This window comes from Sceloporus undulatus, chromosome 4, assembly GCF_019175285.1.
Source record: "Sceloporus undulatus isolate JIND9_A2432 ecotype Alabama chromosome 4, SceUnd_v1.1, whole genome shotgun sequence".
Classification (NCBI taxonomy): Eukaryota; Metazoa; Chordata; class Lepidosauria; order Squamata; family Phrynosomatidae; genus Sceloporus; species Sceloporus undulatus.
Window position 1 is genome coordinate 101,001,283 of NC_056525.1, and position 70,069 is coordinate 101,071,351.

General features: G+C 44.7%; 3 protein-coding genes across 4 annotated transcripts in view; 2 read left to right on the forward strand and 1 right to left on the reverse strand.

Annotated features, from left to right (window-relative positions):
- RPF1 (ribosome production factor 1 homolog) overlaps positions 1 to 6,817 on the forward strand; it is a 38,730-nt gene extending 31,913 nt beyond the window's left edge. The window contains exons 4-10 of the mRNA XM_042464325.1: positions 738 to 818; positions 1,390 to 1,485; positions 3,069 to 3,222; positions 3,440 to 3,522; positions 3,609 to 3,790; positions 3,875 to 4,001; positions 5,130 to 6,817. Of these exons, the coding sequence (XP_042320259.1) occupies positions 738 to 818; positions 1,390 to 1,485; positions 3,069 to 3,222; positions 3,440 to 3,522; positions 3,609 to 3,790; positions 3,875 to 4,001; positions 5,130 to 5,171 (765 nt within the window). The 3' untranslated portion in view covers positions 5,172 to 6,817. The remainder of the gene's footprint in view (positions 1 to 737; positions 819 to 1,389; positions 1,486 to 3,068; positions 3,223 to 3,439; positions 3,523 to 3,608; positions 3,791 to 3,874; positions 4,002 to 5,129) is intronic.
- On the reverse strand, positions 6,582 to 10,658 carry GNG5 (G protein subunit gamma 5). Its single transcript, XM_042465031.1, has 3 exons — positions 10,370 to 10,658; positions 8,900 to 9,054; positions 6,582 to 6,816 (listed from the first exon to the last, which is right to left on the reverse strand). The coding sequence occupies exons 1-2, from the start codon at positions 10,442 to 10,444 to the stop codon at positions 8,929 to 8,931; spliced, it is 201 nt and encodes a 66-aa protein (XP_042320965.1). The 5' UTR covers positions 10,445 to 10,658; the 3' UTR covers positions 6,582 to 6,816; positions 8,900 to 8,928.
- Positions 10,659 to 12,524: 1,866 nt separating this feature from the next.
- Positions 12,525 to 49,119, forward strand: SPATA1 (spermatogenesis associated 1). 2 transcript variants are annotated; one of them, XM_042461276.1, is made up of 13 exons: positions 12,525 to 13,661; positions 20,096 to 20,202; positions 28,906 to 29,023; positions 29,440 to 29,493; positions 29,600 to 29,942; positions 31,550 to 31,822; positions 34,791 to 34,929; positions 35,330 to 35,390; positions 35,982 to 36,105; positions 37,491 to 37,616; positions 39,603 to 39,781; positions 45,347 to 45,445; positions 48,136 to 49,119. In XM_042461276.1, the coding sequence occupies exons 1-13, from the start codon at positions 13,626 to 13,628 to the stop codon at positions 48,250 to 48,252; spliced, it is 1,776 nt and encodes a 591-aa protein (XP_042317210.1). In that variant the 5' UTR covers positions 12,525 to 13,625; the 3' UTR covers positions 48,253 to 49,119. The 2 variants fall into 2 exon arrangements, with proteins under 2 accessions (XP_042317210.1, XP_042317211.1); XM_042461277.1 differs by lacking the exon at positions 20,096 to 20,202.
- Positions 49,120 to 70,069: the final 20,950 nt, after the last annotated feature.

Sequence of the window (70,069 nt, forward strand, 5' to 3'; positions counted from 1 at the left end):
GCTTAAGTTGCTGTTGGGACATTTTTTTTTAAGTATCCACAGCTTTTTGTTTACAGAATTTGTAGGAAGAATTACTACAGTTTAATAATTAAAAATTCTGATAACTTCACATAGTGCCATGAGGTCTACTTAGATGAATTCCTCAAAATTCAGTAGGTATGTAAAATTATTACTTTAATTATGACCGCATGGACTGGAACCAAACTTATGCTTAGAGTGTACTCACTGGAAACAGTAGGCCCTATTTTAACTGTACCTTTGCAGTCTCATTTATTTCAGAATGGGTGCACTTTAACCATATGTATCCACAGTTCAGAAACAAAGCAGTTTGATGCCACTTCAATTGCCATGACTCTATCCTACAGAACCCTGGGATTTGTAGTTTGGTCAGGCACCAGAGCACTGACAGACCAGGTGAAATACCTCACCAAACTATAAATCCCAGAGCACCCTAAGATGGAGCTATGACAGTTAAATTGACGTCAAACTGCTTTATTTCTGCCATGTGGATAGATTGTAAGTCTGAATGGATCCCAATATTTTGTGTTTCCAGTACTACACATTGTACTGTAGTAGAACTCTGCTTATCTGAAGCACTTGAAATAAGATGTGCTTAGTAGGAGTTCAATAGTTTATTTGATTTTACTGCTAATGAAATCACTTATCAGACATAGTAATTTGTAGCAAATGTTGATTATATGTTTACTTTAATGCATTAACCTTTTTATTTTCCACAGGCACCACCAAAGCCAATACCAAAGACAATTGAAAACCAGCGTGTGTATGATGAAACCACAGTTGATCCAAACGATGAAGAGGTAGTTCTTTTCGAAGAACATTTTAAGGGAAATTCATGCCAAAAACTTTCCATTTTGATAGTTTTATGTCCATCTAGTTATGTGCACAATTCTGTTTTATAAATAACTCTAGGGCAGTAATTTGGATAAAACATCTATTCTCTTCTTGTTTTCGTATCACAGAAACAAGTACTACTTCAGTTCTTAAGGTGGTGGGTTTTACAGTCTTGTTTCCAAGTACCTGGTGCATGCTGTCTAATAGCTACAGTTTGTGTCCAGGCAACCTTTTGTTGAGTCATATACAAACATTGTATGTAAGAATTTCTGGAAGGAAGCCTTCTTTGTCTGATTTAGCAAAACCAGTGAAGTGTTCTGAGTTTATTTAAGAGGACTGCAATCCGTAAAAGCTTATGTTAACTCAAACATTCTCGTCTTTAAGCTGTCATTAGCCTCTTTGTGTATAAATAAATCGTGAAAGAGCTAGCATAGAACTGGTGGGACTTTGCTTCCCCTAAGCTCAGATCTTGATTTTGTAAGAACATATGATACTTAAGTATGGCTTCTTATAATGCTCCTCACTGTATCCTTCCAGGTTACTTTGGATGAAGCTACAGATGAATTTGCACCCTACTTCAACCGGCAGACAGTCCCAAAGATTCTTATTACAACATCTGACAGACCTCGTGGAGTAAGAACATATTTTAAAATAGAACAGTGACATGCTTATTTCATCATGATTGTGCATAATGTGGAGAGCATAACCCTGGAGTGTTTATTGGCTCTTGACTTCACAACTTTTCAAAATAAATTTGGATGAGATCCCTTTTAAAATAATGGTATACTTTTAAACATAATAGACCAACAACAAGCAGTGATTGTTGCTTTAAATTTATGTTTAAATTTCTGCACTATTAGTGCATTATGCTCAAACATGTTCAGACATGCACAGAAATAGATCAGTAACGAAAAACATAGTAGCTTGTACTTTCTTTTATAAACCCAGCAAAGCAATAACTTTTCTTTACTAAACCCAGTAAATAAAACTTTAATCATTTTTTCCTTTTGTACAAATTCTTTATTTGACATGTCTGAAACATGGAAATTGGAATAAGATATCTATAAGCTCTGTGGCAGTAATGAGAATCAGTAGTAAATCCAGCATCAACAAAATGATACTTGCTTTTATTCCTGTTATTTTTGCATCTGTCTGAACTTAGCAAGTCAAGTCACTGGTGCAGAGATGAAATTTTGGTTTATCTGGCTTTAATTGCCAGGGTTGAACCTGTGTGTTTCAGCTGTAAAAAATTTCATGTGCTGTTGAAATCAGAGTAATTCCTCCCCCCCCCCCCCCAACAAAAGGCCTCTTTTCAGGAGATCCTGTACTTTCAAACATAATGACTTTTCAGGAGGTCCTGACCTGGCCTTCCAACTTTTGTGTTGACAAGAAAGGATTCTTGCTCCTCTCTCCTATAGTGCACTAGAATATTTTAAAAGTCTTCATTGGTGTCCATGGAGGACTTTTGACATCTCATTGCAGCATGGGCAACTGTTAGTGCTGATACTGAGGGGAAGGGCTTTGATTCTTCTCTGAAAAATTCCCTTTTGTATTTAGACTTAAAAAATCTCATAAGACACTCTTGGGAGCAAAACAGACCAGCAAAAAACGCCAACTTTGGGGGGATGTGGCATACACATAGTGCATACCCCAATGCCGCCCCCAAGCTGCTGTCACAGCACCCCGCTAACCACACACTAGGCAGCGTCATGGCATTTCTGCAGTGCGGTGTTTACATGAGCTGTGCCACAGAAAAGCTGCCGCCGCAGCATAAGACAGCACCTTTCCTCCGCCCCAAGGAGCAGCATTTTGCCACCAGATCAGGGCCACAGAGTGCCATTGTTGTGGCCCTGACCTAGCGCTCAGAGGGGCAGCATAGAGATGTCCCTTTATGGCCTTCTGTTTCGGTCTTTAGACTTTTAAAAAGGCTGAATACTGTGTGTATGTGTGTTAGGAAATCACGCTGGACACCACTTGCCAGAAGTGGGATGGATTCACCTACTTGGGTGTGGGGTCCTGTCACTGCTAGTATAATCAGTCTGCTTGATTAGAATCAGTTTGGCTCCCAAAAGTTTCTTCAATTATGTTTAAAATATGTGATATATAGAAATGTCCATATGGCCTGAGAACTGATGATACACTAATGTGTTTATTGAACTCATGTTGGTTTATGTTTGAATAATTACACCTTTTTTTGCATTAACTCTTTTTTTCAGAGGACTGTGAGGTTCTGTGAACAATTGTCAACATGTATTCCAAATTCACATGTTTATTATCGAAGAGGGCTGGCTCTAAAAAGAATTATTCCACAGTGTATCTCAAGAGACTTCACAGATGTGATTGTGATCAATGAAGATCGCAAAATACCAAGTATCCTTGGCAAATTAGATACTTCATATATTGTAAAAATCAGATGGTAGTATTTGGAGAATTAAAGTTATTCCAGGACATAAATATTAATATTTCTAGTTGTGCTTTAGATGCATAGTGAAATGGTCTATGAAAATTCATCCTAAGTTTCTACAAGTTTTATTTTTCATTGTTTCTCTGGTAAACATCTTGTTGTCAGTCTTAACTGCTGAAATAGATGGACTTGTGTTAAGTCACTTGCCTGAAGGGCCAACTGCTCATTTTAGGATGAGTAGTGTTCGACTACGTAAGCAAATTAAGGTGAGTTTATTTTAGTGAGGTCAATCCTGATTTATAACTATGCTTGTTATAACAGTCATTGCAATGTTTTGTGTCATTTATTCCAGCGAAAAGGGAAAGCTCCCACAGAACATCAGCCTGAAATAATTCTGAACAACTTTACAACACGGTTAGGCCATTCCATTGGTCGCATGTTTGCATCTCTTTTCCCTCATGATCCTCAGTTCATTGGTAGACAAGTGGCTACATTTCACAATCAGCGTGACTACATCTTTTTCAGATTTCATAGGTGAGTGTTCAAAAACTGCAGCCACAAGTGTGAGAAATGATTTTGTATGACCACTTTGCTAATATTGCCCACTACCTTTTAAAGGTATATCTTCAAAAATGAGAAAAGAGTGGCAATTCAAGAACTGGGACCACGTTTTACCCTGAAATTAAGGTCTCTTCAGAAAGGAACTTTTGATTCCAAGTTTGGAGAATATGAATGGATTCACAAGGTATTGTATTTTAGCAGTCTCTCAGCACTGCCTAATTCTATGTAAGGGATATTAAGTCTAGATGGTGTTTACTTGCTGTATAATTGGTAGACTACTTACAAGCAGACATTTATTCAATATGTATTAATAGAATTCCTTACAAACTGTTCTGCAGCATCCACTTTTACCTACCATTTAATTTAGCTGTGGAACCTGTTGCCCTCCAGATGTTGTTTGACTGCAACTCCAGTTATCCCAGTTCATTGTCAGTGTTGGCAGGGCGGAAGTGAATTTGAGTCTCAACATACAGAGGACCACTGGTTCCCCATACCTATTGTAATATTTGTCATTATACTATTTTCGTATTCGTTTTGAGTACAAAAATAATCTTGAAATATGTTAAAACAAGATAAAGCTATACTAGAGAATACTAGAATCTTCTGAAACACTAAAGCTAATGTAAAATGAAGTACAATACCAGACAAGTTTCGCCGCCATCCATCCATCCTGTGTAGATATAGGCTGGGACATCTTGGCTTCTGATGAATCTTTGATGGGGATTGGGACAATTATTTTTCCCTCTTCCTCCGCTTGCATGTCCTTGTCCTTTATGCAAATAATTTATACTATAGTACGATTGCCCACCTTAACAAAGCGTGGCTACTTTATAAAATAAAACAACTCCTTGTTGAGGTGGGGATGGTCTATGCTGTCACTGGAAGGCATGATTAATTGCCATAATGGTGGTGAATGGATTTGCTGCTTATAGTAGTACTTGAAGTTCTTTCTAGATTATTTTTAAGCAACAGGAACAAAGGACCAAATTATACGATAACCTAAAGGCCAGTTTAAAATTACTGTGGTATGACTAAACTTTTGGAAACAGAGCTAGGAAGTCATTTTATAATCAGTCCAGGTTAGGCTGACTACTGATTATCTAGAAAAGATCATAAGTCGATTCCTGCTTCTCAGTTCTTCAGGAGACTGCATGGATATTTATTTTGGACAATCCCATTAGGGCCTAATGCAAATAAATGTTTTAATACTGTACAGGTATTTCTAAGTTACTCTCCTGATCCAGATACTTTCACTTTACTAATGTGTTCATTTCATAAGCAAATTCTATTAAATGCTCCCTTTATCTTTCAGCGTCGTGAAATGGACACAAGTAGAAGAAAATTCCACCTATAAGAGCAAACTAAGAAAGCAGAGTTTTTTTTCTTTTCCTGCTGAGTTAACAAGAGCACAGGAGTTGGGATATCATTGCATTATGGCTACTCCTTGTCCAAAGGGGAGAATTCCACAATGAAACGTTTTTTCTAACAGACTTACAGATGAACAGTTAGACTGATGTATGTCATCTAAAGTGCCTTGAATAACTTCCCAATTGTACTTCTATTTATTTACAAAGAGTAGAACATTTCATGTTACTGTGGCAAGAAATTCTATCTGTTGTTCACTTGTGAAGATGTTACCTTTTTAAAAAGTGCTGTTTCATAATCATGTAACAGTTGCTGGAGTGATTTCTCATTGGAAGTAGACTATTTTACAACTACAACCCTGCTATACATCTAAAGTGGCCACAAGCTGTGAGTTGCTTCTCAAAATTGGTTGTAAAAAGTAAACATTTATGCAATTTTTAAATCTTGTAATTCTCAGTTTCACTGGTAGCAATTAGGACCGTAATGCAGAAAAGCTCAATAGTGTTTCACAGCGACCATTTCACATGCATTGTTAAAGCATTGTTAACCGTTACATGCATAAACATTGTGCTTATGCATTTGCTTCCTTTTTCATCTGTGCACTTTGACATTGTCAAAACTGAAGGAAATGGTTAGTTTGTCTAAATAAGCCAGCTTGAAACAATAGTTAACATTAAGTTTTCCGTTTGTATATAACGAGCTGCAATTAGGTGAAAATGAGAACAAATGCTTCTGGTCTCCTTGCATGGATGCACAGGACATCCATGAGCCCAAGGCTTACATCTATAACACAAAGTGAATCAATGCCCTGTATTAGATAGGGTTTTCTTGGCAAGATTTGTTCAAAGGACTTTGGCTATTGCCTTCCTTTGAGGCTAAGAGCATGTGACATGCCCAGTGGGTTTCATGGCTGAGTGGGGAATTGAACCCTGGTCTCCTCAGTTGTAGTCCAACACTCAAACCACAACGGCATGCTGGCTTAGCTTTCTCAAATTGTCTGGAACATCCACTAAATAAACTTCATGGGATTCTAGGTGTATAAGTACTGTAGTGGTTGGTAGGGTATATTTAAGAATGGGATTTGGCGCCAGTTTACTAATGAAAGAGAACAAGAAATTAATGCCTTAGCATGTTTTGAGAGGAAATACTGCCCGTTTCAAGACAGTATGCAATTATCTGAAATTGCAAAAAGTTTTATAGTGGTTATAATATATTTGGTGTCTGGCTGTAAATACTATTTTGTATTCAGAATCTTAAAGCTGTTGGTGCAACCAGCTGAGTAAGCTATGTTACAGCATTTTACTTCCTTGAACAAGTAAAAAAGGCATGAAGAAAATGTGCATTGTGAAAACACAAGCATTCTTTATCTACCTTGTAAAACTTCACATTAACATCGAAAGTAATTAAGGCAACTCTTTATTGCTTGAATATAAAATTGATTCCCTCATGATACAGAAATTATTGCAGTTAGCATACAGTTTGTTTAGAGAGGTAGATTGTAAGAAATCTGACAACAGTAGCAGTATTATACTAGGTCTAAGTTGGCACAATAATGCAAAGTTTCTGTACAGGTTCCAAGCCGCTTTGCTTTCACATCCGTCGTATGTATCAACAGTTAGGGAAAGTTAGAAAATCTGAAAAACAAAAGAAAGCAACCTTGCTGAAGTTAAGTATGACATTCGCAAGGTAAGCATGTCATTTGCTGAGAATGGTTGGTGGGACTCACACCTGACATGATGAATCTTACAACAGTTGGTGATATAGAGGACCAAATACCACAAAAATATTGAATACACTGAAGAAAGGGATCTCTCCCTCTTCATTAACTGTGAAAGTTTCTTAATGTCCAAATTAAATTTGCCAGTTGAGCTCTCTTTGGGTTCATATAGAATGGATCAACTACCCTTCATCTCTACTTGGCTAGCTAAGGGGGGAAGCAGATGGACATGAAGGAATGGCCAGAGGCCGCTTCGGCCCCAATTGGGCAGGGACCACAGTAACCAGCCAGCCAGCCTGCTCCTGAGGTGGGCCACTACTGCAGTCGCATGTCACGCCATCCAGGGTCGATCTAGATCCTATTTAGGCCTGTTTGGCGCGGCCTTGGCTTCTAGCTGTTTTGAGGTTGTGCATCATCTGAACACTACACCCACAAAGCGGCCAGAAGCCACTCTATTTGTCCCATCTTTGCTTTGGGCCTAAGACAACATACTGGATGGGTTTATCCAAAGATTGTAAGGTACATGTAGTATGTATGATAAGTATAAATGCGGGATCTTGGAAGATGTCTTTATCCACACACTACCACTATATAGCTAGTCAGTAAAAAAATGAGTGCAGGTCAGTATCTGCCACAAATGAACTTATAATTGTTTAGAGTTACAAGAGATTAAATAGTTTAATATTGGCTACTTTTCTGAATAAAGCAGCTTCTCATAGACCTGGGGTGAGCCACGTGCAAACTGCACCTGCCCTCCTTGGTGCTTCCATTTTTTTCTGCAAAAATGCCCTCACTGGTGACATTTTACATCTAGGAGAGGCCTTTCCAAACAAAACAGACTTCCTGATCACTTCGTTATAATGTAAGGTGTCTCCTGGTCCTAATATCATAAAGACACCAGACCCTATCTAACTTGGAAGCTAAACAGAATCAAGCCCTGGTTATTATTTGGATAGGAGACTGCCAACAAACACCAGATACTGTGGCCTATATCAGTATTCCTTGCCTAAGAAAACCCTGAGATACATGGGGTTGTCATAGGGTCCTTGAAGGTGTGCACACACACCTGGACCTAAAAGGATAATGAAATGCCCCACATGCCTCCTAGAGGGCATTTGGGGGCAAAGTCTCCTGTGTGGCTAATGTGCCCGCTAGCATTCAACAGCTACCCATCCTGTCTTTGACCAGCAATAGCTGAAATTTTGTTGTGTGCCTTCAAGTCATTTTCCCAACTTGCAGTCACCGTATCATGGTGTTTTCTGGCAAGACTTGTTTTAGATGGGGTTTAATTTTGCCTTCCTCTAAGGCTGATAATGTGTAACGTGCAAGGCTACTTAGTGGGCCTGGCAGGGATTCAAATCCTGGTCTTGAGAGTCCTAGTCCAATACTCAAGCAACTACACCATACTCACTCTATAGGCAAAACTTGGTTTTATATAAAATGCCCACCTATTTGGGTAGGGTCTACTGAGCATTGTGAGATGCTTTCCAGAAGGTAGTCTAAGGCACTGTACATAACTCCCGATAGGGCGCCCCTGACACGTGCTAGGGGTTGGCCGAGGGCGCACCGTCCACATTGACCTCACCCCTAGCATGTGACGGGGGCGTCAAAATGGCGGCGCCCTGTACACACAAACGCCACCATTTTGACGCGATGTCCCAGAGCCTTTCTGACGCCACAAGTGTGCCATTGTTCTTTTTGTTCCGCGACACAGCCGCACGGTTTGTCCGCTGCAGCTCCCTCACGGAGCAAACCAGGGCGGTGGGAGACTGCCCTTTTTGGGTGGTCTGTATCCCACCTAAGATCTGATTTAATGGAATTTTCATTGAACTATTAATTGGTTTAAAATACCTTTAGCCTTTAAATTTTATTGTACATTGCCTTCTGAACCTTGGCTATATGATGGGATATAAATATTTTTAATACATAACACTGTGGAGGATAAGAAGTCTTCCTGCTATACTTAGAGAAGCTAAAGTAGTAAGATTATGAAGACTTACCAAGAAAAGATCCCATGTATTTCACCAAGTCAGAGAAACGAACAGACTTTCTGTGGTCTAAATGGATTTGTACTTGACGATACTCCTGTTAATAAAGGATCGTGATGCGCATTCTGTAGACAAAACTGCTTTAAATCAGCTGCAGCTTGTGAAACCTGCAAACAAAGAAATCATCTTTCTATAATGGTCATATACTACTTATCTGGGTGGTAAAACAATTAAGCCAGTTAGAAAACAAGGTAGATTCAACACCCCCAGCGTTGTATGCAATCAGATTTGGGGGTATAGTAAAATACTATTCTGTGCCCTTCACCCAATAATTCCCACATCTTTGAGCTAACCCAATATTAATGTCGCTTCAAACATATCTCCACAACTGTTATTATGAATCTCCTTCCCAACTGAAATGTGAAACAGAAAGCTCTTTTGGTAACACGGCAATGCAAATGTCCTCTGGATGTAAAAATACATTTTGTTTTCTGGAACTGTATGCCTTTTCCTCTGAACATTGTAAACTCCTTTTAAAGGACAAACCACTGCCCTGAGGAGCAGAGCTTCCATAACAGTCTTTGATAAAGTACAAAAGGATTGTTAAAATAGATTGACTTTAACTAACATATCAATAAATTAAACAGTCTTGAAAAGGAGTTACCAAATTGCACATCAACAAGCAGCTGCCCTCAAAGTTAGCATGCGCCCTGAACAGGGTTGCATAGATCTGAATGGGCAGAAGGTAGACCTGGGTCTTTGTTGCTGTTAACCATCTTCCAGTTGACTTCACTGGAGAAAAGAATGGTCCACAACGCACTGGAGAAATAACCCACTTTGAGACCGCTTTAATACCTGCCCTGGCTCAGTGCCAGGGAGCTCTGGGAAGTAGTTTTTTGAGACATTTAGATTTCTCTCTCTGTCAGATGGATGGCTCTGGTGCCACAACAAACTAGTCCCCAGGCTTCGCTAGCACTGAGCCAGGGCAGTTGTTAAACCGTTCTCAAAGTGGGTTATTATTTCTGCCGTGTGCTTTTGTTTGGACCTATGAGTCTGTGAGACCCAAAGGCCTACTAGCCCTGTTATTGTCTGGAATAGATGAGTATGCGAAGGGACCTTGTAGCCCTGGATGAGAGAGGAGCTTCTTGCAGAGTCCACTTCCTCAGGTGCACTTTGACATCAACATGCCACTGACTTCTCTCTTTCAGTGAGTCTCAAAGGTGCTACAAGAAGATCCTTTTGCATAGCCTCTGAAGAGGCAGCGAAGCAACAACAATAAAAGGAAGGCGCTCTGCACATGCTCAGAGGCCCCACTCTCAGGCAGCCTCCTCCTCCTCCTCCTCCTCTTCAGGCTCAGAGTCAGAAGTAACGGTTTCCCCAAATGATTACAGAGAGGAGGAGGAGGAGGAGGAGGAGGAGGAGGAGGGCGCGGCAATGGCGTCTTTCGAGGGAGGCCTTCCCTTCCTTCCTCCCCTTCTTCACCTTCACGCGGCTGACGCTGGCCTCGAGGCGCAGCTGCTGCACCACTTTCTTCATGGCTGCCACGTTGGAGGACATGGCTCCTTGCTGCCTCGCGCGATATATGGAGCCTGGGTCGCCTTTGGCTGGGGGCCCTCGGCAAGACAGACAACGGCTCCTCTCCTCCGCCTCCTCTTCGTCAAGTTTCTGCCCAAGTTGTTTCCGGCCCTTCGCAAACTCTTCCCGCCCACAGAGACTGGGAAGAAGGAAGGAAGGAAGAGAGCCCCAAGACTCGCCCACAGCTCACTGGCTGGAGGAGGGCGCCTCTGGGCCTCTCTCTCTCTCTCTCTCCTTCCCTAAAAGGAAGGGGAAGCAAAGCCAAGTCAGGGGGGCCCATCAAAAAAGTCACGTTACGCTGTTCTTGTTGTTGTTGTTGATTATATATACGTATAAGCAACTCCAAAAGCCAGGGTTTCCCATAATCACATTACACTATTGTTTATATATATATACACACACACACATAATATGATATAGCATCACTATAATATATGCAATATTAATAGATGTTTTATAACAATAATCTTTTATAATTAACACAACAATGTAATTATATTTATTATATATATTATTATTTATAATAACAACAAAACCTGAGGTCAAGGAACCATCTAATTAAAAACAATAATAGTAAGCTGCTCTGATAGCCTTAGGGCTGAAGGGCAGGGTATAAGCACCTAAAAAATAAATAAATAAACAGCGTAATGTGATATTTATGAGAATTATTATTATTATTATTTACATTGGGCCCTCATTATCTGCTGGGGTTCGCTTCCAGGATCCCCTGTGGATAACAAAATCCCTGGATGCTCAAGTCCCATTAAATACAACAGCATAGTAAAATGCTGTCCCTTACAGAAAATGGGAAAGTCAAGAAGGTTTCTGTGGAATTTATATCTTTTGGGTATAAATTTCAAGCCATGGATCCTTGGTTCCACAGACTTGCTGCCCCTCACTCCTGGAGCCTCCTTCCCCCACAAGAAGCAAGGCCACCATTCTTTAACCAGTTTCAAACTGACTTGAAGACTATATTTTCCAGGCACTGTGTGATTGTTTTATCCATTGTTATCTGACATCTGATTTAATATTTGATGTTTTTTAATTTGTTGCCTGCTTATTTATCTAATTCCATATTGCATTATTATCTACTGTTGTACTGTATTTTGTAGAACGTACGCCATTGGCAGGTTTTATTTTTATCGATTTTACTGATTGTATGTACAGCGCTGTGCAAATCAACAGTGCTATATAAATAAAGTTTAATAATAATAATAATATCTGCAGATAAGGAGGGGCGACTGTATTTTCTTACATCCCGCCTTTCTCCCAATATGGGGACTCGAGGCAGCGAACAAGTATAAAACAGTACAGTTTAAAAACGATGCAAAATATTAAAATACATAAATATAAAATTTAAATTTAAGGTTGCCCTCTGGAAAGCTCTTAGGGCTCACTAAACTACAAGCCCCAGAATTCCACATGAGGCGGCCGTAACACAAGCTACAAATCCCAGGATTCCATAGGATGGAGCCATGGCAGTTTAAAGCAGTGTCAGACTACCTAAAACTTTTGTTTTTGCCATTCTTTAAAACCATCTTTGCCTAGAGAGGCATATTCCACTAGGCCTTTGTAGCTCCTCCAGTGCAGCTCTATGGTCAATGTCTGTTGGATGCTGACCATAGAGTTGCGCTGGAGGACCTAGAGATTCCTAGAGAGGTCTCCTCTCAGGTAAAAAAAAACATGGTGTTTTTGTTATTTGTGGGTTTTCCATATTGACGGGGGTCTTGTGCCCCTAGCCCTAGTGAATACGGAGGGACAAGGGTAATGTGGAAGGGAGCACGGAAGTCTAGGTCTCTTTCTTCTCCCCAGAAAGCTAGGAGGAGGCTTAGGGCCTAAGGCTAAGCCTTAGACCTTCCTTGGGAGGAGGTTGCCATGGCAACTCATATAAAGCATTAATTCAGGAGCAACTCTAAACAGTTTATCACACTAGCGAGATTCCGTGGGAAAACGAGAGTTAACAAAAACAAAAACCCCGGAAATGCCCAAAGTTTATCACACGACGGCGCAATTAACATGAAATAATGCGAAGTTAATTCGCATGCAAAGCAGAGAAAACCGGCAGCTTTTTATTTTCGGAACAACCTGAAAGTTAAAAAAAAAAATTGCCATTTTTCTCTGCTTTGCGTTCAGATTAACTTTGCGTTATTTCACTTGGACAGTCCCCTAGTATGGTAAACTAATCGAATTTGCAAGTTTGGTTTAAATTTGAATGTACTTTAAATCGCGTTTAACTCCCGTTTTCCCGAAGGATCTCCTCTAGTGTGATAAATATGTAACACGTTTCCCTCTCACTTCACTCCCAGGCTGCTAATTTCCCAAATTGCCTCCTTTGTTTGTTATCCACCGGCCTCCTTTTTGGCAGGTTTTACGAAAACTTGGGGGATTTAATTTTCAGGCTGCACTGGATTTGGTGAAGGAAGGCCAAAGCGCATATAAAATGCCCAGATTCTCTTCATCCCAATTTCGTTTAAATTAATATATGCTGTTGTTGTGTGCCTTCCAGTCGTTTCTGACTCATGGCAACCCTACTGTGAACTTATCACAGGGGTTTCTGACGTTGAGAGAGTGTGACTTGCCACAGGTCACCCAGTGGGTTTCCATGGCTGAATGGGGATTCAGGTCTCCAGAGTCGTAGTCCACTGCTGGAACCACATATGAATTAATATGAGTGTATATTATGTGCCTTCAGTTACATGCCCTAAAGTTTTACCCTTGACTTTTCCACAAGTCATATCAAAATCTATAACTTTGGCCCCAAGTATCTCCATGTCAGCAAAACAAGTAAAGCAGATTTTAGATTAGTAAAATAAATCTGTTACCTGGCTCTGATTATGCAACTAACTGTTGCTATAGTGATATTTATTTATACTGAAGGAGTGTTCACATCAAAGGTTGGATAAACTCTGTTAGTCAACATTTGGACCTTTTTTGTTTGTTTTCAGGTTTGCTAGAAGCAAAGTACTGTATGTTGCTTCCCTGAAGTTTTCTCTGTTCTAAATCCAACACTTGAAAGAAATATATATGAAACACAGACTTTTGCCTCTAAGAAATTTCCAGGATTTTTCTTACTATGTCAGATAATTCTTATAAAAGATGTGACTGAGAGAGTGGGGAAATCCTGTCCAGAATTCTGCATGAGCAAGAAAAGCAACAAAAAAACATGCCATCTGATCAGATCAGACCTTCCACATCAGAGGTGAGAAATAATTGTTCTGATATATTCTGTGATATATATATATATATATATATATATATATATGATCTTAAATTTAATTTACAGTTATCTTGCATGTTTTTCTGGTATAGATTAATGAGCTAAGAAATATATATGAGGGGAGTTGCATAGTCTTGTTTTACACAGTGGCATCACTGGGGGTGCAGTACACATGATTTGCCCAGGGCAAATATTGATATACAATATTCTTTATCCTCTGCCTGCACAGCTTGTTCTCCAGTAAGTCTAGGGTTGCAGATTAATCTTGAGAGGGGACACATTGTCCCGTTCCGCACGGGCCTTTGCGGCGCCCCCGTCACGGGCTAGCGTTGGCCGAGGACCTAGCGTCCATACTGGCCTCACCCCTAGCACGTGACGGGGGCGTAAAAATGGCCACGCCCTATGCACACGTAGCGTCGTGAAAATGACGCGTCGAGTGCACCATTGGCGCCTCATTGCGTCATTTCCACGACTCGAGAAGAAGCGGCATTTTGGTGCTTCTTTTTAGCTGCACTGGAAAGCCTTGCGGTTTGGCCGCTGGGGCTTCTTGGCGCAGCTAATGATGGCGCAGGCAGAGCGCCGCTTTTCGGCGCTCTGTAACGTGCCATAATTTACAAAATTTGACCATCCCGAAATACCAAGCTGTGGCCCCATACAGACAGGCCAAAATAAAGCTGCTTTGGGTCACTTTGGAAGTATGCTGTTTAAATGATAGATGCAGCCTAAGAGTCCAGAACCCGTGCCAAAGCCATGCTCCAGTACTAAGGACTGGAATGTGGTTTTGGTGCGGCTTCTGTAATCTTAGGATGCATGCATCATTTAAATAGCATACCTCCAAAATGACCCGAAGCAGTTGTATTTTGGCCTGTCTGTATGGGGCCTATGTTTACTAAAGCACGATTTAATGTTATCCCCTCTGCCTTGTTAGAGGGCTGCTTTAAGGGAACCCCTTATAACGAGCATGTCTGCCCTTGCGGTGAAGGTTCTGTTGAATATCTAAATTATGTTCTATTTTCCTGTATTTTTTATAAGAATGAGAGACTAAGGCGCGTTCTGCACGCGCCAAAAGTACGTGCTCGGCACGTACTAGGGTTAGGAAGGGGCGTCCTTTCTGGGCGCCCCTAACCCTAGTACACGCCGAGCACGTACAAAATGGTGGCGCCCATTCTACATGGACGCCGCCATCTTGACGTAGTGGACGCTTAGCATCCACACGTCTCAGCACCATTATGATGCCGCAAGTGCACCAATGGTGCTTTGCGGCATCATAATGGCGCCGCAAAAAGAAGCTGCTTTTTGCAGCTTCTTTTTGCTGCTCGGAGGAGTCGTGCGGTTTGTCCGTTGCGGCTCTTTCACGCAGAAAACACTGGCGCCAGCAGACCGCCCTTTTGGGCGGTCTGTAAAGCGCCTAAGATTAATTTCACCCCTCCTGCTCAAGTTTCCAGGTAGACCATTCAATTGGTACCTGGTGTACTTGTTAAATGACTCTGAGAAAAGTAAAACAGAAGCAGTGGCAAAGATCTTCCTCTGCACTGCTAAAACATATAAGATTATGACTCATGCATAACAAACAGCCTTGTCTATTGTTCTCTAAGTACCCATACAAATATACACTTTGTCCCTGTGTCATGTGGTCATGTAACATCTAAGGTATCTGTAAATGATTTTTATATACAGTTGGCCCTCCGTTTTCACAGGAGATCCGTTCCAGACCCCCGTTGAAAATGGAGTCTCACACATATTCAAGCCTCATAGGCTTGAATGGATCACACCCCTGTATATATTGTTGCCTAATGGCCTGTTAGCTGAAATAAAGGTATGGTTGTTGTTGTTAACCAGTAGGGGGTGTGGACCGCACCGGGTGACACCCCAGAGGGGGCAGTTCACCCCCACTCACACCGGGTGACACCAAATCTAGTGATGCCATTAGTTTTAGACAACAAAAAAGTAAAGGTTTCCCCTTGACATGAATGTCTAGTCATAACTGACTGTAAGAGGTGGTGGTCATCTCCACTGCTAAGCCGAAGAGCCAGCATTGTAAAAGACGACTGTGTGTTCATGTGGCCAGCATGACTGCATAGAACACTGTTAGCTTCCCACCGAAGCGGTACCTATCTATCTACTTACACTTTTTCATGCTTGCAAACTGCTATGTTGGCAGAAGCTGGGATTAGTGATGGGAGGTCACTCCATCACATGGTGCTTAGGCCTCAAACTCTCGACCTTGTGAGTGTCAGAGTCAGCGTCTTAAGTGCTGAACCACCGCAGTTAAGATAATAATTTGATAATTTAGGTAATAATTTGGTTATTAGACAATAACCAAATAAATTTCTTTACTGTTTAGGCAGCATTGACATTGGGAATGTTTTAATAAAGATTTTCCTCCATTGCTAACAGCTCATCTCATCAAGGGACAGGAATAGTGAGAAATGAATCCTCACTGGTTCTTGTGCCTGTCCCCATTTTAACTTTAGAGACAGAATCACAGTACAGTATTATATTGAGGAGCAGTGCAGTTGGCATGGGTGAACAGCTGCTAGCATCAGGCATGAGCACTTCCAGTGTTCGATGACAAGTAGAACTGAAATGCCATGAGCAACAGCAGAATGCCACAGGCAAAGGAGTGCTGGGCTATCTATGGGCAGCTGCCTTACTGCTGTTCTTTATATTAGGAAGCACTGGGAGTATAATAACTGTACAAACATAATGGAGAGAGGAGCAGCTTAATCAGGATGACCGAGCCCTACTTTTTTTTTAATTACTCTGTTTTCCTAATTATGGCCACCTCCCCCAAGTCCTATATAACTCAAGGGAGTCATGAAGGTACCAGACAGTTTTGCTGGATTGCGAGCAGGTTCTGCTGCAATCTATTTCCCCTTTACGGGAATTTTTTTAGATCTTTCCGTGAATGTAGGTAAGAGGTTTTCCCCTCACCTCCTTCCCCTTAGTCATCTTTCATTAAACTTTTGCAGGAATATTTCAGCGATAGCATTGTGTTAAATAAGGATGTACTCAACAAAAACCCATCATAAGATGGGTCAAACAGGCCAGTTGTGGAAGAAAGTGCTCATGTTCAGGCAGTGGGCAAAATGGATGTGGACTAATTTGGCAGTCCAGCATGGTGTAGTGGTATGAATGCTGGACTCCAACTCTGGAGACCAGGATTTGATTCCCCCACTGTTCTCCCAGTCACACTGTCTCAGTTTCAGAGGAAGGAAAAGGCAAAACCTCCTCTGAACAAATCTTGCCAGGAAAACCCTGTGGTATGGTCACTATAAGTCAGAAATGACTTGAAGACATGAAAGCAAGGCACTGTTTCATGGTGGAACACACATACATTGTAAACCTCTAATTTCTCTTACTTTGCTTGTTAGATTATTTATATGTTATTTGGTTGTTTGATAGTATACAGCATCCCAGTGTATACTATCCAACTGTCCTGGTCTGGCAGGGACAGTCCTGATTAATCATCTGCCATCCCACTTTTTCAGCTTCTGAAATGTCCCAGTTTTTCTCTCATCTTCTCACTATCCCCCTTCCTCTTCAGCTCCAATTGCTGACAATTGACTTTAACTTCCAAAAGTAATTTGCACCCAACTCAGCGGGGGGGGGGGGGGATAAAGATGGCAGAATTTTGCCTTTCCCAGTAGGCTCAGGGAAAATCAAATTGCCATAGGTTTTCTGAGCTTGGAAATTCTTCCTCATGAATAACTCTTGTCATTTTGATCATATTTTAATGTTACCTAGCCACACATATCCTAGTTTTCATCTGTGAAACGTGGGAGGGTATATTAAATGTATTTATAAATTTTGTTCTATATTTCTTTTCTAGCAAAAGGATAACCAATTTGTTTCCAGTGACTTTTCTTTTGGCTCTTTAAGATCCATAGAGTAGGGAAAGGTTAAAACCAGGAGATTGTGCTTAAATGGTGTTGTAGCTTGATAAAAGTTCCTGAGGGCAGGGAACCGTCCAGTTAAAAAGATTGTATGTACAGTGCTGTGTAAATTTACAGTGCTTTATAAATAAAGGTTAAAAATAATAATAATAATAATAAAGTATTGGCTGAGTGAGCAAAAACAGAGCACACTGGACAGTGCTTCATTAACCAAAATGTCTGAGGCTGGGACTGGCTATCAGACACCTGATATTTTTTTCTTAGCTATTAGTAGATCTTTCTTCTAGCTCTTTGCTTGAAGTGCTTCCTATCATCAGAAATCTGGCATGTTGCAGACATTGGTTTATTTCTGCTGCTGCATTTTTAGAATAATTGGGCAAACTGTGTATTGGTTTATTACACTGGCAGTGTTCTTGTGATTTTTATCATATTGTACTTGAGAATAACTTGAGTCGGGTGTCTAATCTTCTCTTCCAAGTCTCTGTATGTATGTAGTGGCACCCTGGCTACCTCTTCTTGTTTTTCCTCCTTCAGTTCTGCCCTGTAAATTTCACTTTATGTTGTTGTTATTATTATATGCCTTCAAGTTGACTCTGACTTCTGGCAACCTCTCCTAGGCTTTTCTCAGCAAGATTTATTAGAGAAGGTTTGCAATTGACTATCTCTATGGCTGAGAGTGTGACTTGAAGTGGATCATGAATTGGGTTTCCATGGCTGAGATTCAAACCCCAGTTTCCCAGCACTCAAACCACTACAGTGGCTATCATGCTCATTTCACTGTTCTTTCTCATATCATATTGAGATGAAAGAAGCACACTATGCATGTGTGCTTTGAAACTGCGTCTTAACAGAACTCCACACAGCAGGAAGAAAATTAGAAGTTTACTTGCATACAGATGCTACATCCCATGGCACTCTCTACTATTTCCTCTTCAGTGGCATTCAGTAGCTCTGCCACTCTGCCATTTTAATTGTATATGTCATTTCAACACAGCATGCAGTCTTTAAATAGAATGCAATTCCTGTTTTATTTTTTATTTAACTGCTGCATAGATTTCCCGATAAAATTGTGCCATCATCAGCTCACAATACACCTATGTAATTAAGAGCAATGTTTTTAACATTTGTGTCAGTTAAAGTTATTCATTATAATCAGTTCAGGAACACCTACATAGTCTTCCCTAATATAAAGCCCTGCTGAAATTTAGCAATAGTAATTTTGGCAAAATACCATGTCTGTATATCATTGAGCAATACATTATTATGTTTCGGAAACCATCAGCAAGAAGCATAGTTTTCCTGTTCTATTTCATACAGCTTCCCCATTGCATCTTTAAATTTTGGTGGGTGTTTCTTCACTAAATTCCATGGATTAAAATGATAGTTGGACTGGCACAGAAATGAGTGTCATGGCTCTTTTACTTACCTCATTAAGCAATCACAAATATTTTCTATTCTGAGATGACATTAAGCTACAAAATTTTGAATCTGCTACTCAGCATTCAGTTCAATGTGCTGCACAATTGGGAGAAATAGTACCATCTCACTGTAAGAGCACAATGACCCGAGTCTCATCTGAAACAACCTTCTTTCCAGTGGGTTTATGCTTGCCTTGCTTTTCCCAGTGTTGTGCAACTTCCAGGAGCAATGCTTAATTGGATTTGATTTCCTTTGGAAGGTCATTGGAGAGTTGTGGTATTTTACAGTATTTAACTTTCTTTTTAACATTTGTGCAGGTTGCACACAGATACATGCACATAGCTTAAACACTCCAATAGCAACCCTTCTCCTATCAGTTCTCCATGGAAAGGCGGCCACTTACAGAAGGCACCCCCTTTTCAGGGCCATTAGCTCAGCTCTCTCTTCCTTTCTGTGACTAATAACTGCAGTTTCTTTCCTTTTTCTCCCCCACAGAGAGCTACAGTATGTTATAAACATTACATTATGTTATATTTTTATATTTCACTGTGGGAAGAAGCGAGTTTCCTGTGCTTTATTCTAATGCAGTGGTAGGAATCATGCCATCCTCAATGGTTGTTGAAAAACCTGGCCCAGCACTCCTAACCGCATAGGCAATGCTGAGGATTGCTGGGAATTGCAGTCCAACAGAATCTGGATGAGTATATGAGGCCCACACCCATGGTAACACATGGCATTCACTGAAACACATCACCAGAAATACTCTGGGTTGTTCATTTTGCTCCTTTGTCAAGTCTCTTATTTTCTTGTCCAAAGACATCACTTTGACACAACCCCATGATGCTAGTCCTATTCACATTTTGTTTTGATTAAATAAAAATATATTTTTAAAGTTGATTCTAAAAGCCCATAAAATAATACAGCCTTCTGTGCAGGTTACCATGTTTGTCATTTCAGAAAAGAAAACATAAAATCTGAGAATGCTATTAATAATTTCTATTGTTATTACTCCGTCTTTAAATTATTTTAAACTCATGTAATATATTGGCAATGCTGATTACATTTAGGATTTTAAATTATATATTTTTAAAATTTATTTAGCTCCTAGAACTCCACGTTTTTTATGTTCCGGAGGAAGTGTGGGATTTCAGGTTGAATACAGTTCCTGTAAATGTGATCAACAAGTTCTTTTCAGCTGGTTTTATAAGGTGAGTTGTACAGGAATAAGGAACGTCAGGCTTGCCTTAAAAATCAATAATTCTAGTAATTGTCAAATAATTAAGTGCTTGCTTTAATTTCAAAACTTTCTAAAGGCTAAAATGTATGTGACAAAATTTAGGTGATCCGCAAACTGTCCCATGTTGCCAGGGACAGCCCTGATTAATCCTCTGCCATCTGGTTTTCTCATCTGCTTTTAAAATGCCCCAGTTTCTCTTTATCCTCCGCCCCCCCCTTTCTTCCACTCCATTTTTATTCTAAAAACAATCCAGTGAAGTAGGGTAGACTGACTCAGGGTGACCACATGAATCTCATGGTAGACGTGAGCTGGGATTTTATCTCATCTAAAATGTACACTGGGCAAAGGGAATAGGTATAAACATGGAGTTCATACAGTGGATCTGGGTGAAAGCGGTAATTTTGAGTAAGTGTAATAATCGCATTTTGATTCAGAATAATATATCATGTTGTGTGCATTCATGAATATATATCAATTAATTGTATTTATTGATTTTGGATTTTTTTTGTTTTGTTTTTCAGGCTTTTCTAAATTCAGTATGTAAATTCTAGAGTTTTTCCACTGAACGCACTGTTTTGTGTGCTGTTCCATATTAATACCTTTTGTTCTCTTGTTGCCTGGCCATAGCATTTTGGCCATGCTCTGATGGACGCGAACTATGACGGGGTGCTGAAAAGTTCTCATCCTGACCCACTTCTCAAAATCTGAGTGCAATTTGCCACTGTAACGTGAACACTGTAGCGTGTTCTTTTGTACTGTATATTGCCAATTTGCAGGATCCTAGCTCTAATTTCTGAATTTTTTCAGGTCATTGATAAAACCATGTCATTGAAAAGTGTAAGGTTTTTAAGTGCTCAATCTGAGCCATCATGAAGTTCCTGTTCCTGCAGAAGAAAACTCGAAAGGAAATCCATGAGTGTATGATGCAAACCTTGAATGACAAGTGCCTATCATACTCACCTGTGAAGAAAAGGTATGCCAACTTTAAGCGTGCAGATTTTGAGACTGAAGATGGAGCAAGGCCTGAGAGACCTTCAACAGTATCAACTCCTGGAATTGTTCAGCGTATTCATGACCAGATTTTGACAGATCAGCAAATTTCAGCTAAAACAATTGCTGAGATACTAAATATATCCCAGGAATGCACTGAGTTTATGACTTGTGAACTGTTGGCTATGCAGAAGCTGTCAGCCAAGTGGGCACTGAAATCATAGAATCGTAGAATCATAGAGTTGGAAGAGACCACTAGGGCCATCCAGTTCAACCCCCTGCCATGCAGGAAATCCAATTCAAAGCATCCCTGACAGATGGCCATCCAGCCTCTGTTTAAAGACCTCCAAGGAAGGAGACTCTATCACCCTCCGAGGGAGTGCATTCCACTGTCGAACAGCCCTTACTGTCAGGAAGTTCCTCCTAATGTTCAGGTGGAATCTCTTTTCCTGTAGCTTGCATCCATTGTTCCGGGTCCTGTTCTCTGGAGCAGCAGAAAACAAGCTTGCTCCCTCTTCAATATGACATCCTTTCAAATATTTAAACAGGGCTATCATATCACCTCTTAACCTTCTTTTCTCCAGGCTAAACATCCCCAGCTCCCTAAGTCGTTCCTCATAGGGCATGGTTTCCAGACCCTTCACCATTTTTGTCACCCTCCTTTGGACACAGTTTCTCAATGTCCTTTCTGAATTGTGGTGCCCAGAACTGGACACAATATTCTAGGTGGGGCCTGACCAGAGCAGAATACAGTGGCACTATTACTTCTTTTGATCTAGACACTATACTTCTATTGATGCAGCCTAAAATAGCATTGGCCTTTTTAGCTGCCGCATCACACTGTTCACTCATGTTCAATTTGTGGTCTACTTGGACTCCTAGATCCCTTTCACAAGTAGTTTCATTCAGCCAGGTGTCACCCATCCTATATCTGTGCATTTTATTTTTCCGCCCTAAGTGCAATACCTTACATTTCTCCGTGTTGAATTTCATTTTGTTAGCTTTGGCCCAGCTTTCTAGTCTATTCAGGTCATTTTGAATCTTGATCCTGTCCTCTGGGGTATTAGCTATTCCGCCTAATTTGGTGTCATCTGCAAATTTGATAAGTATGCTCCCAATTCCGTCATCCAGGTCATTGATAAAGATGTTGAATAGCACTGGGCCCAGGACAGAGTCCTGTGGGACCCCACTGGTCACTTCTCTCCAGGATGAAAAGGAGCCATTGTTGAGCACCCTTTGGGTTCGGCCGGTCAACCAATTACAGATCCATGTAACAGTTCCTTTGTCTAGCCCACATTTTACAAGCTTGTTTGCAAGAATGTCATGGGAAACCTTGTCAAAGGCCTTAGTGAAATCAAGATATACTATATCCACAGCATTCCCTTCATCTACCAAGCTGGTAATTTTATCAAAGAAAGAGATTAGGTTTGTCTGGCATGACTTGTTTCTCTGAAACCCATGTTGACTTTTTGTGATTATGGCATTGCCTTCTAGATGTTCACAGACTCTCTGTTTAATGATCTGCTCCAGAATCTTTCCTAGTACTGATGTCAGACTAACTGGACGATAATTGTTGGGATCCTCTTTTTTCCCCTTTTTGAAGATGGGGACAACGTTTGCCCTCCGCCAGTCTGCTGGGATCTCTCCTGTTTTCCAGGAGTTTTCAAAGATTATTGCCAATGGCTCCGATATTACATTTGCCAGTTCTTTTAATACCCTTGGATGGAGTTCATCTGGTCCCGGAGACTTAAATTCATTTAGATTAACAAGGTGTTCCTCTACTATCTCTTTACTTATTCTGTGCTGAAATTCCCCTATTCTGTCCTCTGCTCCATTATCCTCAGGTTGAGCACCCTTTGCCTTTTCTGAGAAGACTGAGGCAAAGAAGGTGTTGAGTAATTCTGCCTTTTCTCTGTCTTCTGTTAGCATTTTGCCATCTTCTCCACGCAGTGGCCCTACCGTTTCCTTCTTCTTCCTTTTGCTGCGGACATATCCAAAAAAGCCCTTTTTATTGTTCTTAACCTCTCTAGCAAGCCTGAGTTCATTCTGCGCTTTAGCTTTTCTGACTTTACCCCTACACATGCCTGCTATTTCTTTGAATTCCTTTTTTGTGATTTCCCCCTTTTTCCATTTCTTATACATGTTCCGTTTCAAACTTAGCTCAGTTGAAAGTTCTTTAGTCATCCATCCTGGTTTCTTGAGACACTTCCCGTTTTTCTTTCTCACTGGAACTGTTTGAAATTGTGCCTTCAGTATCTCTCTTTTGAGAAACTCCCATCCGTCCTGAACTCCTTTATCTTTTAGTATTTCTGACCATGGAATTGCCCTCAATACTTCTCTAAGTTTACTGAAATTCGCTCTCCTAAAGTCTAGGATGCGTGTCTGACTATGCCTGGCTTCTCCTTTCCACTGTTTGAATGCTGATCAGAAATTAAATTGAGTGGATGTCTCCAAGTTGATTTTGCAGCATTTTGAACGATCTAGTGATAATTTTTTGGAACAGTTAATCACTGTTGATGAAACATGGTTACATTGCTATGATCCAGAGATGAAACAACAGTCCTTGCAGTGGCAGCACTCAGGTTGTCCACAGCCAAAGAAATTCAAGGTTCAAAAGTTAGCAGGAAAGTTCATGGCCTCACTTTTTTGGAATAAAGAATGTATTTTGATGAGTGACTTATCTTCAGAAGAGCCAAGCAGTTAATGCAGAACACTACTCTTCCTGTGCTGATTAGAGGTACTGAAGGAAAAATGGTGAGAGAAGCTGTGGAAGGGTGTTTTCTTTTTGCAGGACAACAAACTAGCTCACCGGATTGTCAAGACAATGGATGTTTTAAAGAATTTGGACTTTGAGTGCTCATCAGATCTTGCTCCATATTACTATTTCCTGTTTCCAAACTTTAAACAAAAGTTTTAAAGGAAGGAAATTAAGGTGATAGCAGCAGCAGAGCAGTATTTCAGTGACCAGACATCAGAATCTTTTTTAGAAGGGTTAAAGAAACTTGAGAAATCATGTACTGATGCATCAAGCTTCAGGGTGTGGAATATAATATAAGTTTCATGGCTCTGGATCATTTATTTTTTGGTCAGGCTGAGAACTTTTCAACATCCCATCGTACATGTGGGTTTCATATTTGAAATATTGGAGGGTGTGCCATGATGGGGCAGTACTGGGATTTGGATGGGTTAGCGGATAGGGTTCTTTAAATCTCTTGCTTCTTGCTATTACTTTGCTCAAGATCTGCTTCAAGCTGGTTTTTGCCCCATAGGCTCCTTTTCCCCTATGATAGCTAAACAGTTTTTGGTGATACAGGTCTGAGTAGGCAAGTGCCCCCTCCTCACACTGGTCTTTGGCTCTTAATTGATAAATTAATTGATAAATCAGGTGAATGCAACAGTCAGGAGTGCCTGTTATCAGCTCCGGGTGATATGCCAGCTGCGCCCTTTCCTGGAAGCAAGGGACCTAGAAACTGTAACCTCATGACTCGATTTCTATAATGTACTCTACATAGGGCTACCCTTGTACCTAGTCCGGAAACTATAGTTAGTACAAAACATGGCAGCGAGGCAGATCACTGGTAAAACTAGAAGTGATCATATTACACCTATTCTGAAATCTCTTCACTGGCTGCCTATTGGTTTCCGGGCACAGTACAAGGTGTTGGTTATCACCTTTAAAGCCCTACATGGCTTGGGTCCAACCTATCTAAGGGATCGCCTACTTCCGTACAATCCGCCCTACACCCTCAGGTCCTCCGGGAGGAAATTATTACAACCCATAAAAACCAGACTAATGGCAACCTCCCAGATGATGTTCTCTGCTGCCGCTCCCAGACTATGGAACACCTTGCTGGAGGAGATGCATCAAATAACCAGCCTAAAAGCTGTCAAGAAGGATCTCTTCTGTCAAACCTTCCCAGAATAGTTCAATCTAATTTCTGTACCCTACTTTATGTAACTTAACCACTACCTCTGCTAGAAAATTGCTCTCATTTTAACAGGTTGAATTTTTAAACTGTATTGTATTTAATCCTGTTTTAAAGCGGGGGGGGGGGGGGGTCAATTTATTTATTGAGAGTATGTATTATTCCAATATATTCTAGTCATCTAAGCTGCCTTGATTGCTGCAGCAGAAAGGCGGAGTATAAGAATAACATTTGTTTGTTTATTTTATTTTATTGAGCCTCCTATATCCTGGCTCAAAAATCATAAAACTCCTTACCATTTGTGGTTTCTCCTGTATTCTTTTCGTGCATAATGGTATAGTACTTAAACCAGTCTCTGAATTTGTTTATCCCTTTTCATCATCTTTTTGTCAACAGGTTAGCATATTTCCTTAAGACAGGGGTTGGCAAAGTGGGGTCCGTGGGCTTCATGCGGCTCCCCAGGAACACTTTTGTGGGCCCCAGGGGTCAGAAATTTTTTTGAACTGACTACAAAAGGGTACCAAAAGGATAATTAATTCCCATTCACATCCTGTTGGTACACTTGGTAGAAGAAAGCGTTACTGAGCACTTCTAATAACTAGAGTTCAAGCTGAAAATGACAAAGGGACAACATGTGTCATTTGTATATCTTCTCCTCCCTAGTCAATTTACTCAGCTGAGAGAGTTAATCTGGGGGGGGGGGGGGGACGGACTCCTATTTAGGGATGAAGCCAATGGGTCAAAAGGAGCAGCCAGAGCCTGGTGCAGCTGCGATTGCTCCAGAACGATGGTGATCGGATGACCCACTCCCAAAGTGGGACACTGCTGTGGTTCCAAATGGGCCGCCGGCAGAAGTGGATTAAATTCTGCTTGTTTCCTTGCATTTTATGCATCTGCACCCATTAAATGCAATAGGTACAGCTGTTTCCAGCATGAAGAGAATAATCTGCTTTTGCACACTGCAGTTTGACAGCACATTAACTGCCATGGCTCCAGCCTGTGAAATCCTAGGATCTGTAGTTTGGTGAGGTATTCAGCTTGGCCTGTCATAATGAGAGCTCTGGTGCCTCACCAAACTACAGCCTCATTCCCACTTAGCTCTTGGTTTGATTCCTGCACCGATTCCTGAAACCAGTTCCTGCCACATAGCTTTAAAAATGAGAAACCTGTCAGAAAGAAAGATGTAGCACTCTTAATTCAGTATTAGAAATATAGTTGAATATGTAGGGATTCAAAACTGGAAACAAGTAACTTCTGCTTGCATGGGCAATTCTATCATTTTCACTTTCCTGTGCGCTGATTTTTATTTTAATCTCAATTACTTTTTCTGTCAAATTTATGAACAAAACTCTTACTTCTGAAAGGTTCTTATAAAAATGAATTAAAATTCTCACTCTTCCCTGTTGTTCTTAGATGTAGAGTGCCTTCCAATTATGCCAGACATGTTGGTGAAAAATTATTCTTGTCTGGTACAGAATATTACAAGACATCAAGATACCTGGCTCATGGTTTCCATTGTTCTTTTGGCAGGTTTCCATTAGGCAATCTTTTTTTAACCTCAATTAAGTTTATAGTCTTATTAAGCTCAGAAGCTTGTATCCACTTGTTATAAGAATCATAGACAAATGTAGTGGTTGCTTATTTGCAGATCACAGAATCTATTAAGATCCTATTAGTGTAATTCATGCTTGATATAATTAATTATAATACAGTTTAAGTTTATAATGAGGAAAATCCCTGTCTTAATGATCTGAGAAACTGCTTAGAGCACAAGTCTTGCTAGCAATAGTGCTGTTTAAACATGAAATTAGCAGTTTCAGCTAAAATGACAGTACATCCTAAACTGGGTAAGTCATATGAATAAACAGGTTTTCAGTCTATACATATCTTATCTTCTATTTTTTTTTATTATAAAATAAATGCTTAATGGTGTCTTTGCTAGAAAATCTACCATTCTGTTGGTGAGCTCTGAACATTAATGTTCAAGAATTAAATGGCATATAATTTATTACATATAAAGATGTTAGGGCTACTGTTGTGTGCCCACTTTACTGGGATTAAGTCCCATTGAGCTCATGTCTAGGATTGTGTTCTAAGCATATATGTGTGTATAAATATATGATATATGCTTACAACACAATACTTTTATGTATATTTGTGTGTACACACACACACATCGTTGTTATTGTTAGCTGCCCTCAAGTTGGTTCTGACTCATTGTGACCCTGTGGATGAGACATCTCCAACAATTGCTATCGTCCACTGCCTTGTCCAGATCCTGCAAGCCCTTGCCCATAACCCCCAATTGAATCTATCCATCTGGTTTGTGGTCCTCTCTTTCTTCTACCTTTCCTAGCATTATTGTTTTTTCTAGTGATCATGCCTTATCATTGTGTGGACAAAGTACAATAGTCTCAACTTGATCATTTTAGCTTTCAAGGAGATCTGTGGTCTGATCTGTTCAAGAACCCATTTGTTTGTCTTCTTGGCTGTCCGTGATATCCTAAGTACTCTTCTCCAGCACCACATCAAATGAGTTTATTTTCTTTCTGTCTGCTTCCTTCACTGTCCAACTCTCACATCCGTACATGGTAATTTGGAATACAATGGCCTGAACAATTCTAACTTTAGTGCTCAGTTGTATGTCTTTCCTCTTCAGTATCTTTTCCAGTTCTTTAATAGCTGCCCTCCCCATTCCTATTCTTATTATTATTTCTTAAGTGCAGTCTCCATTCTGGTCAGTGTTTGATCCTAGATATGGGATATCTTTGACTATTTCAATTTCCTTGTTGTCTAGATTGAATTTGTGTATTTCTTTTGTGGTCATTATTTTCATTTTCTTTATGTTCAGCATCAGACCTGCCTTTGCACTTTCATCTTTGACTTTCCTTATTAACTGCTCCAGTTCCTGAATGTTTTCTGCTAATATTATGCTGTCATCCACATATCTTAGGTTGTTAATTTAGCTTCCTCCTATCTTAACTCCTCCTTTTTCTGATTCCAATTGTACTTTTCTTATGAATACACACACACACACACACACACACAAATTATTTGCCCTGCTAATCTAGTTTACAAATATTTTGGTCAAAATAAAAAATGGAGATGAAATATTGATTGAGGCTATGGTAAAACTGTGTCATCAGTTTTGAAGTAAATTTTGTAATATGGTTGCATCCTCACCGCAAAAATAATCCAATTTGACACCACTTTAACTGCCATGGTTCAATTCTATAGAATTCTGGGATCTGTAGTTTGTTGTGGCACCAAAGGTCTCTGACAGAGAAGGCTAAATGTCTCATAAAACTACAATTTCCAGAATCCCATATCACTGAGCCATGGCAATTAAAGTAGTATCAAACTGGATTATTTCTGCAGGGTGAATGCAGCTCAAGTCTACCGATAAAATCTGTATTGTGAAATATCCTTCTAACATCATGGAAGACAGCATTTGCAAAGGAGTGCGGAGAAGAAGTCTGACAGAGAACGATTCCTCATTATGCACTATTTTAGATTTTTGTTCTTTGTAGCTTTCCACATCACTAAAAGCAAATAGTATATAGCGATACAATATTGTGACTCTGAAAACTACTAAATGTTGAGCATAACAAATTTTGATTCGGTCTAAGCTACAGGAGCTTAGCAACATCTCATTCAACTATTTCATATCTATAAGTATCTTTCCTTTTACATAACCACCTCCAAAAGCAAAAATATCCACAATCATGTAAATGCAGTAATGTAATCTGGTGTTGCAGGGTGTCACCTCATATGACACTGAGAAGACTCAGAGAGCACTTTGGAGAGTACCTAGGTGAAGATGCCGTTGTGGATAAATTTATCTTTCTAAAACGTATTGGAAAGAAACTTGCAGTGGTAAGTTGTCTTTGTGTTTTCTTCCAGTGTTTGTAAGGGCCTTATGATTAATTTCAAGTTCAGACGGAAGCAACAAGAAAAAAAGTGTTAATTATATCTGGTTGCTACTATGCTAAAATGCACATCTGTGTATCTGATTATATGTCTGTCTATTGGTCTGCATGTGTGTATTACTCTCAAAAACATCAAATCCTTTTTTTAAAAAAATGAAAAAAGAAATAAATAGCATTTCTAAATAAAAATATCATAAACATCTAGTAGAAGTATTCCACAAGGTTGTAGTTTTTGTTTTTCCCATTTCTTTCCAAAGGCCGGATTACATTATTGAAAAAAGTAATGTTTAATATATTCTTTATGTGAAGAAAGAAAGATTGGATGATATTCTAATAATGTCATTTCTGTTATTATACTCAAAGGTGAGAACAAAACAAGAGACAGAACTGAAACTTAAATCATTTGCTCCTCCATATGTATGTATATTTTAACAACAATTTTTAACTTAATAACTTAATGCAAAACATTATTCATTGTTTTTGCAATCTCCCTCTCTTCAAATTAATATGCTTTATGTTTCAGGCTTTTAATCCAGAACTGTACTTGTTACCAGGAGTTGAAAGTATTTATTTGTCTTCATCATCAACACCAGAGAAACACCATGATAACGCAGAATATACACAGTTATATACATCATATCATGGACAAGAGAGTTTAGGTGCTCCAACTCCTGAAGCTGGACAGAATCCACACATTTTGGGCAGTTCTTTGAAAAACCATCTCAGTCAGGATCAGGCACATGACAATTGTTTAAGATTGAATGATATTGAAAAAACAGGTGTTCCAGGACTCCATATACGACAGAGCTCTGAGCAAAGGAAAAATGAAAAAAATCAAGAAAAATATTGTTCACAAAGAAGAAAAGGTAAGTTATCTAAGCAGTGTTAAGGAGGAAAGCTATTGAGTGTTCTAATAGTGACATTCAGATCAAATCACAATGAAAGCTAATCATTTCTTTTCCTATATATAATTTTTATTTTCAGTTATTTTTTCTCCATTAAGAGCTGCAGTTCAAATTCAAGATAACTAGAGTGGTCATACCTAGGTTTGAAACCAGTGGGAGTTTACATTAAGGCACGAGGAAGTGCAGCCTAGACAGTCAGTATGGTATGTGGTTTGAATGTTGGACTAGGACTTCAGGAGTCTTCTTGCATGAGAAAACAAAATGGAAACAGAGCTGGAGAGTAGCAGCGTTCTCAGTGCCTTTCTGCATGATGTCGTAGCACTTTTGTTCCCTTCCAGCAGGAGATGGTTATAAAAGCGTGTCTTTTGTCGAACAATTTTTCCAGCTAGACAAAAGATACACTTTTATGACTATGCCTTATAGGAAGAGAACTGATGAGCTACAATAGCATGCAGTAAGGTACAGAGAAGCTGCTACTCTCTGGCTTCATTTCTGCTTGGCTTTCTCATGTGATAAGACTCCAAGAGACCAAGATTTGAATCTGCTCAGGCATAGAAACCCATTGGGTGTCCTTGGGCAAGTCACAATCTCCTAGTTTCAGGTAAGGCAATAGCAAACCCCCTCTTGCTAGGAAAACCCCAATAAATTGCTAATTACTTGAAGGCACACAACAAATGCAGCCTTAGTCCTTCCTCCATAGTCAAGTCTTGAAGCTTCTTGTATCAGGGCTGAGAACTGGGCAAATGGTTCTCCAGTACTACCATACAAAATTATCCAGGAGGGGGATTAAAAATTCATTACAAGTCTCTTGAATCTGTCATTTCACTGTTCATACTGATGATACCAGTGGTAGGGATGGAATGAATATTTTTAAATGGTTAAAAATGGGTTTCTCAAGTAGTTTGGAACTCATTTTGTGTGAAAAATGTCCATGGAATCTGCATTCACAAATTCCTTCATTAATGGCTTGAAAATGTCTTCAGGTCTTTTCCAACTTATGGCAATCCTAAGGCATGGAGTTTTCTTGGCAAAATTTGTTCAGAGAAGGTTTGCCATTGCCTTTCCATGAGGTTGAGAGCATATGACTTGCCCAAAGTAACCCAGTGGGTTTTCCCCCCCTCCTTAGCCAAAAAGGAAACCTTGATTTTTCCATTTTCTATATGGTTTATCATTTTAGTACACCACTGTATATAATGGGATGTGAGCATCTACAGATTTTGGTACCCATGTGGGCTCCTGGACCCAAACCACAGCAGATACCAAGGACCCACTATATTGGTTTTGCCAACAGTGTAGGAAACACAATATTGATTTTGTATTTAATAACATTACCTACCTAAATTTAATTTTTTAAATATATGTGTGTGTGTGTGTGTCTTTCTTATTTATAAACTCAAGAAGGGGCTTACACCTAAAAGGTAAGAAAACAGGTGAAATTAATCTCATATATTAAACCTGAAATGATATGATTAATCACATGATGATTCACAGTAACCTGGCGCACTCAACTATAAAAGTAACTGTACAGTATGTATCTGAGTTTGTATATGTGTAAATTTCTTCACCAGGAGAAACCAGTTGTAACACAAGCCAAAGGGAATCCAGTATATCTCCATATACATTGAAAAATCTAATTCCTGAAAGACAAAATTCTATTAAAAAATCAAGAACAGCGAAAACAGATCAGAGAATATCTCTCAGTCAAGCTCAAGAAACGCATCATACTACCAGAAAGAGAGAGAAATCCAAAGAGCTCATTTCTTCTCTGCATGTAAATCAGAACCGCAATCAAGAAGAAAACAACCAAACTGAACTGAATCACATCCCACAGAAGATAAGAGGTATACTTAAGCAAACATTATGCGTAATGCTTATTTGAAAGTTATTTGAAATTAGCATTGTACAGAAAAATAATCTTGACTTCCATTGTCCTACCAGAAAGGATAATTGCATTTCCAAAGGTTAGTGATAGAGCATAATACCTAATCTTGATTTTTCAGATAACATCTAATGTTGATCAAATTTGTATTAACTCCTTTGTACAAAACTCTTTCCAAGCCTTGAAAATGATACAAAAGCAATACGAAGACAGCTTGATTGACAATTAAAAATAAATGGTGTCCTTAAGATGAAGGCTAATTAGAAACTTTGGCCCCATACAGACAGGCCAAAATAAAGCTGCTTCGGGTCACTTTGGAGGTATGCTGTTGAAATGATGCATGCGTCCTAAGAGTCTGGAAGTCGCGCCAAAGCGCGCTTCAACACAGCTTCTGGTCTCTTAAGACACAGTATACTTCCAAAGTGACCCAAAACAGCTTTACTTTGGCCTGTCTGTATGGGGTCTTTGATTGACTGGCCTGCAGAAAAAGGATGATGAATTCTATCCCTCAACACACTTATGCTCTATTTCCTGTCTGCACCCCATTTCCTGTTCTTTACAATTATTTGTGTTGCATGACTGCATATCTTTTCCTAAATCATATTCTGTGTGTTTCCTAGTTGTTCCTAGAACTTTTTTGTTTTCATCTCAGCATCTTATCTCATGCCTTTTTGTTACTGGATCCTAGCTGTGGGCCAGCTGATATTCTTGACTATCAGTGCAGCTTGTCCATGCTATACGCAGGCTCACCATATGCGGACATGAGGTCACGTGGACAGCGAGCCCTAATATGGTGAATGGGCCATGCACTGTGCTGTGGGCTGCAGGGGCGCACCCCATTCAAATAAATAGAGCTTCATTGTAGGTGGAATTTGCCTTACTCAGGGGGGTCTGGAATGGATCCTCTGCGTAATGCAAGGGCACACTCTATTCTAGCTTGTCTCTGCTTTGATCATTTCCTCTACTTTCACAATTTATTCCAGGTGGATATATCCTCAGAATTGGTATTTATTATTATTAACCTTTATTTATAAAGCGCTGTAAGTTTACACAGCGCTGTACATCAATTTTTTTTTTAGTCAGACGGTTCCCTGCCCTCAGGCTTACAATGTGCTCTTTGTTTTAAATTTAATCTAGAGCTGGAGTGGTGGCTTTACCATTGAGGGAATTCTGTCTCTCTCTCTATATATATATATGGGGGAAGTTTTTTTTACCAAGTATTTTTTCTTTTCTTTTCTTTTCTTTCTTTCTTTCTTTTTTGGGGGTCGGGACATCAAGTCACACAACTCTCACAATGGCTATGAGATGGGGATCATACCAGAGGTTTGTGTGCTTTGCCTTCTCCTTTGCTTCTCACTTTTAAATACAAGTTCACTTTTCTATCCCTGGATTTTTCTAACCATAGCTGGCAGTGACATCCAACTCAGGCATACTACAGTTAATTCTAAACTCCAAACTTATTGATGCAATGTTTTGAAGTAGGTTTACAAATTATGATTTGGAGTTATGCAGTAGTCATAGTTCCATGACGCAGACACACAACACCGCAATGTATGGTTAGAGAACTTGGCAATGAATCAGTGGACTGTACACATGATGAGACCATCAACATACAACTGTACAGCATTTTGGAAATTCTTCAGATGTGCTTTAAATAACCATGTGAATGGAGTCATACAGTATGGCATTGATAAACTGTCTTGCCTTTAGTGCATAAAAGTTTGGCAGTTCAGAAAGTAACTAGGGCAGGTTACACACCGCCATGAAAGTACGGAGTCAGTCCGTACTAGGGTTAGGAAGGTGCAGTGCTTCCGCACCCCCCTAACACTAGTATGGACTGAGTCCGTACAAAATGGTGGCTCCCCTTCCACATGGGGGCCGCCATGACGACGTCACGACCGTGCCGCCTCTATATGGGGCAGCACGGACGTGACATCGTCAGTCCGTGCCAGGGCGCTTAGTGCGCCCTTTCCGCGGACCAGGAAGGAGCTCCGTTTCGGAGCTCCTTCCTGGTTTGCGGCGCCACTTTGCGTCCCTGGGCGCAGCCTTCAGACGGCTGCGCACAGCAAGGGAGAAAGGGGCCAAGCATTTTGCCGCTTCCCCGCAGCCTGAAAAGCGGCGGATCGGGGCCTCAGCGGCTGCCGTTCTGGCATCTGAGGCCCCGATACACCGGGGAAAGGGGCGGGTACAGCCCGCCCCAAATGGGTGGTCTGTAACCAGCCTAGATATTTTTTAACATCCCATACATTTTCTAGTCTGTTTTTATTTTAGTGATTCTTCCAGGAAGCAGATTATTTAAACTAAGGCGGGTTACAGACCGCCCGTTTGGGGCGGCCTGCACCCGCCCCTTTCCCCAGTGTATCAGGGCCTCAGCTGCCAGAACGTCAGCCTCCGAGGCCCTGATCCGCCACTTTTCAGGCCGTGGGGAAGTAGCAAAAGGCCGCTTCCCTGCAGCCTGGAAAGGGGTGTCCTTGGGGCTTCAAGCCCCAAGGACACCTGGCGATGGCGTGGAGGAGGAGAATTTCTCCTTTGCGTTGCTGGCGCAGCCATGTAAAGGCTGCGCCCAGCGACGCAAACGGCAAAAGGAGCTCCGTTTCGGAGCCCCTTCTGCGGCCGGGGAAAGGGCGCACTATGCGCACTATGCGCCCTGACACGGTGTGACGATGTCACGTCCACGCTGCCCCATATAGAGGTGGCACACTCGTGACGCCGTCTACATAGGGCACCACCATTTTGTACGGACTGGGTCCGTATTAGGGTTAGGGGTGTCCGGAAGGGACACCCCTTCCTAACCCTAGTACGGACCCAGTCCCTACTTTAAGGCCCATCTGTAACGGGCCATAGCCACTATTTTTGGCTGACAGTTGAAATAAAAAGGTCTCTGTGTGCATGTGTAAACAAATAATATTTTAAACTTTTGTTTGATGTAGAAGAATCTTCAGTCAGGTTGGGTGAAAATACAGAAAATGGAAGCAGTGTAATAGGAACAGGAAGACACACCACAGGGGATTCTGGAATCCCAGAATCATTGGAAGACAGAGACTTGGAAAATTTACGGAGTGAGAAGAGGTAATAAAGTATAAAATTATTATGCTGACAGCATTAGCTGCCATTCATTAAAATGCATCAAGAACTGCTAACATATTAAAAAATGAAAAAGCACAACACTTTAATTATTTCTCATACAAACATAATTAAACATGGGAATTTATTCTCCTGCCATCATTTCCTGCATGTGAGATTAGTGTTTTCTTAGAATGCTTGCTTCTAGTCTAAGTTGTCATCAGCAAACTACCTGCCCTACCTTTCCCTGAGTTCAGCATCCCCATTGTTTAGATTTATAATTGAGACAAAACAAAGTGCCACCCCAGCACACTATTTACTAGACCCACACAGCCTTTAAACAAATTTAATTAAGGTGGTTTGTTTCTAAATTAATTGTTACACTGTACTTTGATTTCATCTTTAGTCAACAGCACCCTGGAATTACCAAGTCAGTTGCTGACACTGGTAGCATGCAGGATAATCAGGTATGTTTCCAAAGATCCAGCAAGAAAATTGGGTTATTGCCATAGTTGCAGTAATTTGAGCTAAATTTATACTTTCTGAGTAATACAGTAATTAATAATTATGACATTAACATAAAATTGTTGAGATAATTTAGTTTCAAATAAAAATAATCTTTCCTAGCCAATACTAAATTGATTGCAAAATCAGTGTTCTTGTTTATCTAAAGTAATACATATGTTAAAAAAATGATACTGTATAAAAACGATACCAATAATGCACACAGCTCATGTCTAAGCATGTTTACTTGGAAGTAAAAACTCATTTATTGGGACTTACTTCTAGTTATAGTTTGTGTTGTATAGGACACTCAGGAACAATGGGGAAGTTCAGCATTCCTGGACAGCATTCCCCATAGTCCAACTGTATCGGAGTATGCTATAATCTACTCTCCAGTGTTTAAATGTGTAGGAATTCCTTGACAGATAGGCAACTTTGGAAGAGGTTCTACATAGATAGAAAGTTTTTAAAGGATTGTCTTTAGTATTGATTCAGGTAGTCTCTCCAATGGCATATTAGAAATAACATTGAACACTCTTCTTATTTGGCCCTAGACTGATGAAAATAACCCAAGTGACTTTGCCCATCCAAAGCAGTACCTTTCTCCTCCTACTCCACCTCTTCTGGCTCTGTCTGTAAACAGATTTCATGTTCCTAACAGAGTATTTCCAACAGAGGGTAAGTAAATCCTTCCAAGAGATCTGGTGAGGTTAACTTTTTATTCAGAGCTATATGCTATACACAAAGCATATATTTGCAACATTCTTAGAAAGGTTTGGACCTTAATTAAAAAAAATTACATAGATTTGTAGTAATGGGGCTTTTGCTGCCCCATCTATAAAGGGGGATGCTGGTTTTACTTGAAGGTAAGTGAACAGAATATGCATTACATTAACATGTCTCCAGGGAAGTTTCTGTTCTTAGGGAACCTCTAAAGTGTAAGTGTTATCATTTCCTGCAATTGTATGAAGACATTAATTCCAAACAGTAATTATTATTATGTGAGTGCTCCCTGAGAATGGATACAGGGGATTAATCCATTTTTCCAACATAGAAAATAATTTGTCCAGCTATATCAAGTTTTAGCATTGTGTTTTATGAGGTACAGTTAATCAATAAGTGGGGCCTGCAGTAAAACGTTGCAGTGTGAGTGCATTTGTTCAGGATTTTTAGAAGCTCCATTCCATTCCCCTGTCCTCATTTTTATCTCTTCTTAACAACCAATCACAATTCTTTGCCCAGTGAGTTTTCATTAGGCTGCTTTGAGGTCCCTCTGAATTTTTTTCTTTATAACATACTTAGATAAACCTGAGAGTTGTCCCAAGGCTTCTGATAACTTTCCTTTAGTGTGTGAATGGTACTGTTTGAAGAACTCAAGGACCAGCACACAGAGAAATGAGACTGATGTCATTATATAATCTTGATACAGTTCTCTAAAACTTCCATTCATTTTGGGGAAGATGACAAAGGTGACTTTCTTAATAAGCAAGGGCTGTTATCATTAATTTCATGAGTTTATTTATCCTCTGCATGCACTGTTCAAATTCTCATTCCTTTCTTCCATATTCTTAGTACAGAGACACAGGCAGATGTCTTGCCTGGATGGGAGGTCTTTGCTTTCCAAGCAAAGGGCTTTAGATCCGAACCCTGAGTATGGAGAAGAAAATCTTTGTGAATATCTTTTTGATGTAGCGTGGAGTCTGGCGCATTGGCGGTTTTCTTTTCCTATATTTAGTATGTCGAGTTTGGGAGTACTTGAATCCCAAAATGGCATACAGGAATCACATCACATCCTCCAGACAAAAAACCACTCCTTCCCCACAAAACATTCAAACATTCTTTCATTGTTGAATATGTTGCACTTCTTTTTGAGTATATTTTAACTTCATTTTACCGTCTTGAATCCCGCAGGAGCTGGCTAACAGCATGACTACATATCTGTCTGAAGTAGCTACTTTTCTTTTTTACGGCATTGCAGCCTTGGGGTTATCTATATTTTATATTGTTGTCTTCCTATTTCTAATTTTCACAAGTGTATTAAAAATTGAGTTTCTTTTCCCCAGGAAGTGAGCTAAACAGACAGTTGCATCTTATCAAAACAGAAAGAAAGGACCTGGAAAAGACTAGAGTGGAACTGATTAAAAAAGTGAAAGTCTTGCTTGAGCAGAACAAGCTCAGAAGATATCAAGGTATGTTTTAGAATGATATATCTAAATACTGCCAACAGAAGTGGTCTCACCATCTGCTTTTGGTCAAACAGTTTCCAGGAGAACAAGGGGGTAAGTCTTGCATTCTTCAGGTTCTGGCTCTATTTCCTTGGCAATGCATAGCTGCTTTGGAAAAGAACAGGGAAGGAAAACAGTTCGGATTGTTGCAAAAAAGAAGAGAAGTGAAAATAATGTTCCTTCTGCTTTGTGATTAGGTGGGGGCCTGAGAAGCATTGCTTTTGCTTCCCTCTCCCTGATCCCTTAGTTTGTCCACTTCAAATATTACCTTGGTTTTCATTAGAATGTTATCCCGTTCAATGCTTGCTTTGCCTGACTCTTAATTAGGACCCCTTTCCTTGCTTTGTCTTGCATGTTATCTCTTTCAGGGGCATTCCACACCTGCCTCAATACCTTTTAAAGGTGGTGGGAAAGCTTTCTGGCCTGTGGCCGCTAGCATGATTGACTGACCATGGATGGACACATACACACAGATTTTCCGTGCCTCATGGTGAGAAAGGAAGGCTCTTTCACACTGAAGAGCAGGAAAAAGCCCTTGCATTGATCAGAGATAACAGTTTTCCCTGTCTGGGAAGATGAATCAGAGTATGGGAAGAGAAACTAGAAGGCTGGATGCAGAATATCCATGAACTCTGTCTGCTCCATGCCTGCTCTAGGATACAGTGGTGCCTCGGGTTACGAAATTAATTCGTAACGCGGCCGCTTTCGTAACCCGAAAAGCCTTCGTAAGCCGAATTGCCATAGGCGCTAATGGGGAAAAGCCGCGATTCCGTGCGAAAAAGCCGAAAAAAGCACCAAAAGTTTTTTCGTAACCCGAAAAAACATTCGTAACCCGAAACAATAATTCCCTATGGGATTTTTTCGTATCCCAAAAATTTCGTAACCTGGGTATTTCGTATCCCGAGGTACCACTGTATTTTTTTTTTAAAGATCCTATGAAGGGTCTAGACAGTCTTTTTTTTCTGTGCAGTTTCACCCCATATAATAACTGAGGTTTACAAAATTTTTTCAGAGTTAAAACTTTTATATATATAAGTACAGAAGCATCATAGTTACTACTCTGATTCTTAGGAGTTTATCAAATAGAGGAAATCCCATGCAAAAATGGGATTTAAAAGGTAGAAAAAACCCGCAAAAGCATTTTTAAAAAAAAAATATTGTAAAGATTCATACACTGAATATTGATTATTACAGTGGTGCCTCGGGTTACGAAATTAATTCGTTCCGTGGCACCGTTCGTAACCCGAAAAGCCTTCGTAAGCCGAATTGCCATAGGCGCTAATGGGGAAAAGCCGCGATTCCGTGCGAAAAAGCCGAAAAAAGCACCAAAAGTTTTTTCGTAACCCGAAAAAACATTCGTAACCCGGAACAATGTTTTCCTATGGGATTTTTTCGTATCCCGAAAATTTCGTAACCTGGGTATTTCGTATCCCGAGGTACCACTGTATACAATACACAATTCTATATACCAGTATATATTTCTTACATTCTATAACAATTTGTCTAAATATCTTTAATATTCCACCTCAGTGCTCCCCTTCCCCAGAGCCATTTTCACCCTTATATTCCATCCAAAGTCTCAATTCCTCTAAAGCAGGTTGATTTTCACAAATGTCGTTGTTAAACTTGTGTTAACCTGAACGGAAAGTAAACAAAACTGCTTCTTTTTACTTTCAGGATTTTCCGAAAGTAAAAAGGAGTGGCTTTTGTCTACCATCCCTCCACTTTCCATTCGTGTTAACATTAGTTTAACAATGATGTCATGTGAAAATCAGTTTTAAACCCCCATTTTTGCATGGGATTTCCCCTGTGTGATAAACCCCATAGATTGCATTTCGGTAAACACAATTTAAGAATAAGGTCTGTTGAATGTAATGAGACTTATTTTTGAGTGCCTATGTACAGGATGATAAAGTAATTATGAATATTTTGATCTGTTCTCTTTTGCAGCCCGTGATTACTGGAAGAAAAAGTATTTTGAAGTAAAGAAAGTCACTGTTTCCCTGGAAGGTGTTTTAAATAAACTACGGGAAGATTTTGAGCTTCACTACCAGAAACTGTTGATGCAACTAGAAGCTAGGGATATCAGGAAAAAACATAATATTTTAACAAGCTTCACTCATTCAAAGGTAATGTTCTTCATTCAATTGCAGCTTTTCTCTTTAAAATATAAGCTCCATAGTAAAACCTCTGGGCTCCTGAGATTTTATAGTACTAGACCATGGAAGAGAGCTTTGTTATACTTCAAAATCTCATTCACTGACATGATTCTTGATTTCCATAGACTCAGAACATAGTTTTCCAAAAAACAGCCTTGGGTAGAAAAAAGAATTCATAATAATAATAATAAAATTTTTATTTATATGCCGCCCTTCCTCCGATCAGGGCGGCTCACAATATAATTAAAATACAAACAATTCCAATAAAAACATATTTAAAAACAAACCAACAGTAAAGCCCCAAAGCCCAACCTCTTGGCCACGAAAGAGAGGAGGGAGGCCCACAGGATATTTACTCGGGGAATGCCTGTTGGAATAGGAAGGTTTTGAGGTCCTTCCTAAATTGGGCCAGGGTGGTGGACGAGCGGAGCTCTGTGGGCAGCGCATTCATGTGTTTCGCTCTTGTCCCATGCCCCTAAAAATGGATGATTGGAATTTAGTTCATTGTTTGAATACAGGTTGTATGCATGGGATGAATGAAATGAGAATGAAAATTGAAATAGCATTGGAATACTGTCTGTACAATGTCAGTGAAATATAAGGGAATAGTGTGCACTGTTATTATGTCATAATCCATTTTATATTTCCAGTATAAGCAAAAACTAAAAACTGTGTGTGTGTGTGTGTGTGTGGCCTATATTTATAGGATTTTATAATCATTTGTAAAATATTTGTTTACTAATCTGTGATTACTTACTCTACGTTTTTTTCCACTAAAACATGAAATACTTTAAGATTAGTAGCTAATCTTAGTACTAATCTAATTATCATCAGTAAGATCATTGTTAGCAGTAGTATGATCTTTGTCAATAAAGGCATTTAATTAATGGTAGTGAGATGAGAACTGAAATTAAAAAGTGCTCAGAACTGCAGCCCTGAAATCAATGAGACTTTATGTACGTACACATAGGATTAGGCTGCACAATGCACTCTCCTCTAGTTATTTTCTGTAAGCATTCTTTACATTTATATTCTATTAATGATGTAATATTTAGAGTCTAAAGAAGCATCACAATGTTGTTGTTGTTGTTTGCCACCAAATCAGTTTTGACTCATGGTGACCCTATGAATGAGAGACCCCTGAGATCTTGCAGGTATTGCAAACACAGGGTTGTTGCTTCCTTGATTTAATCAGTCCACCCACCAGCAGTCTTTCTCTTTTCCTACTGCCTCCACTTTACCAATATTGTCTTTTCCAGTGAGTCACATTGTCTCATGACATGTTCAACGTACAAGAGCCTCAGTTTAGTCATCTTGGCTTCTAGTGAGAGTTCAGGTTTGACCCATTTGTCTTTTTAGCTGTCCATAGTATTTCTGGATCTCTCCTCTATCACCACATTTAAAAGCCATTGATTTTCTTCCTGTTAGCTTTCCTCACTGTCCAGTTTTCACCCCCCATATATAGAAATTAGTATTAGCATGTGTAAAAAGAAACCTCAACTCTGGTGCAAACCAGTGGTGACTTCCATGTCAGTGGCATGGTGAATAAGATCCAGGTTTAAGTGTGAACTTTAAAGCAGCTACTCAGGGTGCCAAACCTATTCCCACAATTAGTTTAGCACCTTATACAGGGTTTGATTCCCAGCTGAGCCATGAAATCCATTGGGTGACCTTGGGCAAGTCACATGCTCTCAGCCTCAGATGAAGGCAATGGTAAACCACTTCTGAACAAATCTTGCCAAGAAAACCCCATGATAGGTTTGTCTTAGGGTTGCCATAAAACGGAAGCAACTTCAAGGCATACACCACCACCACCACAGTTGGCCCTCCATATTGGCGGGGATTCAGTTCTGCACCCCTCCCCTGCAGATACTAAAAATTGTAGGACCTCATACACCATTAATGTCAATGGACACCAATGGAAGTATCTGCATCAGCGAATCCGCATGCATGCACGGCCACTGATGATAATGGGATGGGGTCATCTTTACATGCTTCAATCCACAGATGGCCAGACCACCAATATGGAGAGCTGACTGTATAGTTCTTTTAAAGCTCACAGTAAAATGCAGAATGGCTTCACCATCCCATTGCATGAAAGTTGCCAGCTATCCTGGGTACAAACAAAGATAATAGCTTTGCAACAAGGACAGAAACAGTCCTGCAGGCCCTTTCCCCTCATTTTGAATTATTATAACATGCTGTTAGTTCCTGCTTGACAAAATCCTGATTCATGTTTATATTATTTTGTGTGCCTAACTTCCCTTTCCCACTGGCTCAACAATAAAATTCATGAGAACAAGGTTTTAAACTAATTAAATCTTTCCCATATGAACCGTACCCTAAGGACACTGAGATAGTTCTGCTAATTAGTGTGAGAATCAGTTTTATGTCTCATGTTTTTCTCATGTAGCAAACTTTATCTTCAGTTTTTCAAGTTATCTTCCTGTTAAACCACAATTTCATATATCTCAGTTATAAAACATTAATGCTTCTTTCTTCTGATAATTATCTACTTACAGCATGCATTAAACAACTTCCTTGTGGTCTCTGTTTAGCCCTTGTGGTCTCTGTTTAACTAGATTTTGCATCTATACAGAGCAACTATGGACCATTTTAGATCTTGGGCTCTTTTTCTATCCCTGGGATAAACAGTCAACCTCACAGCGTACTTCAAGGGATGTATTAAGTGAATCATCCTTTCTTTCTCATCTCAGATCTGCAAGAAACAGGATAACTGACCATTTGCTTTTTGAGAATTTCTAACACAGCTCTAACATCTTGCTAGGGAGGATTTGTGTTTTTCTTTTCTGCCATCCTTGTTATAGTAGCTGTTTTGTGTCAGCTTGTCTTCTGTCATTTCACATCAGTGGTTCTGTGAGTTTTTTAAAAAGAGGCACAGGTGTGCTGGGAAAGTCCTAGACACCCACAACTGTTGCCTCTGCCTGGGTGAAGACCTTCAGATAGACAGCTGCAACCACTGCCTAAAATTCATCAAGCAGCCACAAGGTGGGAGGCCTTCCTGATGCTGCCACAAATTAAGGATTCTTAGATAATCCATTGTCTAGTCCTACATTCCATAGATTGAAAAAAATGTATTGGGTTAAAGACATGGTGTGTTTTAACAGAAAAAGTTGTTTAATATTACTTTTGTAATCTCAGAGAAAACTAAAAAGGGGGTGTTATGAATCTGGTATCTGATGAAATTAATACTCTGTTTTATAGTATTAGCCACATATCATAACTCAAAACCAGAATATTTCCATTTCTGCATTCTGATTCAAATGAGTATTCCAGAAACAGGCAAATATATGCTAGTTTAAAGCAATCATTTCTACTATGATGAGGGAACCTGTGAGCCTCCAGATATCCCCATAACCCCACATCCCATAAGGTCTAGCCAGCACATCCAATGGCCAGGAATCATAGGAACTGTGTTCCAGCAATGTTCCAATTTGTAATATTTACTCTCTCTATCCCTTTCCTAAATCAAATGAAACCTGCTAGCTTTACCATATGTGATGTGTTCCAAGGTCCTTACAGTCTGTGCATGAATCTATTTCCCCCTGTGCTTGCATTATATTTTACAACTTTTGTCTAGCCTGTTATCAGGTAAACATTATATTTTTCTTAATTTGTGTGGGCTCAAACACTAATGATAGAGGATTGGTTTTTCTTTTAAACCAATTCTGTAAATTGTTTTAAAAAAACAATGTTTTTATAAAATTATTTATTAAATTTAAATTATTAAATTAAATTAAATTATTATTAAAATTATTATTTTTAAAGTAAAAATGTTTCCACTTCTGTGGGCCATCTGTATAGGCTGTGCATTTCTGTGTAAACTCTTTAGTGTGGGCAGATTCATAAGGGAACAACTATACTTTGGTGTCAACCAATAAGACTATTGATTACTGCCCTTGTGTCAGCCTCAACTCATGGTGACCCTGTGGAAGAGACATCTCCAAGACTCCCTGTCTTTTACTGCTCTGCTTAAGTTTTGCAGGCTCATGCCTGTGGCCCCCCTAATTGAATCTAGCCATCTGGAATGTGGTCTTCCTCTCTTTCTTCTACCCTCAACCTTTTGCAGCATAATTGTCTTTTCTAATGAGTCGTGTCTTCTCATGATGTGGCCAAAGTATGATAGCCTCAATTTGATCATCTTCGCTTCTAGAGGTATTTAAGACATGATCTGTTCAAGGACCCATTTGTTTGTCTTTTTGGCTGTCCACAGTATCTTATCTTCTCCAGCACCATTTCTCAAATGAGTTGCAAACAAAGTCATGGCCCTAAAGTGTCCTTATTCTGCTACCCTTATCTTGCCACTGTCTGCCTTTCAAGGTCCATTATCCTTCATTGACTGAAGAGATGCTAAAATGTAAGAACCACCATGTGGATCAATCTAAAGACCTACCTGATCCAACATTTTGTTCTCAAAGTAGTCAGCCATTTGTCTATGGGATTCCTAATATTAAGTACAAGTGCACCCTTTATCTACGTTCCCCAGCAACTGATATATCAGTTGCTGGGGATAGTGGAGGGGATTTCAGACCTTTGATACTGGAAAGGATATGTAGCCATCTTGACTAGTAGCCATGAATGGCCTTAATCTCCATGAATTTCTTGTCACATTTAAAAGCCATCCAGGCTTGACAAAAGTAACTACATCTTGTGGCAGTGAATTCCACAGTTTGTGTGCTTTTATCTGTCCTGAATCTCCCCCGTTCTGCTTCAGTGGATTTTAATATTATGAGAAGGCCTACTAGGATAGACAGGGTCCATTAAATTTACTTGATTTCAGAAAAAAAAAATCTTATCTGCCCCATATCATAATCTCTGTCACAACAGAGGACTTTATCATACTGCCTCCGGTGCCTGACTTGCCTCATCTGAATATGAGCCAAATTCAGAAGTTAGGCTGATTTTATTGCACAGACTTTCCCCTCAGAAGGACTTCCCGATGCCACCAGTGCTGAATTCGGGCCCCGTAAGTCGCTTCAGCAGCCATTTTTTTCCAAATCGGAAGCCCAAATTCAACACTGGGCCCAAGTTCAACACTGGAAGCAACAGGAAGCCATTTTGAGGGAAAAGTCTGTGTGATATAATCAGTTTAACTTCCGAATTTGGCTCAAATTCGGAAGTCAGGTACCAGAAGCTATGTGATAAAGTCCAGAGGCAAAAGGCAACAGGAAGTTAATCCATGCTGGAAAGCACAAACAAATTTAGATTCTCCCTAGGTAAAGAGAAAGCTTATTTTCATTCTCCCATTAAAAACAGTCTCATAAGAAGAATGGAAGAACAAAACTATTTTTGGCTTTGATCTGTCCACCTTGGCAACAGTAAGGTGGGTCAGGTTTGTGAGCTACAAGCTTGGAAGAAGAGTTGTCTATGGAGTTAAAGGAAGACTATACTGAACAACTTGCCCAGATAATAATGCTAATATTAGAGAATGAACACCATGCCTGTGTTTAATTCTGTGTATATATATATGTACATAATTCTGAATGGAATCTATCTTGTGTTTGTTTATTACAGAATAATACAATAATCCAGATCACAACTCTGCAGCATGATATTGATCAGCTGAAAAGAAAGCTAGATAATGCAAAAGTGAAGCTTGTCATAGAAATAAAGGTGGTATTATTATTATTATTATTATTGATTTATATCCTGGCATTTCCCCAGTATTGAAACTCCAGGCAACTTACAATTTATTTTAAAAAGTACAGGTTAATAACTATGGCCAGAATCCTGTATCAATTACTGTACTTAGTTAAGTTATGATTCTATAGTACAACATCATCTAAAATCCACAAAACAGTGATAATTTTATAATTATAATCCTGGCCTGAGCCCCCAAACCTAACAACAGTGGCATGGACTTGCACACCAATCACTGGCAGTATGCATCTCTTTCTCTCTAAGCAGGGAAAAAGACATGTGCAGAGATAGACATATAAGTATACATGCAGCTGATGGCTGGTAAAGTAGGTTTAGTCATCAACTGCATGGAGAGAAGAAGATCCCTTTTGCTAGCAATTGGAGCATGGGTGAATGATATTTCCATCTTTTGGAGTGGTTGGGCCAGCTGAGGATATTTAAATTAGTACAGGTGTAGTAGTTTGAGTGTTGGACTCTGTCGATTCCCTGCTCAGCCATGAAACTCACTGGGTGACCTCAGGCACATGTTCTCAGCCTCATGGGAAGGCAGTGGCAAACCTTGCCAAGAAAACCCCATGATAATGCAGTTTTATACCATTTTAACTGCCAGGGCTCAATGCTATGAAATTTTGGAATTTGTAGTTTGTGAAACTAGAGCTCTCTGACAGAGAAGACTAAGGGGCTAAACAGAACACTGTTTAATGCCAGCCTTGGGGCAGAGTGGGGGTGTGGCATCCACATGCTGCACGCCCTGATGCCCATGTCAGGTCACATGCCCCATCGCACAGTGGGGAGCATCACAGCACTCCTTTGGTGTAGTGTTTAGACATGCTGCAGCAAAGGAGTGCCAAAAAGTCACTGCTGTGGCGGCAAGGGCACCTTTCTGTTGGCTCTAAATGGAGTGCTATTTTGCCATTCTTTTTAGCGCTGGCAAAGCGTTGGATTGGGGCCACAGCATGCAGTTATTGTGGCCCCAATCTGGCAAGGAAAGGGGCAGCAGGATGCTGCTCCAAAGGGGAAGTCTGTCAAGCCCCTAAATATCTCACAAGTCTTATAGGCCTTGTAGGCAAAAGCACAGCAGGAGGTAGAGGCGGCAGCAGAAGCAGAGGTAATTGAGGAGGCCCCGAGCCCCCCCCCCCAGCTCCCAGTGAGGCCTAGCAAGCCCACTAGGCCTTGTAGGCAGGCTGTTGCCAGGGCAAAAGTATGGCAGGAGGTAACAGCGGCAGTGGCAGCAGGGGTGGCCCCAAGCTCCCCCCCCCAGCCCTCAGTGAGGCCTAACAAGTCCACTAGTTCTTGTAGGCAGGCTGCCACCATGGCAAAACATAGCAGGAGGTTGCAGTAGTGGTTGAGGAGGCCCCAGCCCTGCAGCTCCCATTGAGGCCCCAAGCCCAAACACCCACACAGAACCAGAGAAGACTTACCAGGACTTCCAAGTCCTAGGCTTCTCATTGCTGGCAGCCAAGCAGCCATTGCCGCACCAAAAGCATGCGTGGCAGTGGAAGAGGCCCCAACCCCCCCCCCCGGCCTAATGACGCCTACTTCCCTCTGCCGCTCCCTCTCTGTGAATGGGAACGTTCCTCCTCCTTTGGACTACTGTGGGAGAGGCTGCAGGGTGTGGGCTTCCATCCCCTCCATCCCCATTATCTAGGCCCAAAAGAGAAGGAGGGTTTTCATTCCCCAGCCAAGAATGAGTGGCTGCGGCAAAGGCAGGCAAGGTAATTTGCAGCTAATTTGAGGTGGCAGCGGCCAGCTGGGCCGGGACATTTTTGCAAAACTGGGCTGGGACATTCCCAAATGCAAAATCCAGGAAAGTCCCAGCCAAAACTGGGAAACAGTAACCCTATTCCTGAGAAGTGTGATTCTCCTATTATTGTGTAGAGTTAGCTACCTAGTCCCAACAGACAATGTTCGTTCAGCATTTCTGACCTTTGTTTTGTGCCTTGACGTAATTTCCGACTTATGGTGACCCTAAGACAACCCTATCTTCAGAGGGGATTTGCCATTGCAGTCCTCTGAGACTGAGAAAGTGACTTGCTGTGTGGGTTCTCTGTGAGTCCCCCTCTTGTCCTGCTGAGCTGGATGGGATCCCTCGAGATCACCTTTTATATAGAAACTTTGCTGCCACCAACCGATGACTGTGCATATGCATACCAGGTTACCACCAACAGATTCCTCACAGTTCTCAGTTTTGCTGCACCTATATGTGTGAATACACAAGTTGCCACTCCAAGAGCTGCACTTTCAGTTAACCCTCTTATTTCATGAGTGTAGCCCTTCCATCTGTAAAGGGCAGATCCTTGAATGAACCTAATAGATGATGATGATGGTGATGGATTTTTTTCCTGACCAGAAGCAGAGAACACGAGTTTCAGAAACAGAGCACTTTCAGACTTGCAGTATGATGTCCCTTCAGTCAATTTTCCATTGCCTTTAGTAAAATATTATGTATCATGTTTGCCATTATTGGTAGAGTTTGACATTATTGGTTATGTTAATATGCCAGAAACAAAACATATGCGGTTCGTGGCATAACTGGTTAGGCTCGGAAGACGGAAGATTAAGGATGTGACTATTAATCCACATTAAAGTTGAATCTTATCTATAAAATAAAACAAGGCTGTAATTTCATTCTTCTTTTCCCAATCTGTATTTTTTTTTTGTAGTTGAGAAAGCAAGCAACTTCTGATTTAAGAGAACTGAAGGCAGAACTGGCACATAAGAAGGTTAAGTCTTTGAAACTCCAGTCTGAAAGACTTGTATCTCAACCAACCCCGATTTGAGATTCTTCTATGTATTTTTACAGCTACACACAAAGACTATTTTTCTTTCACTTGTATTTTGTTTAAAGATAATGGATATTTTATATGTGTTGAAATGTGAATGTTAAATAGCAGTACTGTAATTCATTGTTAATGTAGCCTGTAATAGTTATAGTACTGATTACATTATTATCCCAATCCATCATATGCAGGAATAAAAGTCAACTGAGAAGGGGAATTCCAATTGTTTGTGCTGGAACAGCACTACTGTATTTAGAGAGTGTGAAAGCTTCACTTTCAGGACTGTGAAGACTTTAGAGCTCTTTCAATCTCTTTTTGGGATGGTGAAGAGAAACTGGATTGACCTGAGATCTTTCCTCAGTTTCTAGCTGTCAAGAGGCTATACTTTTGGCAAGAGCAGCCTTGAAAGTGTGGCAGTGTAAAAGGACAGCCATTTTCTGTGGAGATAATAGCCTGAGGTTGGAAAGAACATTTATCTGAAATCTAAGGCAGAAGACAAAGAAATATTAGCAAATGTCTCTACTTCTTGTACTTATTTGTAAGCTAGGTAAAGAGCATGGTACTTTTATCTTTCAGACTTCTGCACAGTTGTGAATCTCATCTAAATCAGTTTTGCTTCTTCATATAGTTGGGATTGCAGTTTCAACTATACTCTGATACATATCTGTGTTAAACGTACTAGTATCCCTCTTATTGCTGTTCACAAAGGTCAAATAATACCAATAGTTGTAATTTCTAGTTGGTTTTCTGGTACAAACAGAATGTCTCAAATGGTGTGTAGTAGAGTCTGGTGAACTGAGAATATCAGCCTCCTTCTCTCCTCTCTGTTTCTGTTTCATGGCATGAACTGACCGATTAAAACTTTCTTTGAGCTTTAGAAGCATTTGTGTGAGGTAATTCTACACATCACTTTTGTTGAAAGGTTTTAACAAAGCTTCCTGTTGTGCTTTCTGAAGTCAACCCCATGTAATTCTGATGTCAGAGTAAGGCATCTGCCTCTGCATCAAAAGGTTCCAAAAATTCTTCTTTTCCTTTCTCAAGTATAATTTGGAGGCAAATTCAGTGAAATCTTTCTGTGGCCTATGGATGAGTGAAGATTATGAAGAGGAGATCATGGGAATCCTGCAGACCACTATATGCCCTGGCACTATCACTCAAAATGTTTGGTGATTCTTGTTAACAAATACATTTTGAGTTTGTTGAAGTTGTAAAACAGGAAGGAAATTTCTTTTTAAAATTTCTTTTATATTAATTTTAACATGAATAATATAATTTACAATCAAAATAATAAACGTTCAGAAAGAAAATAAAAAGGAAAAGTCAAATAACTGATACACAATAGGGCTCTGACCCCCCCCCCCCAATCCTGATAGTAATGGGAAAAAGTAAAAGGAGAAAAATACCATATCATTAGAGGTCCAACTAAATAATGCTATTGAAACTGACAGATTAGATTTACTGTAAATATTCATTCAGGGATGGCAGGAGGATCAATCCACTACAATTGGATTTCCCCATGTGCCAAACCGATTCTGCAGGAGCCCAGGATTCTTTTTCAGTTTTTATCGTTGAGCCGCATGTCCTCTCAGCCAGTTTAAATACCCAGCCCTATCTATTATTTTATGTTGTTAATAGTTTTGTGTGTGTGAAACATTTGGGTGGGTGTGGATTGATCCTCCTGCCATCCCTGAATGAATCTTCATGGTAAATCCAACCTGTCATTCACAGGATGGCATGGAGGAACAATTCACTATAACTGAGATTTACCCAAGGCCTTCTCCTTGGGTAGGATGATGAGCTGGGCAGCACAGACTGCAGTACAGTCTTGCCAAATGCCTCTTGAGCTGACCTGTATTTGTTTTGTAGTGTCTTATAGTGGTGGTGGTATAATAGCCATCGGTAGGGCCCCCCATGCCAGACAGGTCACAACCGAAGGGTCTGACCAAGAGCGCCAAAGGGCAGGATGGGCTCTCTAGCCTTATGGCATCCTAGGAGAAGGAAAACTCTAATCCCAAACCTGGGCAGATGGTGCTTGTCTAACTCTGTAAGGTCAACCATCTAAGAGAAGGAAACTCTAATCAAACCTAAGACCCGAGGACTTTGCTGCCACCATCCATGCTGGTCAATGCCTCAGCAGTTGAACCTCTGGTTTAAAGGGTGAGGCCAGTTCTGTGCATGCTGCGCTCCACCAGAAAAACCCATTGCACAGGCTCCAAGGATATATCCAACGTCATCAACGCACTTGTAGAAAGCATGGATGAGTCCTTCCTCAATCTTCGTTCGCGAAGTAAAGCCAAGAAGTGTCTTATGAATGTGGATGGTCCAATCCATCCTGCTGTGCCACAAATATCTTTCTAAGAGCTAGATACTAGCTACACTAGTTACCATTGATTGTGTTAAATGTGGCCACACCTGAACTGCCCTTGGCTTCCTTTCTCAATTATAAGTAAATGCATGCCCATATCCATCTGCCAATCACCATCTTTGTTGATTTCTGTCCTAATGCTTGTGGATTGTAAAATACAAATAATGATTCTGTCTAATCTGCTTAGTTCTCTTTAAGTAAAGTTTGACAGCCCTACGTACATCCTACATATGCCATCTGTGTTCCTCTGGATGTTGTGGAGCTGGGCAAATGTTGATACAATGCTGGTACCAATGTTGGACCCATAGTTAGTACCAATCTGTCTTTCTCTATTATGCACAAATTTGGATTTATTAATAATGCTACAAGCTCTGACACTCGTCTTGCTAACGTAATAGCTACCAGAAGTGTCATGTTATACCTCATCATGCATAATGTTGATTCGCATAATGGCTTGAATGGTGAATCATTTAGTTTATTAAGCACCAAGCTGAGATCCCAGGCTGGGAATCTATGACTTGAAACAGACAGAAAACGACGATCTGTAGGTGCCTGTTTTAACTCTGGAGGGACGCTATAGCCGCCACACAGCCAACAACCCTCTGGAGTAAAAACATGTTTTTTCCGGGTTCTTGCAGCACCTGGGTTACGTTGCAAGTGCGCCACTGGCGCACCTGTGACATAACTGCAGCAGTGTGCAGCCGCAACATGTCCCTTACGTCAAGATGGTGGCGCCTGTGTGGACCGGACGCTGCCATCAGGCTGCCACCATTACATACTAGGGTTCTGGACCATGTGGTTTCTGCACAGTCCAGAACCCTAGTATCGCTGTCGCTATGCCCCTTTTGGCCCATCTTTCTCAGGCCTGTTTCCTTGGAAAATATATGGTTTCTCCCCTCAGAAACCTTTTTATGTCTGGATGACTCAAGATGAACTCCTACAAATTGTAAAGCCACTAACAAAGCGAGTCTTGCCTTTTTAAAGTATTTGACCTGAGACCTTTGTTTAGTCCATCTTGTAAGAACTGGAAAACATGCTTAATAGACACGTTAGTCATTTGCAATCTTTTACTTGTGCACCAGTTACCAAATGCTTTCAATGTCATAGAATATATTCCCTTTGTGAAGTCCTTATGCAATGCTAAAATAATATCTACTTCTTTAGAAGATCCTTTTAATCTTAACCGTGACCACTCAGTTTCCAAGCTGTCAAACTGAGCCATTCCAGACTGGTATGTTGTATTGGACCTTGATTCAGTAGGTCTGGTCAACTTGGTAACCTGTGTGGATGATCCACTGACATTTTTAGTAGTAGTGGCCAGTATGGAGCCACCAAGACCATCCAGCTCTTTCGCTCCTTATGTTTTGCAGCACCCTCTTCATTGTTTGTACTGGCAGAAATGCATAGTGGCATCCTTTCAGACAAACTACTGACAGTGCATCGTGAGCCTCTGCTTTTCTCTTTCCACCTATGGAAAAAAAATCTTTTACATTTTGTATCTGTGCTGTAGCAAATAGGTCTATGTCGAACAGACCCCACTTGTCCTGAATTTCTTGGAACATTGAAGAATGCAGAGTCCATTCTCCCAGGGATAACTTGTGATGGCTCAAATAATCTGCCCTGACATTCCAAACCCCTTTGAGGTGTACCTCTGTAATAGATTGTAAATGTTTTTATACTAATGAAATAGCTGGTCTGATTCCTTCACTAATATGGAATCTAGTCCTCTCTCTTTTGTGAAGTACGCTCTGACTGTTATGCTGTCTGTCCAGACCTGAACATGGCATCCCTGAACGCTTTGTGTGAAACTGTTCAGGGTACCACCTTTAATTCCAATATATAGATGTTGCATCTCTTGTCTATTGGCAACCATCTGCCTTGAGTTGTGCAATTGTGACAATGAGCTCCCCATCCTGTTAGACTCACATCTGTTGTCACCAATATGTTCTGTGACTTCTAACTCTAAGTTCCAGTTGTTCAGCCACCACTGTGACTGATGATGCAGGTGTATCAGTAAATTCACCATGCAGTGATCTTTTACCCCTGTAGTCTCTGGGTATGGTATTAATAGTTTCTGGAGTCCTCTGCAGTGATATTGTCCTTAATAGGAAATGACCATGCGGTTTTGATTCAAGATATTGAACTCATATTAAACTTTATTAGAACCCCCACCAAAAAACCTTGAGCACCCAAGGGTGCCTGAATAGCAACCCAGCTATACAGTGGGTACAGGCTTGTATACAATTTAGTCTCAGAATAGGTCCTTCCTGTCCAATTGGCACTTTACAACATGCTCCAGTCTACCTATCAGAGTCTGCCACCACTCTATTGCCCTTTTATGGTCAGAGCCCACAAAGGGGAGGGGGGTTCAGGACTCTCCACACATAACTATTACCACAGTGGCTGTGGCTAGTCAACCCCCCCCCCCCCCCCCCCCCCGGAGAGTGCTGAACTACCCCTCATCCTTAGTATGACATTTAGAGATAACATAAACAAAGAATATTTGTGATCTTTTTAATAAACCTAGAGCAGTGACCTCTTATAGACTTTTTTGTAACAAGAGTGGACATCAGAATCATTCATTTTTTTCAAATAAATGCTAAAGACTTATTATATCTTTCCCATCTTGGGTTTCTTTTAAATTGTTTATCTTATGGGGTTTTGGCATAGGGCCGTGATGGCGAACCTATGGCACATGTGCCACGGGTGGCACGCGACACCCTCTCGCCAGGATGGCGAGATGAAAGAGGCTGGACGCGCATGCCCAGCCTCCTTCTCCTTGGCTTCCCTTCGCTGAGCGGATCGAAGGGCCATAGTGAAGGGGGCTGGGACGGTCTCCTCCTCCTCCACTTCCCTTTGCACCGCAGAGCGAAGGGCCGAAGAGAAGGAGCTGGAATACACGCCCGGCCTCCTTCTCCTCGGCATACCTTTGCTGCGCCGAGTGAAGGGCCAAAGAGAAAGGGGCTGGGACGCGCGTCCAGCCTCCTTCTCCTCGCCATCGCTTCGCTGCGCAGAGCGAAGGGCCGAAGAGAAAGGGGCTGGGAAACGCATCCAGCATCTTTCTCCTCAGCTTCCCTTCACTGTGTGGACCGAAGGGCCTTAGTGAAGGGGACGCGCGAAAAGCCTCCTTCTCCTCGGCCTCGCTTTGCTGCGCAGAGCGAAGGGCCGTAGTGAACGGGATGCGTGCTCAGCATCCTTCTCCTCGCCCTCGCTTCGCTACGCAGAGCGAAGGGCCGTAGTGAAGGGGATGTGTGAACAGCCTCCTTCTCCTTGCCCTCGCTTCACTGCACAGAGCGAAGGCCTGTAGTGAAGGGGACGCGTGCCCAGCATCCTTTTCTTCGCCCTCGCTTCGCTACGCAGAGCGAAGGGCCTTAGTGAAGGGGACGTGCGAACAGCCTCCTCCTCGGCCTCGCTTCGCTGCGCAGAGCGAAGGGCCGTAGTGAAAGGGATGCGTGCCTAGCATCCTTCTCCTCGCCCTCGCTTCGCTACGCAGAGTGAAGGGCCGAAATGAAGGGGGCTGGGACGCGCAGAGCGAAGGGGCGTAGTGAAGGGGATGTATGAACAGCCCCTTCTCCTCAGCCTCGCTTCGCTGCGCAGAGCAAAGGGCCGTAGTAAAGGGTACGCGTGCCCAGAATCCTTCTCCTTGCCCTCGCTTCGCTGCGCAGACCGAAGGGCCGTAGTGAAGGGGACGTGTGAACAGTCTCCTTCTCCTCGGCCTCGCTTCGCTGCGCAGAGTGAAGGGCTGTAGTGAAGGGGACGTGTGCCCAGCATCCTTCTTCTCGCCCTCACTTCGCTACGCAGAGCGAAGGGCCGTAGTGAAGGGGACGTGTGATCGTATCCCAGAAACAGTTTTTTCCACAATGGAAATTTTCGGATCCCGAAATTTCTTAAACGCGCATCACATCGGTTATCCGGATGTTACCACATGTAGCTACAATGTTATTCAATCTCCAGGGCTACACTCAGGGACAATGTCACTGCACCTCACAACATTTGAAGTGCAGCGACCTATTTCCTGCCCATGTCACTAATTCTCCCTACAGCAGATATTTGTAGGGCGGCCACTATGGTCATCCCCTTCCCAAATTTAATTCGTCATTACCGAATCGATGCCATTCCAATCTGCTGGGTGTCGCTTGGGGAGGCAGCTATACTTCAGCCACTTATAAGATCCTGATTAACATCAGTTCCCCGCCCATTGAGAGCTTTGCAATATCCCCCATTAAGGAGGCTCTGCCTCAACGCTGGAAAACACGAACATTGGCTTACCTTGTGAGATGTTTGTTTTCAGCAATGAGGGCGGCAGACATCCTGCTCTCCGAAAACTGAGGAAGGACAATATTCTCCCGGTGCCAGGGGGACAGGCTGTTAGTTAACTAAGTTTTTTCTAGTTATAGGTTGTTGAGTTTTCATGTTATCACAACATTTTAGCATATTTAAGAAATACAGGGAACTTTTAGTTTCTCGTAATTTTAACTTATACTTTGCTTGGCTTTCCACATGATGGGCACACTGAGTGGGGGCGGTACTCCCTGTGATGATGCCCAAAGTCCCGAAGATCCTGCCTGATGGAGCAAAAGGCGAGAACCAACCCTCAATCAAGGATGTCGCTTCCCTCATACTGAAACCAAAACATCTCACAAGGTAACCAATGTTGTTTTTTGTGATCCTTATAAGAGGAAATGCCTCTCAAGCTCCACACAGCTATACTGCGTTAGTCAATTAGGAATGTTTTTGGGCTAACTTGGCCAGGGATTAATAACTGGTATGATGTGTCAACGGCAGGAAAGGGTTACCTCCTACACTGAATGGTTCAATGTACCATCAGATTCATTTTCTGCAGGAGGGAATTCACCTTTCCATATGATAGATCAGCCTCATTCAGCATGGGAACGCAAAATGGGGTGCGTCGAGAATTAAGAGAGGTTATGATTGAAAAATATGGATAGACGCAGCTAACACTTTACACTGACAGGACAGCCACTTTGGAGTTTATTATTTTCACCCAAGAATAGAGCGTAGCTTTCAACAATGCCAGGCAAATTCGTAGAATCTTGGCCCAAATTAAAAGATCCTGGCTAATATTAAAGGCACATGATTTACTGAAACTCTGCAAACAGACAATAAATTCCCTTGCCAGAAATGTTACCTCAACATAAATTAGCCTTAGACTATCTCGTAATAACGACGGTGGACTATGTTTTGGTTGAAGACCACAGGTTGTTCTATTATGTTATATGAATTCACAGTTTACATTGAAGAAGCACATAGATAAGCTTACATGAAGTGGCGGCATCACATATTCATAAAGGTTATTCTCCTTCTAAAGATCAAAACTGGTTATGATTGGCGAAAGGTGGATGCCAGATGTTCAATGATAAAGCACCTTTTCTTAATGGTAATTATAACACTTAATCTATCTGTTAATTGTTATATATTACAATGTCTGGAAATGTGTTGCTGGAATTTACACCCTATGCCATGATGACGAACCTTTTCTGTCTCGGCGCTTTTCCAGGCCGGAGGCTGTTGATCGGAGGCCTCTCCAGCTAGCAAAGCACCCACGGGCAGGAGGGAGAAGTACGGCGGTCCTGCTCCCATCCTTGGCTGCTTCGTCAGGCCCAAGCTCCTTATCTGGGCGCAGCGAATGGAAGCTTAGGAGGAAAAGGAGGCTGAGCCACGTGTCCCCAGCCCTTTATACAAACCCTTCGCTCTGCACAGCAAAGGGAATTGCCCAGAGCAAGGAGGGCTTGGGCACGCGTCCCACCGCCTTCTTTCGGCCCTTTGCTCCGCACAGAGAAGGGCCCAGGCAAGGATAAGGCGATGGAACGCACGTCCCAGCACCCTTTCTCTTTGGCCCTTCGCTCCGCCACAGGAGGTATGCCAAGGAGAAGGAGGAGGGAGCACCGTCCCAGCCCCTTCTCTTTGGCCTTCGCTCTGAACGCAACAGGGAAAGCGGGTAGAGACGAGGAGAGGAGAACGTACCACCCCTTCCACAACTGCCCTTCACTCTGCTCAGTTGAAGGGAAGCCACAGGAGAAGGAGGCTGGGCACGGCACTTCCCAGCCCCTCATCACATATGTCCTATCCTTCGCTCCGTGCAGCGATGCAAAGCCGAAGGAAGAAGGAGGCTGGGAGCGTGTCTCCAGCCCAACTTTCTCTCGGCCCTTCGCTCCGCGCAGCGCAAAATTTAGCCGAGTGAGAAGGAGGATGGGGGCGCGTCTGTCACCTTCTTCTCTTCGGCCCTTGCTCGCGCAGCAAAGGGAGGCCTAGGAGGGGAGAAGGATACTAGGCGCACGTTCAGCCCCCTTCTCTTCGCCCTTCGCTCCGTGCCAAGCGAAGCGCATGTCGAGGAGAAGGCAGGTTGGACGCGCCGTTCCCAGCCCCTTTCTTTTGGCCATTCGCTCCACCAGACGAAGGTATGCCGAGGCGAAAGGAGGCTGGTCGTGCGGTACCAGCCACCTTTCTTCGGCCTTTCGCTCTGCGCGCAAAGGGAAGTGGACGAAGAGGCAGAAAACACGTCCCAGACCCTTCACTACAACCCTTCGCTCGCTCAGCGAAGGGAGGCAAGCCGAGGCGGAGGCAGGAGGCTGAAGCACACGTCCCAGCCTCTTCACTACGCCCTTCGCTATCTGAACATCAAAGGGTCAGCAAGAGGTAGGAGGTAGGTGAGCAAGCATCCCAGCCACCCTTCACTACGGCCCTTCGCTCGTGCTTCTGCAACAAAGGGAAGCCGCAGGAGAAGGAGGCTGGGCACGCTTCCCTGCCCTTCTCTTTGGCCCTTCGCTGCAGCGCCAGCGACGAGAAGGCATGAGGACAACAAGAGGCTTCTGCCAATACCGCGTCCCAGGCCCCCTTCAACTACGGCCCTTCGTGCACGAAGTTAAGGCCAAGGAGCAAGGAGGCGAGCACGCGTCCGAGTCCCCTTCCACTAGTCCACTTGCTCTGTTGCAGCGAAGCGAGGGGCGAGGGAGAAGGATTGTTGGCACGCGTGTCCAGCCCCTTCTCTTGGCCATTACAACAAACAAACCGCACAGGAAGGTATGCTGAGGATGGAAGGAGGACGGGGCATGCATCCCCAGTCCCCTTCCACTCACGGCCGTTCACTCTGTGTTAGCGAATGGGAGGGCGAGGAGAAGGAAGCTGGACGGCGTACCAGCCCCTTCTCTCGGCCCCTTCCACTCTGCGCAGCGAAGGTACGCCGAGGAGAAGGTGGCCAGGGCGCGCGTCCCAGCCCCTTCTCTTCGGCCCTTCGCTTCTTCTTGCAAAGGGAAGCGGAGAAAGAGGAGAATGTTAATCCACTTCACTACGGGCCTTCGCTTCTACTTATAGCAAAGCGAGGCCGAGGACGGGGATGTGGGCACGCGTCCCCCTTCCACTACGGCCTTCCGCTCATGCGAAGCGAAACGAGGCAGAGGAGAAGGAGGCCTGTTCCCACAAACGAATCCTGTTCACTACGGACATTCGCTATGCGCATCGAAGTGGTGAGGGGAGGAGAAGAAGCTGGGGAGGCAGCGTCCCTTCACTACGGCCCTTCGCTCTGCGAAGCGCAAAGAGCCGAGGAGAGGAGAAGGAGGCTGTTCACACGTCCTGTTCATCTACGGCCCTCTTTCTGCCACAGCCAAAGCGAGGAGGGAAAGGAGAAGGCAGGCTCTTTGCACGTCACCTTCACTACGGCCCTTACGCTCTGACATCGCGAAGCGAGTAGCGCAGGACGAGAAGAAGGATTGCTGGGGCACGCGTCCCCTTCCACTAAATGGCTTCGCTCCGTGCACGAAGCGAGGGGGAGGAGAAGGATGCATGGGCACGCGTCTCCCCTTCAACTACAGCCCTTCGCTCTGCGAGCGAACGCGAGTGCAGGCAGAAGAGGCTTTTCACACATCCCTTCAATACGGCCCTTCGCTCTGTGCCGCAAAGCAAGGCCGAGGAGAAGAAGCTGTTCATCACATCCCTTCACTACGGCCCTTTCTTTCCTCCAGCTCTGCGCAACGACGAGCAAGGGCGAAGAGAAGGATGCTGAGCCACGCGTCCAGCCCCTTCTTACAGACAACCTTCGTTTGCCGCCGTTAAAAGAGGCCAAAGGAGAATAGTGTTTCACATGCCCTTCACATACGGCCCTTCACTCTGCGCAGCGAAGCGCAGGGCGAGGAGTGAGGCGAAGGAATGCTGGACACGCGTCCCAGTCCCCATACGGCCCATCGTCTTGTAGCGAGCGCAAGGAGGCGAGGAGAAGGCAGTGGGCACGCGTCCTCCTTCACTAAGGCCTTCGATCCGTGCCAGCAAATCGAGGGCAATGAGAAGGAGGCTTATTCACAACGTCCCAATCATACGCCCTTCGCTCTGCGTCAGCAAACGCTGAGGGCGAGGAGAAACGATGCTGGGCCAACGCGGTTACCTTCACTTACGGCCCTTTGCTTGCGTAGCGAAGCGAGGGAGAGGAAGAAGGATGATGGGCACGCGTACCCTTCACATACGAGTCCCTTCGTCTGCGCAGCGAAGAGTAGGGACCAGGAGAAGAGGCAAGTTCACACATCCCACTCACTACGGCATTAGATCTGCGCAGCGAAGCGAGGGCGAGGAGGAAGGAGACTGTCACCACGTCCCTTCCATATGGCAGTTCGGCTCTGCGCAGCGACTAGCGAGGGTGAGGAGCAAGGAGGTGGGCACGAAATCCCGTCACTACGGCCCCTCCGCTACGCGCAGCGAAGCGGAGGGCGAGGGAGGAAGGATACTGGGCAACGCCGTCCCCTTAACTATGGCCGACTTCGCTATGCGCAGCGATCAGTGAGGCCGAGGAGAAGTAGGTTGTTCACGCGTCCCCTTCAACTATGGCCGGACTTCGCTCTGCGCAGCGAAGTGAGGCCAGAGGAGAAGAGGTGTTCATGCATTCCCATTCATTACGGGCCTTTGTCTCGCATCAGTGAAAAACGAGGGCGAGGCAGAATGATGTGGACACGACGTCTCAGCCCCTATCATTGCGGCCCTTCGCTCTGCGTAGTGAAGCGAGGCCCGAGGAAAGAAGAGGCTGTTCACACATCATCTTCACACGGCCCTCGCTCTGCGTCAGTGAAGCGAGGGCAAGGCGAGAAGGATTCTGGGCAGCGTTACCCTTCACTATGGCCCTTGCTTCTGTGCAGCGAACTGAGGCCAAGGAGAAGGAGAACTGTTTACGCAGTCCCCTTCACTACGGCCCTATCGCTTTGCGCAGCGAAGCGCAGGCCGAGTGAGAAGGAGGCTGTTCACATTGTCCCCTTCCACTATGGCCCTTCGCACGTGTAGCCGAAGCGAGGGCAGAGGAGAAGGATTCTGCGAATTGCGTAACCCTTCACACGGCCTCGCTCCGCGCAGCGAATCGCAGTGCAGAGGAGCAAGAGGCGTTCACCACATCCCCTCCATTACGGCCATTCGTACTACGCAGCGATAGCCGAGGATCGAGGGGAGAAGGATGCTTGACACGCGATCCAGGCCCCCTTTTCATTAAACGGCCTTTCGCCTCTGGTTATGTGAATGCAGCCCAAAGGAGAAGAGGTGTTCACACATTCCACGTTCACTAACGGACCTTCGCTTTGCGTAGTGAAGCGAGGGGAGTAGAAGGGAGTTGGGATTACGGTGTTCCAGCCCCTCTTCATTACAGCCCTTCGCTCCTGCCGTAGCGAAAGCGAGGGCGAGGGACAAGGATGTAGCGCACGCATGCCTTTCATACGAGCCCTTCGCTACTGCGCAGCGAAGAGAGGCCAAGGATAAGGAGGCTGTCAACTCCCCTCATACGTCGTTCGCATCTGCGCAGGAAGCGAGGGCGAGGAGAAGGATGCTGGAACGAGTACCCAGCCCGTTATTATGGGCCCTTCGCTCTGTGTAGCGAAGCGAGTGCGAGGCAGAAAGGGATGCTGGGCAGACCGTCCCCATTCACTACGGCCCTTTGCTGTCTGTGCAGCGAATCGAGGCCGAGGAGAAGAGGCCTGTTCACACGTCCCCTTCACTAACGGTCCCTTCGCTCTGCGAGCGAAGCATGGAGGACGAGGAGAAAGGATGCTGGAAACGCATCCCAGCCCCTCATTCAACGGCCTTTCGCTCTGGTTAGTGAAGCGAGGCCAATGAGAAGAAGGCTGTTCCCCAACATTCCACCTCCAACTACAGGCCCTTTGCCTCTGTGCAGCGAAGCTCGAGGGCGAGGAGAAGGATTGCTGGGCACGTATCCCGTTCCACTACGGCCCTCGCGCGCTGCGCTGCGCAGTGAGGGTGAGGAGGATACAAGGGCACGCTTCCCCTTACTATGGCCCTTCGCATCTGTGTGGCCGAATGCAAGGGCGGAGGAGAGCGAGGGAAGGAGGCTGTTATCAACGTCCCCTTCACTACGGCCCTTCGCTCTAAAGCGGCGACGACGAGGGGAAGAGAAGTATACTGGGTACGCGTCCCTTCATTACGCCCTTCAGCTACTAACGCAGGAAGAGAGGACAGGAGAAGGATGCTGGACAACGATCAAGCACCCTTCATTAGGGCCTTCGTCTGGTTAGTGAATGCGAGGACGCAGGAGCAAGAGGCTGTTCGCAATTCCCTTCATTACGGCCCTTCGCCTGCGCAGCGAAAAGCGAGGCCGAGGAGAAGGGAGGCTATTCACACGTCACCTTCAACTACAGCCTCCTCGCGTAGCGACAGCGCAGGGCGAGGCAGAAGGATGCTGGGCAGCATCCGTTCATACAGGCCCTTCGCTCTGCGCAATGCCAAAGCGAGGCCGCAGGAGACAGGAGGTGTTCACACGTCCCCTTCACTAACAGCCCCTTCGCTCATGCGCAGCGAAGTGATGGTGGTGAGGACACGGATGCTGGAACACGCGTCCCAGCACGTTCATTACGGCCCTTCGTCTGGGTTAGCGAAGCGACGTGCGAGGAGGCGAGGATGTGGGCACGCGTCCCCTTCAACTATGCCCTTTCTCTGCGCAGCGAAGCGAGGGGCGAGGAGTAGTCGGATTGCTGGACACGCGTCTCAGGGCCTGTTGATTACGGCCCTTCGCTCTGCGTGGCTGAAGTTGACGTAGCGGGCGAGGAGAAGGATTACTGGGCACACGTCCAGTTCATACAGCCCTTCGCTCGCGCAGGCGAAGCGAGGCCGAGGGAAAGGAGGTGTCACACATCCCCTTCACTACGGCCCCTTCGTCTGCGTAGCGATGCGAGGGCGAGGAGAAGGAGCTGGTCACGATTCCACGTTCCACTACGGCCTTCCTTAGCTCGACGCCAGCAAAGCGAGTCCGCCGAGGAGAAGGAGGTGTTCAACGTGTCCCCTCCACTACGGCCCTTGCGCTTGCGCTGCGCATCGAGAGGGTTTGAGGAGGCTACAGGCAACGTCCCCTTCACTATGCCCTTCGCTCTGTTTGGCCGAAGCCAGGAGGGCGAGGAGACAGGACGGCATGTTCACCCACGTCCCCTTCACTACGGCCCTTCGCTCTAAACGCAGCGAAAGCGAGGTGAGGAGAAGGATTAAAGGGTTAACGCGTCCCTTCATTACGTCTTCGCTCTACGCAGCGAAGCGCAGGACGAGGAGAAGAAAGAATAAAGATGCTGGACAGGGCATCCCAGCACCCCTTCCATTAACGGCCTTCGCTCTGGTTAGTGAAGCGATGGTGAGGAGAAGAGGTGTTCGCAACAATCCTCTTTACTCAGGACCTTCGCTTCGCGTAAGTTGAAGCGCAGGGTAAGGAGAAGGAGGCCTGGACACGCCATTACCAGAACCCTTCAATTACAGCCCATTCGCATCTTGCGTAGCGAAGCGAGGACGAGGAAGAAGGATGTAGGCACGCATCCTTTCACTACGGCCCTTCTCTATGCGCAGCGAAGCGAGGGCCAAGGATAAGGGAGGCTGTTCGCACATCCCCCTCACTACGGCCCTTCGCTCTGTCGCAGCGAAGCGAGGCCGAGGAGAAGGAGGGCTTGTTCACAACTTACAACCTTCTAACAAGCCTTAGCTCTGGTAGCGAACGGTAGGGCGAGGAGACGAGATGCTGGGCACGCGCATTCCGTTACACTACGGCCCTTCGCTCTGCGCAGCAACTACGAGGCCGCAGGAAGAAGGAGGCTCGTTCACAACGTCCCCATTCATACAGCCTTCGACTGCGCAGCGAAGTGATGGTGAGGGACACGGATGCTGGACCACGCGTCCCCTAACACGTTCATTAAACGGGCCCTCGCTCTGGGTAGCGAAGCGAGTGCGAGGAGGAGGATGCTGGGCACGCGTTCCCCTTCCACTAACGCCCTCAGCTCTGCGCAGCGACAGCGAGGGCGAGGCAGTCGGATGCTGGACAACGCGTTACAGCCGTTCATTACGGCCCTTAGCTCTGCGTTGGGAACGTGTGAAGTGAGGGCGAGCGCAGGATAATTGGCAACGTACCCAGTCACATACAGCCCTTCGCTTCGCGGCGAAGCGAGGGCCGGAGAGAAGGAGGGGCGTTCACACCTCCCCGTCACTACGGCCCTTCGCTCTGCGTTAGGATGCGCAGGGCGGCGGAGCGGTAGAAGGATGCTGGGCACGCATCCGATTCACATAACGGCCCTTAGCTTGCCCGCAGCAAAGCGAGGGCCGGGAGAAGGAGGGTGTTCCACGTGTCCCTCACACCGGCCCTTCGCTGCGCTGCGCAGCGAGGGTGAGGAGGATACATGGCACACGTCCCCTTTCACAGGCCCTCGCTCTGGTGGCGAAGCGAGGGCGAGGAGAAGAAGGAGGCTGTTCACCACGTCCCACTCACTACGGCCCTTCGCTTCTACGCAGCGAACGCGAGGGGAGGGAAAGGATACTGGGTACGCGTCCCTTCATACGGCCTTCGCTCTACGGCGCGAAGCGAGGACGAGGGAAAGATGGGACAGGCATCCCAGCACCCTTATAGGGCCTTCGCTCTGGTATCGGAAGCGCGGCGAGGAGAAGAGGGCTGTTCGCACCATCCGCTTTACTCGGACTTCGCCTTGCGTAGTGAAGCGAGGGTGAGGAGAAGGAGGCTGGACACGTTCCAGCCCCTTCTTACAAGCCCTTAGCTCTGCGTAGCGAAGCTGAGGGACGAGGAGAAGGATGCTAGGCACGATTCCCTTTCACTACGGCCCTTCCGCTCTGCCAGCGACAGGAGAGGCCAAGGATAAGCGTAGGGACTGTTCGCACTCCCTTCACTACGCCCTTCGCTCTGCGCACGCGAACTGATGGGGTAGGAGACGGATGCTGGACACGCATCCCAAGGGGGCCCGTTCATTACGGCCCTTCGCTCTGGGTACCGAAGCGAGGGCGAGGAGAAGGATGCTGGCCACGCGTCCGCTTACTACGGCCCTCGATCTGCGCAGCGAAAAGCGAGGGGAGAGACGGAGCTGAATAGCGTCCCAGCCCCGTTCATTACGGCCGTTCTCTCTGGGTAGCGAAGCGAGGGTGAGGAGAAGGATGCTGGGCCATGTGTCCCAGCCCTCATACGGCCCTTGCTCTGCGTGGCGAAGCGTGGGAGGGTGGGCGAGGAGAAGGATATGGGCACACGTCCCATTCAATACGGCCCTTCGCTCTCGTGCGGGCGAAGCTGAGGCCTCGAGGAGAAGGAGGTCTGCTGTTCACACGTCCCCTTCACTACGCCCTTCGGCCCCCCCCCCCACCCCACCTTTGCGTAGCGACCGAGGGCGAGGAGGAGGAGAAGGCTGCTGGGCACGCATCCCGTTCATACGGCCCTTTCGCTCTGCGCAGCAAGCGAGACGAGGAGAGAGGAGTGTTTGTTCGCACGTCCCTTCACTACGGCCCTCGCTCTGCACAGCGAAGCGAGGCCGAGGAGAAGAGGCTGTTCGCACGTTCCCTTCACTACGGCCCTTCCCCTCTGGTCGCGTAGCGAGTGAGGCGAGGAGAAGGAGGCTGTTCGCACTACCCTTCACTACGGCCCTTCGCTCTGCATAGCGAAGCGAGGGCGAGCGACGATAGGATACTGGGCACGCGTCGTCCCCTTCATACGCCCTTCGCTCTGCGCAGCGAAGCGAGGCGAGGAGAAGACGCTGTTCACACATCCCTTCATTACGCCTTCGCTTACGCAGCGAAGCGAGACGGGCGAGGAGAAGGATGTGGACACGCGTCACATCCCCCTTCATTACGGCCCTTCACTCGGTTAGTGAAGCGAGGCGAGGAGAAGAGGATGTTCACAATCCCCTTCACTTACAGCCCTTGCTTTGCGTAGTGAAGCGAGGGCGAGGAGAAGGATCTGGGCACGCGTAAGCCTTCATTACGGCTTTCACTCTGCATAGCGAAGCCGAGGGCGAGGGAGAAGGATGGCTGGGCACGGTCCCCTTCCCTACCAGCCCTTCGCTCTGTGCAAGCGACGCGAGTGCACGGAGAAGGAGGCTGTTCACATGTCCCCTTCACTACGGCCTTTGCGCTGCGCTGCGCAGCGAGGGTGAGGGAAGGATGGATTACAGGCACGCGTCCCATTCACTACGGCCCTTCGCTCTAACTCAGCGAAAGCGGACGAGGAGAGGATACTGGGTACGCGTCCCCTTCACTACGGCCCTTCGCTCTGCGCAGCGAAAGCAAGGCCAGAGGAGACTGTTTACGCGTTCCCCTTCACTACGGCCCTTCGCTACTGGCGGGCGAAGCGAGGCGACGAGAAGGCGGCTGTTCACACTTCATTACTGGCACTTCGCATGTGTAGCGAAGCGAGTGAGCGCAGGAGAAGGATTCTGGGCATGCGTTTCCCCTTCACTACGGACCTTTCGCTCCCGGGCGAAGCGAGTCCGAGGAGAAGGAGACTGTTCACACGTCCCCTTCACTAGGCCCTTCGGTCTGCCGCAGCGAAGCGAGGGCGAGGAGAAGGATCTGGGCACGCGTTACCCTTACTACGGCCTTCGTCTCGTGGCGAAGCGAGGCCCAAGGAGAAGGAGATGTTCACACGTCCACCTTTACTAGGCCCTTCGCCTCTGCGTAGCGACAGCGACGGAGAGAGAGGAAGGATGCTGGGCACGCAGGCTCCCTTCACTACAGGCCCTTCGCTCCGTTAGCACAAGCGAGGCCGAGGAGAGGAGGCAGTTCACACGTCCCCTTCACTACGGCCCTTCGCTCTGCGTAGCGAAGTGAGGGCGAGGAGAAGGATGCTGGGCCCGCGTCTCCCCTTCACTAGGCCCTTCGCTTGCGCAGCGAGCGAGGCGAAGACAAGGAGGCTGTTCGCACGTCCCCTTCACTACAGGCTTCAGCTCTGCGTAGCGAAGTGAGGGCGAGGAGAAGGAGGCTGTTACGCAGTCCCTCATACCGGCCCTTCGCTCTGCGTAGCGACGACGGGCGAGGAGATAGGATACTGGGCTTGCGTACCTTCACTACGGCCCTTATGCTTGCGCAGCGAATATCGAGGCTGAGGAGAAGGGGATGTCATACATCCCTTCACTACGGCCCCTTCGCTCGATGCGTTCCCCAGCCCTTCATACGGCCTTCACTTGCGTAGCGAAGCGAGGGCAGGAGAAGGATGCTAGGCACGCCTACCCTTTCACTATGGCCTTCGCTCTGCGCAGCGAATAGCGAGGCCGAGAGGAGGCTGTTGCACGTCCCCTTCACTAAGGCCTTCGCTCTGCGTAGCGAAGCGGGGCGAAGAAGACGAGAAAGAATAGGATGCTGGGCACGCGCCCACTTCAATACAGGCCTTCGCTCTGTGCCGCGAAGCGAGGGCAAGGAGAAGGAGGCTGTTCACACATCCCTTCACTAAGGCCCTTCAGCTCTGCGTAACAAAGCGCAGGGCGAGGAGAAGGATGCTGAGCACGCGCATCCCCGTTCACTACGGCCCTTCGCTCTGCGCGGCGAGCGAGGGCGAGGAGAGGAGGCTGTGTTCACGCGCCCCTTCACTACGCCCTTGCTCTGCGCGCGAAGCGAGAGGGCGAGTAGATAAGGATACTGGGGCACGCTTCACCCTTCACTATGGCCCTTCGCTCTTACGCAGGAAGCTGAGGCCGAGGAGAAGACGTGTTCCACACATCCCTTCATTACGGCCCTTCGCTCTACGCAGCAAAGCGAGGGCGAGGAGAAGGATGCTGGGAACGCGTCCCAGCCCCTTTATTAGGCCCTTCACTCTGGTTAGTAAAGTGAGGCGAGGAGAGAGCTGTTCACACATCCATTCTCTACGCCTCACTTTGCGTAGTGAAGCGAGGCGAGGAGAGATTCTGGGCACGCGTACCCTTCACTATGGCCTTCGTTCTGCGAGCGAAGCTGAGGCCGAGGAGAAGAGGCTGTTTGCACGTCCCTTCACTACGGTCCTTCGCTCTGCGTAGCGAAGCGAGGGCGAGGAGAAGGATGCTGGGCACGCGTCCCTTCACTACAGGCCTTCGCTCTGTGCAGCGAAGCGAGGGCAGGAGAAGGAGGCTGTTCACACGTCCCTTCACTACGGCCCTCACTCTGCGTAGCGAAGTCAGGGAGGAGGAGAGGAAGGATGCTGGGCACGCAGTCCCCTTCACTACGGCCTTCGCTCTCCGCGGCGAAGCGAGTCGAGGAAGAAGGAGACTGTCACACGTCCCCTTCACTACAGGCCTTCACTTGTATAGCGAAGCGAGGGCGCGGAGAAGGATGTGGGCACGCGTCCCTTTACTATGGCGCTTGCTCTGCACAGCGAAGTAGGCAGAGGAGAGAGGCTGTTCACCATCCCCTTCACTACGGCCCTTCGCTCTGCGCAGCGAAGCGAGGCCGAGGAGAAGACGGTGTTCACCGTCCCTTCACTACGGCCACTTCGCTTGGCAGCGAAGCGATGCCGAGGAGAAGGAGGCTGTGTTACACGTCCCCTTCACTACAGCCCTTCACTCTGTGTAGCGAAGCGAGGCGAGGAGAAGATGCTGGGCACGAATCCCCTCACTACGGCCCTTCGCTCTGCACAGCAAAGCGAGGCCGAGTAAAGAGGCTGTCACACGTCCCCTCATACGGTCTTCACTCTGCGCAGCGAAGCGAGGGCGAAGAGACGGATGCTGGACACGCTCCTAGCTCGTTCATTGGGCCCTTCGTCTGGGGTAGCGAAGCCGAGGCGGGAGAGAGAAGGATGCTGGGCACCGGTCCCCTTCACTACGCCCTTCGCTCTGCGCAGCGAAGGGAAGTGGAGGAGAAGGAGGCTGTTCACACGTCCCTTCACTACGGCCCTTCGCTCTGCATAGCCAAGCTAGGTGAGGAGAAGGCTGCTGGTCACGCGTCTCCTCCACTACAGGCATTCACTCCGTGCAGCGAACGCGAGGGCGAGGAGAAGGATTGCTGGGCACGGTCCCAGCCCCTTCATTACGGCCCTTCGCTCTGAGGTGCAAAGCGACGGACGAGGAGAAGGAGGATCGTTACGTCCCGTTAGATAGGCCCTTCGTCTGCGCGGCAAGCGAGGGCGAGGAGGGGGAGGCTGTTCACGCGTCCCCTTCACTATGCCCTTCGCTCTGCGCGCGAAGCGAGGAGCGAGAATAGGATACTGGCACGCGTACCCTTCACTAGGCCCTTCGCTACTCAGCGAAGCGAGGCCGCGGGAAGACGCTGTTACACATCCCTTCATTAGGCCTTCGCTTACCAGCAAACGAGGGCGAGGAGAAGGACTGCTGGACACGCATCCAGCCCCTTTATTACGGCCCTTCACTTGGTGTAGTAAACGTGAGGCCGAGGAGAAGAGGCTGTTCACACTCCCTTCATCTACGGCCTTCCACTTTGCGCGTGAAGCGAGGGCGAGGAGAAGGATTCTGGGACGCGTACCCTTCACTAATGGCCCTTCGTTCTGCGCAGCGAAGCGAGCCGAAGGAGAAGGGCTGTTGCACGTCCCCTTCTACGGCCTTCGCTCTGCGTAGCGAAGCGAGGGCGAGGAGAAGGATGCTGGGCACGGTCCCCTTCACTACAGCCTTCGCTTCTGTGCCAGCGAAAGCGCGGGAAAGGGAAGGGCTGTTCCACGTTCCCTTCACTACGGCCCTCACTCTGCGTAGCGAAGTGAGGGCGAGGAGAAGGATGCTGGGCACGCGTCCCCTTCACTACGCCTTCGCTCTCCGCGGCGAAGCGAGTCCGAGGAGAAGGGACTGTTCACACGTCCCTTCACTACGGCCCTTCGGTCTGCGCGCGAAGGGAAGTGGAGGAGAAAGGAGGGTTCACAACCGTCTCTTCACTACGGCCCTTCGCTCTGCATAGACAACGCTAGGGTGGGAGAAGGGGCTGTTCATATACTCCCTTCACTACCGGCCTTGCTTCGCGGTCCCAGCCCCTTCATACGGCCCTTCACTCTGCGTAGCGAAGCGAGGGCGAGGGAAGGATGCTAGGCACGCATCCCTTTCACTAGGCCCTTCGCTCTGCGCAGCGAAGCGAGGCCGAGGAGGAGGCTGTTCGCAACGTCCCCTTCACTAAGGCCCTTCGCTCTGCGTAGCGAAGCGAGGCGAGAATAGGATGCGGGCACGCGTCCCCTTCACTACAGGCCTTCGCATGTTGCAGCGCGAAGCGAGGGCAAGGAGAGGAGGCTGTTCAACATCCACTTCACTACGGCCCTTCGCTCTGCGTCAACGAAAGGGCGAGTGGAGAAGGAGCTGAGCACGCATCCCCGTCACTACGGCCCCTTCGCTCTGCGCGGCGAAGCCAGGGCGGGAGGAGGAGGCTGTTCACGCGTCCCCTTCACTAAGGCCCTTTGCTCTCGCAGCGAAGCGGAGAGCGAGAATAAGGATACTGGCACGCGTACCCTTCACTATGGCCTCGCTCTACGCAGCGAAGCGAGGCCGAGGGAGAGACGCTGTCAAACATCCCTTCATTCGGCCCTTCGCTCTACGCAGCAAAGCGAGGCGGGGAAAGGATGCTGGACACGCGTCCAGACCACTTTATTACGGCCCCCCTCACTTTTCGTAGTGAAGCGAGGGCGAGGAGAAGGATTCTGGGCACGCGACCTTCACTAGGCCCTTCGTTCTGCGCAGAGAGCGAGGCCGAGGAGAAGAGAGGCTGTTTGCAGTCCCCTTCACTACGGTCCTTCGCTCTGCGTAGCGAAGCGAGGGCGAGAGAAGATGCTGGGCACGCGTCCCCTTCACTAGAGGCCTTCGCTCTGTGCAGCGAAGCGAGGGCAAGGAGAAGGAGGCTGTTCACACGTTCCCTTCACACGGCCCTTCACTCTGCGTAGCGAAGTGAGGGCGAGGAGAAGGATGCTGGGCACGCGTCCCCTTCACTACGGCCCTTCGCCTCCCGCGGGAAGCGAGTCCGAGGAGAAGGAGATGTTCACACGTCCCCTTCACTACGGCCCTTCGATCTGCACAGCGAAGCGAGGGGGAGGGCGGGGAGAAGGATTCTGGGCACGCGTACCCTTACTACGGCCCTTCGCCTCCGCGGCGAAGCGAGGCCAAGGAGAAGGAGACCTGTTCACACGTACCTTTATAGGGGCCTTCGCTCTGCGTAGGGAAGCGACGGCGAGGAGAAGGATGCTGGGCATGCCGCATCCCGTTCACTACGGCCCTTCGCTCCGCGTAAGCAAAGCGATGCCGAGGAGAAGGAGGCAGT

Excerpts from the sequence above, each read along its gene's own strand:
- SPATA1 (XM_042461276.1), top strand. The coding sequence starts at position 13,626 with ATGCCATCTGATCAGATCAGACCTTCCACATCAGAG. Across the intron at positions 29,024-29,439 it reads TTGGAAAGAAACTTGCAGTG|GTGAGAACAAAACAAGAGAC; the intron begins GTAAGTTGTCTT and ends TTATACTCAAAG. Across the intron at positions 34,930-35,329 it reads AATTTACGGAGTGAGAAGAG|TCAACAGCACCCTGGAATTA; the intron begins GTAATAAAGTAT and ends TTTCATCTTTAG.
- GNG5 (XM_042465031.1), bottom strand. The coding sequence starts at position 10,444 with ATGTCCTCCAACGTGGCAGCCATGAAGAAAGTGGTGCAGCAGCTGCGC. Across the intron at positions 9,055-10,369 it reads CCAGCGTCAGCCGCGTGAAG|GTTTCACAAGCTGCAGCTGA; the intron begins GTGAAGAAGGGG and ends CTTTGTTTGCAG.